This window comes from Erpetoichthys calabaricus, chromosome 13 (assembly GCF_900747795.2).
Source record: "Erpetoichthys calabaricus chromosome 13, fErpCal1.3, whole genome shotgun sequence".
NCBI classification, from domain to species: Eukaryota; Metazoa; Chordata; class Cladistia; order Polypteriformes; family Polypteridae; genus Erpetoichthys; species Erpetoichthys calabaricus.
The window spans coordinates 16,076,622-16,148,710 of NC_041406.2; positions in this window are offsets into that span (position 1 = coordinate 16,076,622).

Here is a 72,089-nt window from a genome sequence, read left to right on the forward strand (position 1 = left end):
CAAAATTCTGTACAGGCTTTTAAATGTTCGAATGCCGCATGAAATGCAGATAATGTGGCATCGCAGCAGCAGCAAAACAGAAGCTGATCGAGCAAAGAGGAGGTAAAAAAAAAAGTAAACTGTATTTGTTTTCCATTGTATCACCATTTAAGAGGGGATTTTGGAGGAGCGACCGCATCTCCTTGGGGTGCGTTCAGCCCCCCTCTTCACAACATGAGTGGCAGACTGGCAGCAACTGGGGGTTGGTCACCAAAGGTGCCAGGTGCCCCCCTAGAAATATATTTATATATATATATATATATAAATATATATATATACGCTTGTGTATATATATATATATATATATATATATATATATATATATATATATATATATATATATATACACACGAGGGTCGTTTAAAAAGTTTCTGCACTTTTGAATTTTCATTGGAAACAGTGAAGGCGTGAGAAGTAGTGATTGGTCATGCCTGAGAGTGTCATGTGACTAGTTCTGTCTGGCATGCCGGCTGCCCTTGCAGTTTAGGTATGAGTTGTCACCCTGTGGTGAAGATGGCTGCGAAAAAGGAACAGCGTTCTGTCATATGCTTTTTGTGGGCAGAAGGTGTACCAGGAGCACAAATTCATACTCCACATGTGTGCTCAGTATGGGGATAAAGTTCTCTCTCATAGAGTGGATTGAAATGTTTGAAAATGGCCGAACTAGTGTGATGGATGCAGAGCGCTCCGGACAGGAAGAAGATTTTCATGTGGTGATGATGTGAAAGCAGCAGTGCATCAGAGGTTATGCGCTGAACCAAACTCATTTTTTGCTGATGCATTAAAAAGTTGGTATGACACTGGAAGAATTGCATCACAAAGGAAGGTGACTATGTTAAAAAAAAATATATGTTAAAAAGAAATAAAAAATTAAAATTCAGCAATAAAAATAATGAAAAAATTGAACAAATATTTTATAAACGCACAATGTGGAAACACATTAAATAATGAAAACATTTAACAACCTACAGTAAATAAAATACAAAGGTGACAAGTAACTGATTCTCAAAGGTAACAAAGACCAACAAATACTTAGAATAACAAAACAAATCTGATGTGATGTGATGTGCTCAGCGGGCCTCACAACAGCCAGAATTTGTTAAGATAGAAACTCAACAAGTTTGGTGATTTACACTTTACTTATTAATTTGACCTCAAAGATGGTAGTTGGTTTTACATCTGGCAACTAGAAAGACAACTTCATGGGCAGGGCTTTGTTGTGTGAAAACCTGAAACTTGCTGGTTTAATATCTCATTACAAGTCATTGTGTAATGCTGAGCATATCACTATCTATCTATCTATCTATCTATCTATCTATCTATCTATCTATCTATCTATCTATCTATCTATCTATCTATCTATCTATCTATCTATCTATCTATCTATCTATCTATCTATCTATCTATCTATCTATCTATCTATCTATCTATCTATCTATCTATCTATTGTCACACACGTGCGCATGGGAGGCATCTAAAGGGCTCGAGGGAAGGCAGTTCTGAGGCATGCCGGGATGTGGCAGTGTGCACTGATTCTTTTTTTCCCTTGCCTGTAGACCATTCCCGGGAGATCTCACCTGGCTCTCATGACGTCACTTCCGGGACTGAGCCAATGGAAGAAGACCTTATCGGCTCCGGCCCCTGTGATATCACCTCCGGGCTTGAACCTATGGCAGATGATCCTGAGCCAGACCCATATGACCTCACTTCCTGTCTTCCCCTTTAAAAGTCTAACCGTTTCCTCTATGTGTCAGTCTTGTCGTGGACTCTGTTGTAAGCACATCAGTGCTCTATATTTTGCATATACGACTTTGCAGCCAGGATACCTCATTATACAGGTGGCTGCCCCAAACCTTTATCTGTGTGATGTCTCGTTATTGAGACACTATCTATCTATCTATCTATCTATCTATCTATCTATCTATCTATCTATCTATCTATCTATCTATCTATCTATCTATCTATCTATCTATCTATCTATCTATCTATCTATCTATCTATCTATCTATCTATCTATCTATCTATCTATCTATTATATATGCCTTTCACATCTATCTATCTATCTATCTATCTATCTATCTATCTATCTATCTATCTATCTATCTATCTATCTATCTATCTATCTATCTATCTATCTATCTATCTATCTATCTATCTATCTATCTATCTATCTATCTATCTGGCAAAGCATGAAATGTTTGTTTATAATATTGTTTATAATACCTAGTCATTATATAGAATGACAAAATACTATTTAGGCAATGTATGACAAAGTTGGTATGACACTGGAAGAATTGCATCACAAAGGAAGGTGACTATGTTAGAACATGAGAACATTAGAACACTCTAGACGAGAACAGGCCATTCAGCCCAACAAAGCTCACCAGTCCTATTCACTTATTTCTTCCAAAAAACATCAAATCGAGTTTTGAAAGTCCCTCAAGTCTTATTGTCTACCACACTACTTGGTCGCTTATTCCAAGTGTCTATCGTTCTTTGTGTAAAGAAAAACTTCCTAATGTTTGTGTGAAATTTCCCCTTCACAAGTTTCCAACTCTGTCCCCGTGTTCTTTATTAACTCATTTTAAAATAACAGTCTCGATCCACTGGACTAATAATTTTAAACACTTCAGTAATGTCACCTCTTAATCTTCTTTTGCTTAAACTGTAAAGGCTCAGCTCTTTTAATTTTTCCTCATAATTCATCCCCCTGCGGTGGGTTGGCACCCTGCCCCGGATTGTTTCCTGCCTTGTGCCCTGTGTTGGCTGGGATTGGCTCCAGCAGACCCCCGTGACCCTGTGTTCGGATTCAGCGGGTTGGAAAATGGATGGATGGATGGAATTCATCCCCTGGAATCAGCCTAGTTTTTCTTCTCTGGACTTTCTCTAGTGCTGTTATGTCCTTTTTGAAGCCTGGTGACCAAAACTGCACACAGGACTCCAGATGAGGCCTCACCAGTTTGTTATAAAAGTTGAGCAGAACCTCCTGTGACTTGTACTCCACACATCAGGGCGCTATATAATCTGACATTCTGTTAGCCTTCTTAAAGGCTTCTGAACACTGTCTGGAAGTCGACAGCTTAGAGTCCACTATGACTCCTAAATCCTTCTCATGAGGTGTACTCTCGATTTTCTGACCGCCCATCATGTATTCAGACCTAACATTTTTACTTCCTATGTGTAATTCTTTACATTTACTGACATTAAATTTCATCTGCCACAAATTTGCCCAAGCCTGTCTGCTATCCAAGTCCTTCTGTAATGATATAACGGATTCCAAATTATCTGCTAATCCACCTATTTTGGTATCATCTGCAAACTTAAAATGTTAAAAAGTGATATCATTTGTTTTTGAAATTCTCAATAAGTTGAGTTAAAAAAGTGCAAAAACTTTCTGAACGTCCCTCATATATACAACATATTCATTTTTGGCAGGAAGTAGAAAAAAAATGAATCAAATTAGACGGTGATAGCATTTTTAGCAATCCTTTTAACGGGATGGGTTCAAGTGCGCTGTAGTATTATTGGAAAAGAACGACACCACTCTTGAAAAGTGTGAGATTCAAGGATAAAGTGAGGCTCAATAATAGTATTATAAAGTCATTTTTTAAAACGTCTTCTATTATTTTAGATTTTGAACATATGTCTTGATGCTTGCTACTTAAGGTACGCAAAAAAAGAAGCAAACAACACACAAAAGATATTGGAGTGAAGCTCTCTTTCCATGACATCACCTTTGGTTTAACAGTGCTGAACATCTATTCTTCTTTAAGAGAGGAGTATAATTCAAACCCTGTTTTACATAACACAATTCCCTAATACATGATTTAAGGAGCTTTCACATACCACATGCATTAAGATAATGGAAATGAATAATAAAACATTCAGTAGCATTAACATTTGATGCATAATATAACAAAAGAAAAGGGTGAATAAAAAGTAAAATCTGGCTTTCTGGGTAAAACAATCTTCATTCTTTTCACGCTTCTCTAAAAAAAATGTACTTGTATAAATAAAATAGTTCCTGTTACCAGGGCCATCACTTTATTATTCATATGTTTATCAAAATGCGCTCGTCTGATTCTTTATGAAAGCTGGCCATCACATTATATGGACTTAGAATGTCAAGCCAGCCATGAAAAAGAATCAGAAATTAGTCAGGAGGTGCAATTTTGTGGCGACTACAGTATATGACTCCAGCAACTTTGGGCTTTCTGGTTTGAGTTAAAAAATAAAACTTAATCCAGTCACATTCCATATATTTAACATTTATTTATTGTAGTTCAAGTTTACAGAATCAGAGCGCTTTACCCATTTGCAAATAAAGTTATCACAAAGCAGAAATCAGTGCAAAATAAAAAAGAAATGGCACAATGCATTGTGGGCTTACGGTGGAGGTACTGCAGATGTGACACCTTCACCCATTTAAACTTCGTACCTCGAAGGGCACCTCGTTGGGTGCTCAGCCACTGCATTTAACAACTTCAGAAACTTGGTGACCTTATCAGATGGAGACATTCTGCTTAGTTTTCATTGAACAGGTGATATGCTCCAAAGTTAAGAATAACTTTGAGTGTGAGTGTGTTGAGCATCCATGTATGCATGTAAAGGTATCACCATACTATAACAATGTTAGAGGTGCAGTAATGGCCCTGTTACTGTAGATAGCAGGTGCCCAGGCCATAACTCAGCTAGCTGGGTGCCATATGTGTCTGGTCTGAGGGGTCAGGCTGGAGGTTGGAAACCCTGGGAATGATCTGAGGTGAGTGAAGAACCACAAAGTGAACTTGATCTTGATACAGAGAGTAATGTGAAAGAAGGCCCTTTATAATAGATAGATAGATAGATAGATAGATAGATAGATAGATAGATAGATAGATAGATAGATAGATAGATAGATAGATAGATAGATAGATAGATAGATAGATAGATAGATAGATAGATAGATAGATAGATATGTAAGGCACTATATGATAGATAGATAGATAGATAGATAGATAGATAGATAGATAGATAGATAGATAGATAGATAGATAGATAGATAGATAGATAGATAGATAGATAGATAGATAGATAGATAGATAGATAGATAGATAGATAGATAGATAGATAATTTTATGGAAGATATGGATTGGCTTGTATGATTGGTTCAAGGTGCCTGAAAAACAGAAATGGCTGAAAGAGGGCACCTCCCAGGCCATTTGTTCCCCACCAACCATAAGTAGCAGCATCCATCTTGTGGTTCTTAGGGCTGCATGGAAGTTGTACTCCAGATGGGCAGCCCTGCAGGGTTCTTTGGGTGACACCAGGATCAGATACTGGGAGAGGACTTTTGTGCTTTAGGGAGGTTCTGCCTGAGCCAATGCCATGACACCAGAAGTGCTCCTGGGTCCATTATAGAAGAAGCCATAATGTTACAGTAACGTTTTGGTGCAGCATTCATAAATAACGCTCTAAGAGCTCAGAGAAAGTTTTACATCTTAACTTTCCATTAACATTAAACAGTAACTTTACAATATCATTTTGATGCATCATTCATAAACAATATTCTAAGAACTCAGAGAAAACTCTGCACTGTAATGTTCTATTAGCATCTAACAGAACTGTTACAGTAACATTATGGTGTGATGTTCATAAATAATATTCTAAGAACCCAAAGAAAATGCTCCACCTTAACGTTTCATCAACATTAAACTGTTATTGCATTGTAATGTTCTGCTAACATTATTACAACAATCGTTTGTTAACTAGGATATCTACAATGTAATTCTAGATATTCCCACCATCTTAAATAGCTTCCTGGCCATTTTCAGGATATCTCAATGTATTTCAATTTATCATAAAATAGACAGGAAGTTTAATTGAAATTATAATAAGACATTGTACAGGAACTCATTTTCAGATATCTATATATCTATAGAGGCTTTAAAATGCATGCAATGTCAATCTGAGATTTCTGAAAATCTATCTGAGATATCCTGAAATGCACACACTGAAATTCTGAGATATCTGAAATGTGTTTGAGATATCTTGTAATGCATCTGAGGTATCTCAAACTGGATTGCAGATGTCTTAAAACATAAAGGAACATTTTAGATATCTGGGAAAGATTTTTAGATATCTTCAAGTGTAAACTACATTTTAAGATATCAAAAGTTTATTTTGAGATATTGTTGAAAATGTTGATTCAGCTTGGCATATAAATTTGACTAAGAAAGTAACAAAGATCAAGTTTGGAATTCTGATTATAGCATCTAAAATAGTAAATATGTCTGGGTTTAAAACATAGTTTGATAATCACAAATAGAACCTTTTAAAACTTTCATAAACTTTTGTGGATATTGTGGTGGGTGTATAAAAGCCCTTCTCACTCCAAGTGTGGTAAGTGTGAAATAACAGATTAGCTTTGTCACTCACACTTTTCACACCAAGTCTAATGGATTTTATTTTTAATTTGTGAAAATGTTTGAATCACACAAAACAGGCTCAATAAGTTACAGTTACAGTACTGCTAAATGTATGGTATTATCACCTTTAAAAAGAAGCTCAACTGAACATATTTGAGAATATCTTCCTAACATTCCAGTGCTCACTTGAAAGTGGTAGCATCCTATGCTGAAAGGTTATTTATAAAGAAGAATTACATACAGAAGTGTAACCCAAAGTACTTTACAAATGATAAGAGGAAAAACGTCTGATGTGATTATAGTGGCAGATCTGAAAAGACCCACAATGGGCAAAGGACCAGAGAAGAGAGGTGACAAAATAAGTTCATTTTTTTGGATACATTTCCATTTTAATAAATTACACATGTACAGTGAAGGGCATTAAATATGTTGAGCTGATGTTGCTAGTTTGTTTTTGAGGAATGCAATAATTTAGTGGACACTAGTGAATGAAATACAAACTTATTTAGAATTACTGTAAGCATAAGCAGGATTGATTCCTGTGTAAGTCTAAAAGTTCCTGAAAAATTATTTTCTGTTACATAAATAAATGGCTTTATAAAAACCCCATAAAGCTCCTGGAAAATGACTGATTTATGTTAACTAAATAAACTGTTGACTATGCACCCTATAAGATAAAAAAGCAATTCTGTAACTTGAAAAAAATATATGTTAAAAAGAAATAAAAAATTTAAATAAATGAGCAATAAAAATAATGAACAAATTGAACAAATATTTTATAAACGCACAATGTGGAAACACACTAAATAATGAAAACAATTAACATCCTACAGTAAATAAAATACAAAGGTGACAAGTAACATATTCTCAGAGGTAACAAAGACCAACAAATACTCAGAATAACAAAACAAATCTGACGTGATGTGATGTGATGTGATGTGCTCAGCTGGCCTCACAACAGCTGGAATTTGTTAAGATAGAAACTCAACAAGTTTGGTGATTTACACTTTACTTATTAATTTGACCTCAAAGATGCTACTTGGTTTTACATCTGGCAACTAGGAAGACAACTTCATGGGCAAGGCTTTGTTGTGTGAAAACCTGAAACTTGCCGGTTTAATATCTCATTACAAGTCATTATGTAATGCTGAGCATATCACGAAACATCTATCTATCTATCTATCTATCTATCTATCTATCTATCTATCTATCTATCTATCTATCTATCTATCTATCTATCTATCTATCTATCTATCTATCTATCTATCTATCTATCTATCTATCTATCTATCTATCTATCTATCTATCTGCCAAAGCATGAAATGTTTCTTTATAATATTGTTTATAATACCTAGTCATTATACAGAATGACAAATACTATTTAGGCAATGTATGAAAAATGACTCATGAAAAGGCCTTTATTGAAAAGATCTATCTGAAAATGAACAAAGAAATACAAAATAAAATACAGGACTTTCTTACTGAAAAAACTACTTGTTGCAACAAGGAAGGCTAGAATGACATTTTGAATTGCACTTAATTGTCTTAGATTAACTAGAACATAGATATTGCACATATTTAATTCACCTCGGAGTACTGCACCCTCCACCCATCCTTCTGCTGATACCAGCATAGGAGAGAGTTTCCCCCCACCCACAATTACAGCAGCCCAGGTAAGCAGAGAGCTGAGGAGACTTCGTGCCAGCAAAGCAGTGGGTCCAGATGGAGTATCGCCACGATTGCTGAAGGCCTGTGCGTTGGAGCTGGGGAGTCCTCTACAGCACATCTTCAACCTGAGCCTGGAACAGGGGAGAGTCCCGAGGCTTTGGAAAACATCTTGCATCACCCCAGTCCCAAAGGTATCACATCCTAGTGAGCTGAATGACTTCTGGCCTATTGCTCTGATGTTGCATGTGATGAAATCCATGGAGCAGCTGCTGCTTCACCACCTGAGGCCACAGGTCTTCCATGCCCTCGACCCTCTGCAGTTCACATACCAGGAGAAGGTGGGAGCGGACGATGCCATCATCTACATGCTACACCGATCCCTCTCCCACTTGGACAGAGGCAGTGGTGCAGTAAGAATTATGTTTCTGGACTTCTATAGCGCCTTCAACACCATCCAACCTCTGCTCCTTAGGGACAAGCTGACAGAGATGAGAGTAGATTCATACCTGGTGGCATGGATCGTGGACTATCTAAAAGACAGACCTCAGCATGTGCATCTCAGGAACTGCAGGTCTGACATTCTGGTCAGCAACACAGGAGCGCTGCAAGGGACTTTACTTTCTCTGGTCCTGTTCAGCCTACATATATCAGACTTCCAATACAACTTGGAGTCCTGCCACGTGCAAAAGTTTGCTGACGACACTGCTATCGTGGGCTGCATCAGGAGTGGGCAGGAGGAGGAGTATAGGAACCTAATCAAGGACTTTGTTAAATGGTGCGACTCAAACCACCTACAACTGAACACCAGCAAAACCAAGGAGCTGGTGGTGGATTTTAGGAGGACCAGACCCCTCATGGACCCCGTGATCATCAGAGGTGACTGTGTGCAGAGGGTGCAGACCTATAAATACCTGGGAGTGCAGCTGGACGATAAATTGGACTGGACTGCCAATACTGATGCTCTGTGTAAGAGAGGACAGAGCCGACTATACTTCCTTAGAAGGCTGGCGTCCTTCAACATCTGCAATAAGATGCTGCAGATGTTCTATCAGACAGTTGTGGCGAGTGCCCTCTTCTACACAGTGGTGTGCTGGGGAGGCAGCATTAAGGAGAGGGACGCCTCACACCTGGACAAACTGGTGAGGAAGGCAGGCTCTATTGTAGGCATGGAGCTGGACAGTTTGACATCTGTGGCAGAGCGACGGGCACTGAGCAGGCTCCTGTCAATCATGGAGAATCCACTGCATCCACTAAACAGGATCATCTCCAGACAAAGGAGCAGCTTCATCTATCTATCTATCTATCTATCTATCTATCTATCTATCTATCTATCTATCTATCTATCTATCTATCTATCTATCTATCTATCTATCTATCTATCTATCTATCTATCTAATTACAGTACAGTACATTGCTCCTACAAAAATAATTAAAGGAAACATTGGTCACAAGCAGAAGTATTTTATACTTTGCCAGTTTGCCTTTTGGCATTGCATAGAATGCCTAGGAAATGTTTGAAATTTGAATCATTTCATATTTCAAGGTCCCATTTTTGGCATTTTATGGATTTCCTAGGCATTCTACACAATGCTTAATTTCACACATTGATGGTAACATATTATAGAGTGCCTTTTCTATCTATCTATCTATCTATCTATCTATCTATCTATCTATCTATCTATCTATCTATCTATCTATCTATCTATCTATCTATCTATAATTTGTGTGTGGAAAAGAAGAAAAGTATTGTGAGAGCAGAGGTAGGTAAATTAAGTTATCAATTGTTTCTTAAATATACTGATGTGTTGGTATTTTATATTACTGAGCAAAATAGTTTATTTCAAAAATAAAAATCTATCTATCTTATATTATATTATATTATATTATATTATATTATATTATATTATATTATATTATATTATATTATATTATATTATATTACGTAGAAGCTGCCCAGTGAGGCCCAATTTATTTATTTTTTTGCTAATGTAGTGTCCATCGCTGGCCTGCCCAGCCTGAAACAAGACAGTCCCAGAGAATGGCGTCCGACTTTGGTCTCAGTCTGGAAAAGTCTCCAACAAGTTGTCTAGGTCTCCCTAGCCTGTGAACCCTTTTATTTATTGGGCTCTCTCAAGCCGTCTTCCCTTTTGTGCCATCCTGTGTTGTTTTTGTTTGTTTCACTTTTAAAGCTCTGATGCCTTCAACCAGACCACAGTTACAGTTAGCCTTTCTCCCTGATGAAATGCACACACAAAACCTGTTTGTACCTTCTCAACAATCTCTAGTAACGTTTCTTAGCATCTATATTATGTTCGCATCCCTGACTGAGCAGTTCATTATGCGAGAGACTGGCCAGCCACTAAATATCAATCAACCACCACAACCCCACGCCTCCCCCTCTTCAGTTTTGCCCATTGCCCGGAGTCAATTTCTTGAAACAACAAATGTAATAATTTCCCAAACTTTGTTAAGAGAGGGTCTCCTTTCTTTAGCATTTTTTACCTTTGATACTCTATTTGAAAAAGAGAACATTGGTCAGACAGATATTTTGTAATTATAGATATGCAAATATTAGAAAAGGTCTTCTGTGTGCACCAATGTTGAAGTAATATGTAGATTCATATATTTAGCAGATCCAGCATGACTTACAAGCCACAGATCAATGAAGCCAAATGCCAAATGGATGGAGGGCAACTAATGGTAACTAAGGTAGAGTATTTATGGTTATTTGTAAGTTAACTTGATAAATAATTTAAAAGAAGGCATGTGGTGTGGTGTAGTGATTAAGCCTTGGGCTTTTATCCCCTGAGGTTGTGGGTTCAGATCCTGCTACTGACACAGTGTGACCCTGAACAAGTCACTTCACCTGCCAGTGCTCCAACTGAACACACAAAAACAAATGTAATCGATTGTATCTGAAATGTTAGTAAGTTATCATGGATAAAGGTGTTAGCCAAATAAAGAGTATTAAATGTGCTTGTTATAATCTGTCTCATTCTAAATGTACAAACTGTGTATCTATTAGATGCTGTAATAAGAACAAAGTATGCAGAAACTGAATTGCCCCATGTAATAGTAGCAAAACTGCGTCAATATTGGGTGCAAAAAAACCAAAACAGTTGACAAAATATGGGAGCTGAACGATCGTTTTTATACAAAATGGCTGCAGTAAATGAGTTGGCAGGAAATGATGAAAAAAAAGGAAGTGGCATTAACGGAAGTTGGAAGTGACGTCATTATCATGAGCCGGAAGTGACATCATCATCATCGAGGGGCCAGAAGTGACATTATCACGATGAGTCGGAAAGTGACGTCATTACAATGGGCCGGGAGTGGCATCATCAAAGATGGACCGGATGTGGCGTCATCCTGTGGAGCCGGAAGTGATGTCATCAAAGATGGAGTGGTCTGTATGGAGCCATTTTCTGATATTGTCGGTGAGTGAGTGTTTTTATTGTTTATCTTCTTTTGTTCTGTAGAGACAGAGAGAGACATCAGTACCCCAAATCAACTCCTTATCTGGTATTATATCACTCACCTCAGGGCTGGTTGACTGCCTCCTAAGCGCATGTGTGTGACAATGCTTAAATATGACGATCCTTATTTGATAAAATATCAAATTAGCATGTTTGGTATTCTCCATCATACTAAATATACAGTACAAACTTTCAGATTTACAAGATATCTATTATGAGGAAAATTACTTGATAAAATGTGGTGTAGTAAGGGAGTGTCAGCCAAATAATAAGAAGTATCAAAAAACATGTTTAAGTAATTTGCCTCATAATAAATATTCAAACTGACGTGCAATGCATCTCTCATTGCTAATATACAAACTGCAGATTCACTAGATACTTATGATGATGAGCATTTTTTGACAACATATCAAATGAGCATGTTTCAATAATCTGTTTCATGATAAAATATACAAATCATAGATCTACTAGAGGTCTATTATGATGATAGTTATTTGGTGTAGTACTTAAGGCTCGGGACCTCAAACCCTGAGTTTGTGGGTTCAAATCCCACTTCTGACACTATGTGACCCTGAGCAAGTCACTTCACCTGCTTGTGACCTAACTGGAAACACAAAAGAAATGCAACCCATTGTATTTCAAATGTTGTAACTCGCCTTGGATAAAGGCATCTGCTGAAACAGAAGAAGTATCACGTGAGCTTGTTTAGATAATCTGTCTCATAATAAATATAAAAAATGATGAACAATGCATCTTTCATAGCAAATATACAAACTGTGGATCTACTAGATGCTTAGTTTGATGATTGATATTTGATAATGTGTGGTGTAGCGTTTAGGGTTAGGGTTTGGACCTCAAACCATAAGGTTGTGGGTTGAAATCCCACTTCTGACACCATATGACCCTGAGTAAGTCACTTTGCCTTTCTGTACTCCAATTGGAAAAATTAAAGAAATATAACCCATTGTATCTGAAATATTGGAAGTCGCATTGGATACAGGTGTCACCTGAATATTTAATAGCATCAGATGAGCTTGTTTAGATAATCCGTATTATAATAAATATTCAAACTGATGCACAATCTCTCCCAGCAAATATACAAACTGTGGATCTACCAGATGTTTATCAAGAGGATTGTTATTTGATAAATTATCAAATAGATAGATAGATAGATAGATAGATAGATAGATAGATAGATAGATAGATAGATAGATAGATAGATAGATAGATAGATAGATAGATAGATAGATAGATAGATAGATAGATAGATAGATAGATAGATACTTTATTAATCCCAAGGGGAAAATGACATAAATGAGCATGTTTTGGTAATCTGTCTCATAATAGATGTACAAACTGTGGATCTACTATTATGATGATTGCTATTTGATAAAGTGTGGTGTAGAGGTTAAGGCTTTGGACCTCAGACCATAAGGCTGCAGGTTGAAATCCCACTTCTGACACCATATGACCCTGAGCAAGTCACTTTGCCTGCCTGTGTTCCGACTGGAAAAACAAAAGAAATCTAACCCATTGTATCTAAAATATTGGAAGTCGCATTGGAGACAGGTGTCAACTGAATAATTAGTCAGCATCAGATGAGCTTGTTTTCGATAATCTGTCTTATAATAAATATACAGATTGACGTACACTCTCCCCCAGCAAATATACAAACTATGGATCTACCAGATATTTACCAAGGGGGTTGTTATGTGATAAAGTATCAACTTAGCTTGTTTTGGTAATCTGTCTCAATATAAATATAAAACAAGATGTACAATGAATCTTTCATAGTAAATATACAAACTGTGGATCTACTACATGCTTATTATGATGATCGATATTTAATATAGTGTGATGTTGGACCTCAAACCGTAAGGCTGTGGGTTGAAATCCCACTTCTGACACCATATGACCATGAGCAAGTCACTTTGCCTGCCTGTGCTCCAACTGGAAAAACAAAAGAAATGTAACCCATTGTATCTGAAATATTGTAAGTCGCATTGGATACAGTCGTCAACTGAATAATTAGCAGCATTGGATGAGCTTGTTTTGATTAACTCTCTAATAATAAATATTCAGATTGATGCACAATCTCCCTCAACAAATATACAAACCATGGATCTACTAGATGTTTATCAAGAGGATTGTTATTTTATAAAGTATCAAGTGAGCGTGTTTCGGTAATCTGTCTATTAATAGATATGCAAACTGCGGATTTACTAGATGCATATCATGATGAGCATTATGTGTCATCGTGGTTAAGGCTCTGGACCTCAAACTCTGAGCTTGTGGGTTCAAATCCCACTACTAACACCATGTGACCATGAGCAAGTCACTTCACCTGTGCTGCAATTGGAAAAACAAAAGAAATGTAACCCATTTTATCTGAATTATTGAAAGTCGCCATGGACAAAGGAGTCAGCTTAATAGGTAGAGTAGATGTAAATGAAGTACAATAACAACAGCATTTCGATTTGTAGAAATGTGTACGGCTGTATCTGGCTAAATGATTTCTGTTTAACTATGGAATACAAGAAAAGTCAGTCAGTTATTAAAATGTATCCTACTATTTAGTGTGTGTGTGTGTGTGACTCAGTGTAAGTGTATGGAGGTGTTTTTCAAGGCTGAATATTGATCCTTTGAAGCTTCATTAGCTGCATGCTGACATCATAGATTGATGTCTCTTTTAAACTGGGTCTCAGTCCAAACTGTCCTGGGAATCCAAACTATTGACTCGGAATGTTTGTGCTGCTTGGTCACTGGAGGATTTTTGCTGTTTTTAATGGGATCCATCAATTCAGCTTCCCTTTAATTATTATTGTTATACTGCTCACTAGAGAATGTAGGGTCGGATATTCTCTTCTTTTCACCATGCTGGCGAAAAATAATTTTCTTTCTACATTAAGACTTTCAGGTTACCATCCCACATTTTTCTTAATTCTGACACTGTTATTGAAGACCCGGACTCTGAAATGTAGAGCTCAGTTGCAGGATGCTATGGAGATGGTGCACGGAGAAATATTCTCAGGGAGGATAAATCAGATTACCTTCAATACATTAACACTATTTGAAAGAATGGCATTCATAATACACTTTTTAAAAGAGAAGGGATGCGTTTTTTTCAGGCATTTCACCCATTAATGTTTTGTTTTTAGATTAATACACGACTCATAGAAAATGAAGATATATGGAAATAAGCAGACCTCCAGTTCACCTTGCAGAAGGTTGAAAGGGCTGACAGTCCTGAAAGTTTCCAGCGTCTTTCGGCAAACAACAAAAGACAAGAACACTAAGTGATCTTAGTAGATGATGAAAAGGGATGCATATGTTAAGCACATTGATCAGCCCTCATCTACACTCCAGATCCCACTCTCTGTGATATCAATACATCGAAAACATAATTTGTATCAGCAGTTGTTTCTTTAATTAAGATCTCTCCCAAATCTTTTTCATTGATTTATGCCATTTACACATCGATCAGTTCTGTTGTGCTGAGCTGTTCCTTTTCATTCTGATGAAATGACTTATTGTGGGATACCTGCGCTTATACTCTAGAAGTACATGCTAATATGCACTGAAACATTCTAGTGTGTGTAACAATTACTGGACCGGACATGCGTGTGACACGTTGTGTCACTAAGTAGGGATTTTAACGGTTTTAAAGTATTTTAGCGCCTACTTTGTAAGTTAACTGGGGCAAAGATGACGGGAAAATTGCACATTCAATCTCACTGAATGAGCAATTGCCTGGTTAAGACATTAACTCTTTCAGGGCTGATGTCGACTTTCGTCAAAAAGAGGAGGTGATGATGGTAATCGACTGTAAACTGTGACAAAACCAATCGTTGTGCTTTAGTTGGAGTCTCGTTGCTAGAAGGAAAGTTAGATTCATTGGTCTGACCGAGATTCCCTGCACTCACGTGAGTAGCCAGGCGCACACAATGGCAATAATGGCACTGACGTCTGGCGAGAGATCAAAGCGAATGCGTAAAGCAAAATACTCCGTGGATGACGTTTTGTCTATTATCTCTAAACTGGACTATGACTTGTCAGACTCAGATTTTGATACAAGTGATCGAAAACGATAATGAGATTCCAGCTTCAGCTGATTGGTCCCCAGTTAATCGTTGTACTGACAATGTTCGCCAGGGAGGACTGCCACTTAACAATAATAAGAGGTGGAAACCAGATTACAATGCACTGCGACCGTGTCCCAGCCATGCAAAGACAGCCTGGCCGCAAGCATGCCGCACATTCTTGGTAAACTGGCAGCCACAGCATGCAGCAACAGACGTTTTATGTTGATTTCTGTGTGAAACCATTGTTTGTTTTTTTTGGAAAAAATATTCAGCCCGGGCGGCACGGTGGCACAGTGGGTAGAGCTGCTGCCTCGCAGTTAAGAGACCCGGGTTTGCTTCCTAGGTCCTCCCTGCATGGAGTTTGCATGTTCTCCCCGTGTCTGCATGGGTTTCCTCCCACAGTCCAAAGACATGCAGGTTAGGTGCATTGGCGAGCCTAAATTGTCCCTAGTGTGTGCTTGGTGTGTGTGTGTGTGTGTGTGTGTGCGTGCCCTGCGGTGGCAGAGCCAGCCTTAGGGCGAAGCGAACGAAGCGCCCGCTTCGGGCCCACAGCTGGAGGGGGCCCACTGCGCCCCAAGGTTTTTTTTTTCCTGTGATGCGACAGTGCTGCGGAGGGCCCAATGGAGCAACAGACTCCTTCACTCCAACCTCTGTTACTAATTTTTTTATATATATAATTCACGGGCAACATATTTCATCACCTAATTACTCCACGTGGACATCTCCACTCGGCACTCCAATCTTCATTACGCTTCACGCAGGCCCGCGCGCCTGTTGCCACCTCCACGGCTCATCTGTGCCTCTGTCCTCAGTAGGCGGCCACTTACGCTTCAGTCAGGGCCGCTCCGCCGCACTGCATTCTCGACAGAGCATAAAAGGGGCCCTTCTCTTCGTAAAGCCATCACTTTCCTTCATATCAATATATTTCCACTAGCCATGTGCGCCCAACTACATTGTTCGTGTTAAAGTTGTCTGTGAAGGGCTCCCTGTTTAAACGCGGCTGCCAGTTGTGAACTGGGCCCTTCGTCACACAGCATTATGATTTTTTATAAAGGAAACAAAATTACAAAACAAAACCCTTGGACATTGATTCGATAGGAACGGCCTACTCGGAATCACTGTCCGAATAGTAATTATGTGGCGGTGTAGGAGCATTTCTGCTTCTCTCCGTTCACTGTTCGTCTCGTTTTCAAGACGCTGTCGTTTCCTCTCACGATCTCTTCTCAACCTTTCTCCAATCTCGCAAGTTGCTTTGTGGCAATCCAAAGAGTAAGGCAATATACACGGAGCAATGGTTATAAAAGGGGGACACATAGGTATCCAGGCTCTTTAAAGCATAAATAGGGATCACTTCACTGACATGTGAGCAAGCCAGGGTACAACTGTGAGATGCGCAGCACTCGCCGGCTACAACGTAACAATAATAATTTCCGGAACCTGCTGTTACGTTGTCATTCATTTTACCCACTGTCTTTCTTTCATTCATATGTTACGTAGGCACGTACCTTTTATCTTCAGCGATCTCATTCTCTAACCAGGCCTCAGGTGCTAACCAGCGTAACACTGTCCACCACCCCTTTCGTTATTCCGGCACATCGTTGACATCCGTGAGTAACAACAACGTACTAAACTGGAAGGTGGTCTACGCATGCATGGAATTCACGAACAAACAAAGATCAAGATACAAATGAAGATTATATATAAAGATTTTGTAACGATATCTTTGGCGGAGAGGAATTTTTCAAAACTCAAGCTTATCAAAAATTACTTGCGAAGCTCCATGAGCTATGAACGTCTGAATAGTCTGGCATTGATTTCAATTGAACAAGAGATAGTCGAATCTTTTGATTATTCTGAACTTATTCATGAGTTTGCCAGTGCCAAGGTTCAAAAAGTGTCTTTTGTGTGAAATAGATTTCAGTATCTGCTGGTAAGCTATTTTATACGGAAATCTGAATATCTCGAAAGTATGAAAACAAGCTTTAAAACCGAATAAAAATGTAAAAACAAAATAATGTGGATCTCATCTTCATAAAATAAAAAAATATATAAAAAATATAAAAAGCAAAAAAAAAAAGTGCTTGGCCTAGCTATTTACCTCCACGTACTGCCTGGTGGAAACAGCAAAAGCTGGCTAAAATGTAGCTTTATCTGTTAATGTATCGTCACTAAAGACATTTATGCGGGCCCACTCCGACCTCCATCACTCATACCCTTCACTCAGGGCCTTGTACGACAGTCTGCGCTGACAGCCTGCGAATTTGGCTCCTGTCAGTGTGTTACGGTTACGGTTGTCAGTGTCAAACGTAAATCGTCAAAAAGTGATGGTTGTAGATGCCGGGAAAATGCATTTCTGCAGCTCAGAATGCAGGAAATCACTTGGCGGCCAGGGCCCTTGGTATCAGTTTGCTTCGGGCCCGAAATGGTCTAGGGCCGGCTCTGGCGGTGGGTTGGCACCCTGCCCGGGGTTTGTTTCCTGCCTTGCGCCCTGTGTTGGCTGGGTTTGACTCCAGCAGACCCCCGTGACCCTGTAGTTAAGATATAGCGGGTTGGATAATGGATGGATGGATATTCAGCCCTCAAAGAGTTAATTGACAAGCTTCAGGCTCTGGCAGTGGTCAGCGGTTATGATGCATGAGTTGCGACCAGAAGGGGGCATAGAAGAACCCCAAATCCCCTGGCACATCTCCACAACACAGTCCCGGGTTCAAGCACAAGATCTTCTTTTTTGACAATAAGAACATAAGAATATAAGAAATTTGATAAATGAGAGGAGACCATTCAGTCCATCAAGCCCATTTGTTTACCTCATAGCTAAGGTGTCCTAATATCTCATCCAGATTTTTCTTAAAGGTTCTCAAGGTTTCTGCTTCAACTCGATGTCTTAGTAGTTTCCTCCACAACTCTTTGCTTAAAGAAGTGCTCCATGACTTCAGTTTTAAATGCAATATGACCACCATTCTAGAAATACCCTTCGGCAGTAATATAACACAACAATAAAACTTTTACTTCCTTCCGCACCTCCCTTGTAGCCGTGTCTATACTCCTTTCGATTCTGATAGTCCTTGCGGCCTTTTTTTATGTCAGACCCAGAAGTACTTCCGGTGCCAAAGCATTTCACTTCTGGATGAGGAGGAAGTCTTTTAAAAAGAAGTTGTAACATTCCCCTGCAGCTCCTCCTGCTGGCACCCAAGAACCCCAATGGGGCTGTCCCAAGGGACTACAATTACCAGCCTGCCCTGTGGATATCTCTATGAGTGTCCCACCATGCGTATGTGGGAAGAATATGACTTTGGGTGGCAGACACCCCCTGTTCTTCCATTGTGGCCTCCCTTTATTGCCAGAAACCAGTTGGGACACCCAACCATCCAACATGATATCCATCCATCCATCCATCCATTTTCCAACCCGCTGAATCCGAACACAGGGTCACGGGGGTCTGCTGGAGCCAATCCCAGCCAACACAGGGCACAAGGCAGGAAACAATCCTGGGCAGGGTGCCAACCCACCGCAGGACACACACAAACACACCCACACACCAAGCACACACTAGGGCCAATTTAGAATCACCAACCCACCTAACCTGCATGTCTTTGGACTGTGGGAGGAAACCGGAGCGCCCGGAGGAAACCCACGCAGACACGGGGAGAACATGCAAACTCCACGCAGGGAGGACCCGGGAATCGAACCCAGGTCCCCAGGTCTCCCAACTGCGAGGCAGCAGCGCTACCCACTGTGCCACCGTGCTGCCCCCAACATGATATTTACAGAGTATATAAAGAGTAAAGACAATGAAAGAACTGGCAAGACTAAAACCAGAAGAAAAGGAAAGATTGTGAATTGGAACAGAGATTGAGAGTAGATGGAGAACCAGGGTAAGAAGGAGAGAGAAGTACAAAACGGACCAAGAAGGTCATGCCTTCTTTAAAGTGGGTTATCTTCCATGAGAGCTCAGGGTCAAACCTGCTCACTGGCCACAAGGTTAGCTGGAGGGAGGTGTCTGTGGGTACCGACTGGAGGTGGCAGAGAAAGTGGCAGTCAAGGAGTTTGAGTTTGGAGGCATAGGCGGATCCTGGTAATGGGGAGCAGAGGAGAAGTGATGGCGACAAGGGAGACTACGGGCTAGAGTGATGACGGAGGCAATGGAGAGATCAAGGAGTTGATGAGGGACATTGTCAGTCGTACAGTGACGGAGTCAATGGGGCTCCATCCACAAACTGAGTGCCAAGGTGTGTTGTGGGAGACATTGCTGCTCTGGGGGTCAGGACTGTGATCTTCTGTTTTTTCCAACTGATTTTAACGTATTTATGGAACTTATTTCTTGCACATATTTATTGTATTCCTGAGGACTCTGATTTACCAGAGACTAATTTTTGCCTTGCAGTTGTTAAACCCCTGTTTAAAAAATAATCTAGACTCTTGTGTCTTTGACAACTTTAGACCAATTTCTAACCTGCCTTTCCTACGAGGTCTGACACAAATAAATGAGACTAACCCTATAGCTCGGGAACCAAGAGTGATAGTGGAGAAACAAAGAGATGCTTATAGAAGACGTTCTAACTTTTTACAGTGAGAAAAATGTCAACACGATCGCTTTACTCAGTACGAGTGGACACGTGTTCAAATATAGACGTTTACTTACATCCGTTCGGCAAGTGCAAAGGTGAAGAGTGGTGGCTCTGAGGCTAGGGATCTGCACTGGCAATCGGAAGGTTGCAGGTTCGAATCCCATAAATGCCAAAAGGGACTCTGCTCTGTTGGGCCATTGAGCAAGGCCCTTAACCTGCAATTGCTGAACGCTTTGAGAAGTGAGAAAAGCGCTATATTAATGCAAAAAATTATTATTAACAGCGAGTTAACATCAGATTTTTGTAAAACTGAAGTAATCTACAATGTAAATCTTTTCAAATATTGATTGAGGTTTACCATGATGTGTTTTTGAATGGCACAAGCCAGTGCTTAAAGAAACTCATTTTTTGTTAGTAGAAGAGCAAAAACGACGGAGATCCTCAACAGACTTTCAGAAAATGACAAGCAGAATTGCTTTGAACATTGGCAGCAACGTATGCAGCTGTGTGTCAACTCAGAAGGGAACTATTTTATAAAGTTAATTTTCATAACATCCTTAGCGTTAGACCCGCGCATTACTTGGGTTGTAAAAACAGAGCTAAAGGTGTAGGCCCAAGTGTCAATCGGACAACGGTATAGACGTGTCTCACGTAAGACCTGAGGTTTACTGTAAAAATACCAGCAGTGTCAATGCTGAGCGTTTCTTGGGCAACGGTGTAGGCATGTCTCGCATAAGCGTCAGGCCCGAGCGTTACCCAGGCAACGGTGTAGACGTGTCTTCTTCTTGCCTCCTGATGGCGTCTCGCAAGAAATGCCTCTCATTAGCAGGGATGACAAAGTGAATCTGTCTTCAGGCAGTGAAATTGAAATGGTCAGTGAAACCGAAAGGGATTCTGGGAATCCGAACGTGATGCTCGTGTCACTCCCACATGTGCAATATGCTGTTCATATTTTATTATTATTCATTGTTATTATTATCATTTGTATCAATATTATACATTCTACACTTTTGTCTGTGTACTTTAGTGTTTTGCATGTTTTACAGTAGAAAGATGAGATTTAATAAAAACGTCATTTTTCAAGCCAAAAAATGCAACACTTTTTACAGTTTTTGAGAAAACAGTTACAGCCACAGTCTCGTTTTTTTATTTTTTTGTGTTGGACCCACGTATGTACAATTCGGTAACACTTTACATTAAGTGTCCATAATTACATTGTAACTACTATGTAATTACCTGTATAAGTACAGTGTAACTATGAGTGATTACTCCCTACTTACTGTATAATACAAAGTAACGCTATAGTTAATTACTCAGTTGTCATTGTTATTCCACAGTTAATATAATTACAATGTAACAATTTATCACTGATCCAAAAACAAGTGTACTTACATAGTTACATTGTATCTGTACTTTCAAAATGTAATAAAAACATTAGGGTATGTAATTACAACTATGCAGCAGATGTTCCATGGTCTGGGCAATTTTAATGGAGAATTGGAGTGATAACTGCAATAGGTTTTTGATGATATTTCAAGATCTGTTTTAAATGGTGAAAACATCTTTGCAAAATGATTGCCCTGACCATGGAACATCTGTTGCATAGTTGTAATTACATACCCTTATGTTTTTATTATTATTATCTGTTACATAGATTTAACTTTTAAAAATGTCTGAAATAGATACTAATGCATCTTAGCTTAAGTAAATTAAATAAGGCTGATGGACTAAATGGTATCCTCTTGTCTGTTAATTTCTCGTGTTCTACCTCTACTGAGCACATACTGTATTGTTATAGCTAGGATTTAGTCATTTCTTTTATATATAAGCTTCCCAGGATCATACAGATCCAGAACTCATCCCAGGAGTATCCGACTCAAACCAACTACCATCTGAGGATGACATACAAGTGTTGTCATCGAGTGGAGGAATGACACAGCCTAGAGATGTGAAAACTTGGGATGTCAGCCAGGTCATCCCATTTCATTCTAAGCAAAATATTGGTATGATCAAAACTGTTTCAGCCAGCATTTCTCTTATTGGCAGGGGTTCAAAGTTGTGTCTCTTGTCTGATTTCTAGAATTTTGTATTATTTATTTGTGTTAACGAGGGGGCTCCGCCCTCTGCTCTCTTCCCATCTCAAGGGGTGGAGTCAGTTACCCTAACAGTTTCTCTGCAGTGTGGAGGTAGAAGAAGAAGACAAGACAGCGGCAGCACCTCCTCTCATCTCGGAGTGGTAGCACTTGGGAAGAACCCGGACAATGACCCTCTGGCCAAGGGGTTAGGTCAGTGCACACTCCTCACTTATGTGCCAGCCTCGGGGCGTAACTTACATACACTTAGCTAGTAAACAAGATAACTACTATAGATAGATAGATAGATAGATAGATAGATAGATAGATAGATAGATAGATAGATAGATAGATAGATAGATAGATAGATAGATAGATAGATAGATATATAGATAGATAGATAGATAGATAGATAGATAGATAGATAGATAGATAGATAGATAGATAGATAGATAATTCGTCACCAGAGGAAAATTTGGTATGCCAATCAAAAATAAGAGAAAATTGTTAATGCAATAACAACAATAAATAATCAACAAGTCCAAAAGAGAAAACCATTATGTTCTAAAACTAATTACTAAATAAACCCAGCAATACCTACAATAGTAATATAGGAAAAAATCAAACAACACAATCCAGGATTGTGAGATCCTTAGGAATTTTCTTAAGAAATGCAGCATATTAAAAACAATTAGAGGGAAATAAAACATACAGAAATAGCAAATACCTTCTGTTTAAATATCTCAGAATCCTTAACCTTCAAAGTATATAGAAACATCTCAGCAGTTTCAGAGAATATAAATGAAACACTAAATAATTCATATTACAAAGTGACTAGGATTAAAAAGGGTAAAATCAAATAAAGCGTCAGGACGAGTTAACTGTTAACTCTTAGCACTGATATTGTTGATGTGTGGCTTCAGAGTTCAAATTAGTGTCGAGGATTAAATCCTTTATTAAATGTTGTGGTTTTTAAACTTCAGTGGGAATTATCTGCATATGGTAATGTTTTTTTAAATCCTCACTGTTACGATTTTATGCCACAATTAAAACTTAATTTTTTTCCAGTATTAAGAACAAGATAATTAAGTGACATATTAACATTTAATCTCTTCATCACACAATGATAGCTTGTTCACAGATGACATATCAAGAGGATTTATGAGAAGACATAATTACGTATCATCTGTCACAAAATGAACGTCAATTCTAGACCTCCATCTAATATTGGCTAATGGGAGTAAATGCAAGAGAAAAGAAAACCAGAACTCAAAGGTGAGACTTTAACTCTAATGAATAAAACGTCTGAGTTTTATTTATATTCTTGAAGTTTTGGCTTGATGAATAAAATGCACACTGAAACACAGCGTAGAATGTTGTCAGAAAGGCAACGTTATTTTCATATTATTCACCAAAATAAAAGGATAAGTGTCTGTGTATCTGTCCAATTGTTTCTGTCATTCCAACAGATGGCATATCGCGAACATTTGTAGTAATAAAATGCATTGTATTTGTCATTCCATTAGATGGTTCATCTATCTATCTATCTATCTATCTATCTATCTATCTATCTATCTATCTATCTATCTATCTATCTATCTATCTATCTATCTATCTATCTATCTATCTATCTATCTATCTATCTATCTATCTATTATATACTGCCTTTCACATCTATCTATTATATAGTGCCTTTCACATCTATCTATCTATCTATCTATCTATCTATCTATCTATCTATCTATCTATCTATCTATCTATCTATCTATCTATCTATCTATCTATCTATCTATCTATCTATCTATTATATACTGCCTTTCACATCTATCTATTATATAGTGCCTTTCACATCTATCTATCTATCTATCTATCTATCTATCTATCTATCTATCTATCTATCTATCTATCTATCTATCTATCTATCTATCTATCTATCTATCTATCTATCATATAGTGCCTTTCATATCTATCTATCTATCTATCTATCTATCTATCTATCTATCTATCTATCTATCTATCTATCTATCTATCTATCTATCTATCTATCTATCTATCTATCTATCTATCATATAGTGCCTTTCATATCTATCTATCTATCTATCTATCTATCTATCTATCTATCTATCTATCTATCTATCTATCTATCTATCTATCTATCTATCTATCTATCGTTAAGGGCCTTTCACATCTCTGTATCTATATACTGCTTACACACTTGCATATATATAAAATGAAGATCAAGTTCACCTTGTGGTTCATCACCCACCTGGGATCAATCCTTGGTTTTCAGGCCTACAGCCTCGCCCCTCAGAGCAGACACACAAAGCCCCCAGCTAACTGAGTTTCAGATTATCACCAGTAGCCTGGGCACGTGTTATCTGCAGTGGCAGGGCCATCATTGCACTTCTAACATTGTTATAAAATGGCTATACTTGTACATGAATACATGCATACTCAGCAAATACAATCAAAGTTATTCTTAATTTCAAAACAGACCCATAAATACTAAACAGAATGTACCCATCCCATTGCTAAATACAGTAGCTGAGCATCAAGCTGCCACCCTTCGAAGTACGATGTCTAAATGGGTGAAAGGATCGGTGAAGGCGTTACATCTACATGGGCTTTTTGCACAATGCCTGCTCCACTACGATTGCAACCACTGTGAACAAATCCAATAGCTGTTAATCTGATCATCACATCCCCACTTTTCATGCTGTGTTTCCTTCAGAACCCCTTGTACTAGTTCCAGTCTGTGAGTGTGTGATAAGACAGTGGAAATTTAGTCATCATCTTCAGTGCAAAGGAGCTCAGAGAAGGGATTATGATATTCCTATAACCTTCCATTAGATACGGACAGGGGCAGCTCCTCGGGTGATTACAATCCTGTACACAGCTGTCCATGCCATCCTCCCTTCTACGTTTTTAAGGTTTGTGTTACAAGATTAGCTCAGGAAAGCCATCATCATGACAGAGAGTTCAGCATCTTTTTCATGTACCAAAAAATAAGCAAGAAATAAATGACGCTTAACTTGCTTTTTTAGGGTAATAGTTACATAGGAGGTTCTTTTGTATTGTATGCTTGTTTATTGTTTATATCCTGTCATTTTGCCTTTATTTAATAAAAAGTGGCTGACAAAAAGAAAATATGAATAACTGACATATTCCCACGTCTTGAATTTTTTTTTAATTCACATTAAATTCTTTAATTTCAATTTCAATTCAAAATCTAGTTACAAAGATATACAGTTAGTATATAGTTAATATTCAATGATCAAATAATTGAATAGTTCATTTTACACAGCTCGACCTCCAGATTGTTTTCTCTTCATACGGCTGGTAGACTTGATTAGGGCCACACCATCAAATGAATGACAGCGATTGAACCCGTGATTGTCTACATCAGCTATGCCACTCTGCCCGCGGTGCTGCAATCCCTCTTGTAATTTTACAGACTCCGAGATTTTTCAGGTATACTAAGCTGACAACCTTTCAGGTGCTTGTCACAGTAGAAATTGCAATGATTTGCAAGCTGAAGGACCGGACGTCCAACTGTATTTATTTCTTAACGGCAGGCGTCAGTTGATTTATATTTCAGTTTAAAATTTAAAGTGTGAGTTGTCAAAGTTACACACGTGTGAGAACAATGTTGTTTATTTTTTGCTTTCTGTTTCATATTTTTGTCATTTCCGATGTATGTACAGACCCCTGTTGGGAATACGTGTAATTCTCTACACTACCTCACCAAATTAGCTTTTGCTCCCTTGTTAGTGGACGATACCCATTGGACATCTGCTTTGTTATTATTATTGTCGTTTATTTGCCCACCTTACAAGGTCAGAGGATTTTATGTTTGTTTACAAGTATTGCATTCTCAAGCCCACTTAATCAAATTCAGAATATGAGGGAGCTGGGGGGGGGGGGGACAGAGTATATATCTTGGCATTACCACGCAAGGCAAAGCAAATGGAGGGCCAGTCCGTCTTTATACAGTGGATTCATTAAGTATTCAGTGCCCTTCACTTTATGCACATTTTATTGCGTTGTAGATTTAATTTTAACTGGATGAATTTGCCATTTTTGCTCATCAATCTACACTAGCTCATAATGACAAAGTGAAAACGTGTTTTCAGAAAGGCTTGCATATTTATTAACTCTTTCAGGGCTGATGTTGACTTTTGTCAAAATTCAGGAGCAGAGGACGATAATCGGCTGTAAACTGCAACAAAACTCGCCCTTACGTTTTAGTTCGACTCTCTTTGCTTGAAGTAAAGTTATGTAGCTTTGTTGATTTGACCTCGATTCCCTGCAAATGAATGAGTAGTAAAGAGTAAACAGCCTCTAAAATGGCATCGATATCTGGCGTGACTAAAGCAAATTTGCAAAGCAAAAAACTCCATGGATGTGTTACGTATTATCGCTGAATCAGGCTCAGAGTTTGATGCAAGTGATCTGGAGATGGATATCGAAAATGAAAGTGAGGTACCAGCATCAGCCTATCGGGCCCCAGCTGATCATCATGCTGAACACGTTTGTGTAGCTGATGCGCCTACAGCAGCGTTCGCCTAGGAGGACCACCACTTATGATGACAAGAGGTACAAACCATGTTGCATCTCACTGTACCTTCCACCGTTGCCCACCTGCTGTGCGAAGACAGAGAGGTAGCCAGCCCGCCATGCATTCCTGCTGACCATCGAGCCGCCCCTGTGTAGCCACTGCTGCCAGAGATGGCTAACAGGCACCAACAGCAGCCACAGCATGTAGCAACAGACGTTTCATGTTGATTTTATGTGTGAAACCAGTGCATTGTGTGCTTTTCAGAAAAGTTAGTTTTTTGGAAAAAATATTCAGCCATCCACGAGTTAAAGATCAAAAAAGTGAAATCTCTCATTCATACGGATACCCAGAATCTTAATTCAGTGCTTTGTCAAAGCCCCTTCGGCAGCGATTCCAGTTTCAAGTAAGTCTCTACAAGCTTTACATATCTGGATTTGGCCAGGTAATCCCATTCTTCCTGACTGATCATCTCAAACTCCCTTAGATGGGATGGGAAGAACTACCATCTTCAGGTCTCTTCACAGTTGTTCTACTTGTATGTGGTTTAAGTATGAGCTTTGGTAGATGTTCAACATGAAGCCAACAGCTGTGCCAATGAAAGTCAAAGAAGCTGTTATGAGGCTGAACAACAACAATAAAACCACTGGAGACATCAGAAAAACCCTTGGGATTACCTAAATGAACTGTTTGGAATAGCAGTAAGAAGAAAGAACACACTGGTGAGCTCAATAATCGCAAAGTGACTGGTAGGCCAAGGACGACCTCCACTGCTGATGACAGAAGAATCCTCACTATGGTCAAGAAAAAGCCCCAAACGCCTATCCGGCAACAGTCTTCAAGGGGCCAATGTGGACATGTCAGAGAGGACTATCAGCAGAAGGCTTCATGAACAGAAACACAGAGCCCACACTGCAAAATGCAAACCACTAGTTAGACACAGAAACAGGGTGGCCAGATTACAGTTTGAGAAAAGGAACTTCAAAGAGCCTGCAGAATTCTGGGAAAAGGTCTCGTGGACAGGCGAGATAAAGATGAATCTACATCAGAGTGACGGCAAGAGCAAAAAGTGGAGACGAGAAGGAACTGCCCAAAGCTGTTAAATATGGTGGGGGTGTTATGGCTTGGACATGTATGGCTGCCACACTGACTGGCACAGTTCTCTTCATGGATGATGGAAATGCTGATGGCACAATGAATTCTGAGGTGTGTAGAAACATCTGATCTGCTCAAGTAAACATCTCCAAATTCACTTGATGGCACTTCATCCTACAACAAGATTATGATCCAAACATACTGCTAAAGCAACTCAGGAGTTTGTTAAAGATAAGACATGAGCTTATAAGGCTTGGCAGATCATCACCAGAGAAGATCCTCAGCACCAGGCGATGTCTATGAATGGCAGACTTCAGGCAGTCATTGGATGCAGCAAAGACCTAAATAGTATGGCTTTAATAGACCTGCCATTGCTATTATCCATCAATCCATTATCCAACCCGCTATATCCTAACTACAGGGTCACATGGTGCCCTGAAAAGGAGCGACCCTGTATAAAAAGAATTGTAATTTCTACATGGCTTCTTTGAGGCTGAGGTGTCTTGTGAAGCAATGAAACTCACCTGAGGAATAACAAACACCTGTGACGTCAAATGTCCAAATATTATGGTGCCCTGAAATGGTGTGGGAGGTCATGTAGAAAAATTGCGTGACCAAAATGTATGCAAATCCTCTTAAATCAGTGGTCTCCAACTCTGGTCCTGGAGGGCCACAGTGGCTGCAGGTATTCATTCTAACCCTTTTCTTAATTGGTGACCAGTTTTTGCTGCTAATTAATTCCTTTTCCTTTCTTGTTTTTTAAGATTTGTTCCCTTGAATTTCTTCCTCGTTCCTCTGAATTGTTTCATTTCTTTCCTTAAATGACACCCAAAGAAAATTGAAATGTGAAGCGGGTGAGCCAACAGAAGACCAGCTAAGTCAGGGTCTCAAACTCCAGCCAGTTTCACTCCAACCAGTTGCTTAATTAGTCTTGTTCTTTAATTCCATGGCTTGTTACTGTTCTCATTGTACAATAGCAGACATTTCCAAATGAATTGATTTTCTCTTTTCTAAGAGCTCTGTTCAAATGTTTTGTGGACCTGAGCAGATCAACATTCCTGAGACTTTCATCTTTCTTTATTTTCAGATATTGTATGATCCACACAGTTTGCTGGCCATGTTTTGGCTCATTTTGTATTTCATTATTGTTGGGCTGCTAATTAAGGAAAAAGAAACAATTAACAGTTAATTGTTAACAGTTAACAGTTGTTAACAGTTAATTATTGATAATTAACAATTAATTAATTAACAGGGGTCCTCAATCATGGTCCTGGAGGGCCGCAGTGGCTGCAGGTTTTTACTCCAATCCAATTGCTTAATACGAAGCACTTATTGTTCAAGTAACACTTCTGCTTCACTTTAGTTGTCTCGCTTGTTAAGATATTGAACCCTTATTGCTTATTTTAGTCTTATACAGCTGTGTTCTTGGTTTTTAATTGCTCCTAATTAGCAATAACATGCAAATGACAAAAGAGACCAGCATTTCTCCATTTAGCTTGTTTCCATTTACACCTGTGTGGATTTATCATGCCCTGATTGATTTAATGAAATACTTGGAATGAAAGTGAAGAGAAAAAAGTGAAGGACTGAGAATTACTCCTCCATTTTAGACTTCAAATCATTTGGATGATATCCTCAGAAAGGGGAAGAAAATCCAGGATATGAGAATGATCAGACATGGCAGAGTTAAAGCACTAATAAGCCTTGAAATTAAATTATTGACAAGAATTGCTTTCTAATTAAGCAACCGGATTAAAACAAAAACCTGCAGCCACTGCGGCCCTCCAGGACTGTGATTGAGGACCCCTGAATTAAGGGGTCTGAACCTTCAAGAGCTAGTCAATTAAAACAAATTCAAATGAAGTTAATTAGTAGCAAAAAGAGGTTACTAATTAAGAAAAGGGTTAGAATGAAAACCTGCAGCCACTGCGGCCCTCCAGGACTGTGATCGAGGACCCCTGAATTAAGGGGTCTGAGCCTTCAAGAGCAAGTCAATTAAAACAAATTCAAATGAAGTTAATTAGTAGCAAAAAGAGGTTACTAATTAAGAAAAGGGTTAGAATAAAAACCTGCAGCCATTGCGGCCCTCCAGGACTGTGATTGAGGACCCCTGAATTAAGGGGTCTGAACCTTCAAGAGCAAGTCAATTAAAACAAATTCAAAAGAAGTTAATTAGCGGCAAGAACAGGTCACTAATTAAGAAAAAGGTTAGAAAGAAAACCTGCAGCCACTGCGGCCCTCCAGGACCAGAGTTTGAGACCACTGTCTTAAATGAAAGCCTGCAATGTGCACTTTAGTCACAATGTCTCAATTTGATTTGCAATTTTAAACTGTGGAAGAGAGGAGTGTAAATCAAGGAAAAATGAGTCATTGTTCCAAACATTATGGAGGACACTGTGTCTGCATATTACTGGTTTCGTGTTTTTTAACTCCCTTTCAGGTACTTTTTAAGTGTAAATGTAACTATTTCTTTATCAGTATATATAACTGTGTACTTGTATATTTTGCAAGTGTAGATTTAAACATTTGTCTATCATATTTTCCATGTTTTATGTTTTAAGTGTATTGTGCAATTAGCACATAATTCAGCTTTTAAGTCTGGCTAAGCAATTGCTAAGCCTAGCTGGTTATTAAATTCTGTAATGAAGGTTTTTAGTGGTTAGAGACCCCTCCTGTTGTATTTGATATGTGTAATAAAAATCATAGACCCCAGAAACATACATACAGACCTGCTCTGCAAAACCAAATTTAGGTCTGCCGTTCTTGAAATTATAACTTTATCTAAACCACAGGGAGGGCGGACTGTGCATCACTAAAACGACGTTTATGCTTTAGTTCACTTGATAGACATTATCATGTTAACGACTTCTTTCCTTAATAATCAACTGGGAACCCCACCTAACAATAAAGACCACCGAAAGCCGGAGTTCAGAGTCTGAAAGGGTGCTTAAGCATGATAAACCAGCTCCAGACTTGAAAAGAAGGGTGGACTGAATATCAGAATGACAAGGACTGACAAAAAAATCAGAAGGCAGATTAAACAGAAACCTTGGAAAGCTACCTTCTGAGGCTGCGGAAGGCCTTCCTAGCGAGAGAATCGCAATAAGTCAGTAGACAGTAGGAAGAGCTGAACAAAGCAGCATGTAAGGGGACAGCTGCCAGCAAGAAGATCCTCTAGAGTGAAAAGGAGGAAAATTGTCAAAGCAGGGTAAAGAGGTTCTTTTGAAGCCAGAAGTTATTCTAGAGACATGCTGGGGAGAGATATCAAACAAATTTACTTCCCCCTGTCATATGGGAAGGCATGTAGACTGCAGGAAATAAACAGTGGTTCCGAGACGCCTCATTTGCACAGCGAAGCAAAAGCTGTGAATTCTTGTGGCTGACCAGTCACAGATTATTTTCGCAATATTTAATTGGAAAAAAGTAATAAAACCCTACCAATTATATATTAAATCATGGCAGGCTGTCAAATTTGAACATAAATTCTGCAACTCAAAAAATTGTTTGACAACTTCTTGGTAGTCCATGTAAATAAATGAATGCCTTATACAGTAGCACAGGTATTGGCGTTAGCTTAAAATGGAATATTCCATGCAGGACTTCCGTGTAAATTACACTTTAGTGACACTGTAGGAAATCATTCAGTGGAAGATTTTACAATGCAATAGAATCGATTGTAATATGCATTAAAATAGAATCAATTACATTTACTTATATTATAACTAGCTATGTAAGCCTATGCCGTAAAAAGCCCGGGGTCCTAGAAACTATTGAAATTGTCAAAAAAAAAATTGAAATGAAGAAATGTTGGGTAAGAAAGTACTCTGGGCATCTCTCTCCTAGGAGGATTCATTTTGCCAATGTGCTCGCCTCGCTTCTGTATTAGCAGCTAAGCGAGTGACTCTTTCTTCGGAGGATTTGTTTTGCCGACGTGCTCGCCTCGCTTGTGCATTAGAAGCGGGAGGAAAAGTAAAAGGGATACCGTTTTACCAATGTTAACGGCTAAGGGACTTTGTCTTTCTTCTGAGGTTTCGTTTTGCTGACGTGCTCACCTCGCTTGTGTTATTAGTGGCTAAGCGAGTTTTCTGTTTCCTCGGAGGTGGAGCCCTTACCTCGACTCCACCTCTCACTTCCAGGCCGGATATTCAGACACACTTCCTCGTGTAGACGTTAATATATCGGATTCATATTCAAATATGGGCCCTGCCTTGGGCCCAGTGTTAGCTGGGATTGGCTCCAGCAGACCCCCATGACCCTGTACTTAGGATATAGCAGGTTGGATAATGGCTGGATGGATGGATATATAAAATGAACCAGAAATTAAATCAAGTGATGACTTAAATAATATTTTATTTGAAAGTAAACACATTGGGTCAAAGATGTGTTGGTGAGGCCAGCAGGGTGCACTTGCCCTGAGGTCTGAATGTGGATGCCAATGCTCCAGTGCAGTGATGGGGACACTGTGCTGTAAAAATGGTGCCATCCTTCAGATGAGATGTAAAACTGAGGTGTGGACCCTCTGCGGTAATAAAAGATCCCTGGGAATCCCTCATGAAGAGTAGGTTGTGTCCCGATGTCACAGCTAAATTGGCCACTATGGCCCAGTCTTTCTGGTCCCTTAATCATCTCCTGTCTCTGATTGGTTCCATACTGTATAGTGAGGAGCATATTGCATGTTGATTTATTCAGATTGCTTTGTCCTAGCAAGAGTTCATACAGAATAGAATATTCAGGGCCTCTTTTGAGTGAATCTCCCTGTATGATATATATGTTGTTTTGGTTCAGCTTCAGGATCACCTAAAAAATTCAATCTGGTTTCTGAACTTCTTACAGTACAGAGACAGCCCTGTTCAGAGTCACCAATGATCTCCTGATGGCTGCTGATCAGGGCTCTCCATAACTCCTTATCCTCCTGGACCTCACAGCTGCATTTGATACGGTAGATCATAATATTCTCCTTCATCATCTTCACTATACAATTGGACTTTCTGGCATTGCTTTGGAGTGGTTCGAGTCCTATCTTACAGATAGGGCTGAGTATGTGGCCCTAGGGGATGCTAAATCTCATACCCATACTGTCATCTGTGGGGTCCCACAAGAATCAGTCCTTGGGCCGACCCTCTTTAATATCTATATGCTATCCCTGGGTTACATCATCCGCAAGCATGGAGTTTCATTCCATTGCTATGCCGATGATACGCAGCTCTATGTGAGACTGGATTCGACTTCTCTTACACGTCCATCAACTCTTTCCTCCTGCTGAGATTGAGGCCTGGATGTCCAAGAACTTCCTCAAGCTGAACAGCACTAAAACTGAAGCTTTTTTAATTGGTACACCCCATCAACTTCGTTCCTCTGTAAATTGTATTTCCTTTTCTGACCGCACCATTACCCTCTCACCTTCTGTTACAAATCTGGATGTCAAGTTAGACTCCCATCTGTCATTTGATACACATGTCCATCACCTTTTTTAAAATTGTATTCCTTCATCTCCAAAACATAGCCAAACTCCGTCCCTACCTCTCCCTCTGTGATGCTGAAAAGCTGGTTCATGCCTTTGTCTCCTCCAGGCTGGACTATTGTAATGTACTAGTCCAAACAAGAATACCCAACAAGAGCCTTCAAAAGTTCCATCAAATTCAAAATAGTTCTGCAAGAATCCTGATGAGGGTGCAGAAATATGAACACATTTCACCAATCCTGCGGTTACTTCATTGGCTCCCTATCCACTTCCATATCGAAAACAAACTCTGTTTGTTTGTCACCAGTGTATCCATGTAAATGCACCACAATATCTTAAGGAACTCCTTATACTACAATCCACTGCAAGAAACCTCCATTTTGTAAATACCTACCACCTTCGCCCCCCTGTGACCAAACTTCATACAATGGAAGAATGAGCCTTTGCAGCTGCTGCTCCACAGCTCTGGAATGCCCTACCAGAAAGCCTGAGAACACAGCAGATTGTGGGCTGTTTGAAAAAACAGGTAAAGACTTTTCTATTTAGGAAAGCTTATTAACAAGAATGCTATAATTATTGTTGTTTTATTTCTGTTTTCATCTTGCTTTGCCTTTGTTTAAACTTTTTATGTAGCACTTTGAGATTTACTGCTAATGTAAAGTGCCCTATAAATAAAATGCATTATTATTATTATATATATATATATATATATATATATTTATATTGTCACACACGCGCGATTAGGGGACAACTAAAGTGCTTGAATAAACGGAATTCCACGCCTAACCAGGGAGTGGCGAAGTGCACTGATTCTCTCTCTCTCAATTCCTTGCAGACCTTTCTCAGGAAGTCCCGCCCGGTCCTGGGGCAGCCAATGACATCACTTCCGGTTCCAGTCCTGATGACATCACTTCCCTTGCTTCCATTTAAAAAGCCGCCATCTTAAGACAGCAGTTAGTTCTGTTTTGGACTCAGTTGTGTGAACATGTCTGTTTTATTTAATCAATTTACATAAAATACAGCCAGGAAATATTATATGGGTGGCTGCCCCAAACCTTCCCAATGTCTCTTTTTCATTTTTGTGACAATATATATATATATATATATATATATATATATATATATATATATATATATATATATATATATATATATATATATATATATTATGGCGGACGGAAAGAACCTTTATTTATTTACATCTGTAACAGGGTCCACACAGTAAATGACCATGAATAGATTTGTGAAATATCAGTGGCTCATGATTTTACATACAATAGCACAGGCTGAGTCCAGGTTTCCTTAATCTATTAGTGCCCTGCTTGGTAGCTCATACGTGAAAGATTTCAGTTTTTTTGCACAGATTAGAAAGTTTTTCAAAGCACAAAGAACCAACATATGCAAAGGAGTTATCATACAACCATAAAGTGCCACTAAGGAACCTTTATTTTTAAGAGTGTACTGTGAGGCCCAGAAAGTGAATAAATTATGCACAAAAAGAAAACCATAAACCAATGATAGTATAATACAAAAAAGAAAAAGTAGGAGATAGTAAATGGTTGGGGACCACTCAGTACCCCATTTAATGTGCGGATACTGTACAAAAACAAAGAGTTCAAATAACAGAAAATAATCGGGGACACCTCGCCTGATGGTGCTACACTTCATAGTCTTTTTAATTGGAATTTCTTGGAGCTTTGTGTTCTCTGGAATCTGGTTTTTGAATGAATGGTGACCTTCGAGAAATCTGTTCGAGGCAGAAGAGGTGGGACCACCAAGGCCAAACCAAAACTTGCATAAGTGAACTTTGTCATCCACGCTGTGAGGGGAACAGAAGAAGCTGTTAATGCCCACGCTTTTCCAAATGCCAGTTTCTGAGCCCTTACTTTAAAATTGTTTCCTGAATACACCCAGTTAGCACACTCAGATAGATAGATAGATTTTAGTATAGTAGGTAGGAAGATAGATAGATAGATAGATAGATAGATAGATAGATAGATAGATAGATAGATAGATAGATAGATAGATAGATAGATAGATAGATAGATAGATAGATAGATAGATAGATAGATAGATAGATAGATAGATAGATAGATAGATAGATAGATAGATATTTATTTGACCCAGTTTGGAAAATATCCCAGCCCAAAGTCTTACATTAGTTTGCCCTGCAGATGTACAATGAATTCCTGTTTCTTGATGCTGTTCACTTTTACTTAATAATAAATGAAATAATACTACATTGGAATAAAGTGTTCATTTGAACACATAATACTGCACAAAAACATATTGTCTATATAGTTATGTACAATGATTAAAAAATATTTTAGATCAAATCAAATATACCCAAAAACGTTTTTTGTAATAAACTTTTAGGAAAAGTAATAACAAATTCCAACACATTGATTTTGACTATAAAATACACAGAGTCAGAAGAAGTATAACGTTTAGATTGAGGAAAGTGCCAAGACTCTTCTGGAAGTGTGCACTCAGATGTTTGATTTGTGACAGAAAATCAAATTTGCAGAAAAGAGCTCTTTATTGTCACGTATAGCACCAGAATATTGTGTAATTATTAATTATAAGCGACTTATTGAAAGAGAAATGCATGTTTTATAGCTAATTGCAATTTATTATGTACTTATTATACAATATGGTCAAAATATTTCATAATACCTGCTTGTTTTAATCCCATCTTTTGACACTTTTACAGAGAATAAGAATGTCTCATCTGAGCATTGTTAAATATTGATAAGTTTGTGATTTTCAATGATTTTCTGTCTTTGTCTATTTTTCTCAGTGTGTAGTCAGTTCACATTTTTCTGTGATTTGCACACATTTAAAGTCAGATGGAATTAGGCCAGAGCTGTCTTGCTGAAGCCCAGAGTGACAGAGACATCCCCAGCTACAGGAGTCTGCAGTTACAACTTCAACCCTCCCTCCTTCTGTCATCAATATTTCATTAAGAAACCCAAGAAGCAAACTCTTCTGTTTCTCAGTTGGTACCCTACAGGTTTGCTGAGTTTCCCTTTCAAAATGCACATGGATTGGCAAATTCCCCCTTTGAAGATGTGGTATCCATTTATTCTACATCATTCTGAATGAAGAAAATCAATTATTCCGTTCCCTTTGGATGATCACCCATTAACAAAAGAGCATCGCAGGCAACTAAATAAACATCTCCTTTCTCGCTATTCCACAAGTTTGATGAACATATAACAAACTGAATTAAATAGTTATTTCTATTCAGGCTTTAGAAGTGTGAATTTGTCATTTGTTATTGATCACATTCAGACTTTCAATCCTCTTTTTCATCTAAAGATACTTAACTTTTCTATTACTGCATGAAGAGGCTTATGGTTTTAATGTTGTTTCAGTATAAGACGCAGGCCAATAAATGGGACAAAATTAGAAAAAAAAAAAAAAATATATATATATCCATCCATCCATTTTCCAACCCGCTGAATCCGAACACAGGGTCACGGGGGTCTGCTGGAGCCAATCCCAGCCAACACAGGGCACAAGGCAGGGAACCAATCCCGGGCAGGGTGCCAACCCACCGCAGATATATATATATATATAGTTTAAATGTTTCTTTTTCTTTGTTGGTATGGCATTACTGTTTAATTTCTGTATAATATGTGCTTAACTTGAATTTACTCTTCCCTGCTTATGTCACAGTAACTGGCATCTCATGCTGGGTAGGTGTTTTATTGTTGGAAGGTTTTTGGGGTGACCCTATCCTAACTTTATTACTCAGACCCACAGATATGTCCTCCACCCCAATTCTTGTTCTCTTATCCTTGCACTCACCTGATGTCGAAACCCTCAGACGCAACACACTGGGACTATAGACTTCAAGGACGATGTTGCAATGGTCTTTCAGTTTGTCTCGTAGATGCACTCTGTACAATATCCACAAGATCAGGCCATATCTGACAACTCCTGGTCAAGGCTTTGGTCTTGTCACGTCTGGACTACTGCAACTCCCTGGTGGCAGGAGCACCAACAAGTGTCACCACGCTTCGGCAGATGATTCAAAATGCCATGTCACATCTGGTGCTCAACCAACCGAGGTGAGCACCTGTCACTCGTCCCTACACTGGAACCCTACATTGTTGGAACTGGGATGAGAAGTTAAAAGGCAAATTTCTTGGGTAATCCCGTTACTGATTATTTTGATGTCTGTCTAGAGCATATACAGTAGGTATCTGCTGTCTTGCAAAAGAATTAACTGCTTAAATATATAGTACTAGGGTGTTGTACCGTGTTAGCCATTATGAATGTAGAGAAAAGCCAAGCAAAATGACACCTTGTATTGGCTAACTAAAAAGATTACAATATGCAAGCTTTTGAGGCAACTCAGGCCCCTTCTTCAGGCAAAATCTTGCCTGAATCTTGCCTGACATCTTGCCTGAAGAAGGGGCCTGAGTTGCCTCAAAAGCTTGCATATTGTAATCTTTTTAGTTAGCCAATACAAGGTGTCATTTTGCTTGGCTTTTCTCTGCTTAAATATGCAAACACATCTACTTGGAATAAGCGACCAAGTAGTGTGGTAGACAGTAAGACATGAGGGACATTCAAAACTCGACTTGATGTTTTTTTTGGAGAAATAAGTGGATAGGACAGGCAAGCTTTGTTGAGCTGAATGGCCTGTTCTCGTCTAGAGTGTTCTAATGTTCTGATATAGTCACCTTCCTTTGTGATGCAATTCTTCCAGCGTCATACCAACTTTTTAATGCATCAGCAAAAAATGAGGTTAGTTCAGCGCATAGCCACTGATGCACTGCTGCTTTCATCACCACATGAAAAACTTCTTCCCGTCCTGAGCGCTCTGCATCTATCACACTAGTACGGCCATTTTCAAATATTTCAATCCACTCTATGAGAAAGAACTTTATCCCCATACTGAGCACACATGTGGAGTATGAATTTGTGCTCCCGGTACACCTTCTGCCCACAAAAAGCGTATGACAGAACGCCGTTCCTCTTTGTTGCAATTTATAAGTTTCGCAGCCATCTTCACCACAGGGTGACAACTCATAACTAAACTGCAAGGGCAGCCAGCATGCCAGACAGAACTAGTCACATGACACTCTCAGACACGACCAATCAGTACTTCTCACGCCTTCACTGTTTCCAATGAAAATTCAAAAGTGTGGAAACTTTTTGAACGACCCGTGGCTTGCGCCACCACCATCTACTCAAAGCACCATGATGTTCCAATAATGATGGAGGGATTAAAAGCCAGAAGTCTGTATGACCATCAGCATCAAGTGACTCCGTGAGAACCCTAACTACAAAGAAGACTATTTCATCTATGTTCAGTAGAATGCCCATAGGGGACTGGGTGGTCTCGTGGCCTGGAACCCCTACAGATTTTATTTTTTTCTCTGAACAACTTTTTGTATGAAAATGTGCTATTTAAATAAATGTTGTTGTTGTTGTTGTTGTGTGTATATATATATATATATATATATATATATATATATATATATATATATATATATATATATATATATATATATATATATATATTGTAGCAGTAGAAGCGTGGAGCCACCCTCAGGTACCACTCGAGACACGAGGTAAAAGCACAAGACTTCTTTATTTGTCTTCTGTACAGTGCACAGAGCACACCACACACCTCACACCACACACCACACTACTCCTATAAATCACAATAAACCAATCCTCCTCGCCCAGACACTTCGCCCTCCTACCTCCCAGCTCAGCTCAGTGTACTGGGCTTCCCATAGTCCTTTTATAGCCCCTGACCACCGGAAGTGGTTCCAGGCACAACCCACAAGTCCGTTTCCTTCCGGGTCAGGGCAAACAGTCCTCTTCTTCATCCCGGGAGTACGTCGTTTCTTCCGGTCACGTGACTGTGACAGCACTCCCGGGTTATAGGGCACGCAAGGGCCCACTAGCCCCCCTACAGCGACTCCTGGCGGCCCCCAAGGTATCCAGCAAGGCTGTGTAACGACACTACAAAGTCCATGAGGCCCTGCTGGAACTCAGGGCACGAATATGCTGTCCGGAGGGCTCCTCCTAGCGGCCTGGGGGTGGGGGCCGGACTGGGAAGCCGGCAATCCTCCACAATATATATATATATATATATATATATATATATATATATGTATATATATATATATATATTACTTGGGGGGGCACCTGGCACAACCCCCCAGTTGCTGCCAGTCTGCCACTCATGTAGACCTGGGTAATCCCGTTACTGATTATTTTGATGTCTGTCTACAGGATATACAGTAGGTATCTGCTGTCTTGCAAAAGAATTACCTGCTTAAATATACAAATTCAATCCAAAAAGAACTGCTCCTTCCTTGGAAAATGTTTGTATTTACCTGACTTAGAAATGAACATGTCTGAAAATACTGGTTTCTAATCCGCATACAGTATGTGTACTTATTGATAGTTGGTAACAATACTTTTTGTTAACCTGTGTTTATATTATTTCTTAAACCCAGGAAATTAGGATGTGCCGTCGTCCTGTAGATCTAGGCAGGGACTGAAGGAGATTTAAACTTCTGGACAGGAGAAGGCAAGGGAGAGGGATGGTCCACTAAGAACGCTGCCAAGACACTCACACAGAGCACAGGGGCTCGCAGGCAGACTTGGGTACGTGGCTGGCAAGACGTGAGGCACAAGGACGGCAACACTTACCCCGAGGGAGGAAGAGACAGCTCCACAAGAAGACGGTTGTGGGTCCAGCGAGAGGGGGAAGCCGCATGAAAGGACTAAGCAAAGCTGGCGGACGAGAAGTAAGGCATGACTAGGTCACAGCAACCCAAGGAGCCCAGAGTGAAAAAAAAAAGAATGACGAAGAACGACGCTGCCGGGGATTCCACGATTTGACAAAACTGGGAAACGAGAATCTGGTGAACAGAGTGCATCCATGGACAGTTGGACGATTAATTGTTGGGGTAACACAGTGCGCAAACTGGACTCTGCATCACTAAAGGTTGTGTCCTCCATTTCATGTTTTTAATGGACTTTTAGAGTGTGGACTGTGTGCTTTCCTTATAAAAAGGGAATTTTGTTCCTGATATTGTTAGATTTTTTTTTAGGTTCGTTTATCTTTTTAATGTACTTTATATTACATCCTTATTATTATTAAGGATAAGATTGAGCAACACCTGGCAAGGACAGGAGTTATTCTGAACAGTCAGCATGGGTTCAAAAGAGGGAGGTCGTGTTTTACTAACATGCTGGAATTCTATGAGGAGGCAACAAAAGGATACGACCAAAGTTGAGCAGATGATATTATTTATCTTGACATTCAGAAAGCATTTGATAAGGTGCCATATGAGAGGTCTGGCATCAAATGAAAAGAAGTGGGAGATCAGGGTTTGGTATGTCGATGAGTGCAGAATTGTCTCAGACACAGGAAGCAGAGGGTGATAGTGCGAGGAACCTCATCAGAACTGGCCGATGTTAAGAGTGATGACCAGCAGGGGTCAGTGCTAGGGTCTCTGATATTTTTAATATATATAAATGATTTAGATAGGAATATAAGTAACAAGCTGGTTAAGTTTGCAGATGATACCAAGATAAGTGGATTAGCAGATAATTTGGAATCCGTTATATCATTACAGAAGGACTTGGATAGCAGACAGGCTTGGGCAGACTTGTGGCAGATGAAATTTAATGTCAGCAAATGTAAAGAATTACATATAGGAAGTAAAAATGTGAGGTTTGAATACACAATGGGTGGCCAGAAAATCGAGAGTACACCTTATGAGAAGGATTTAGGAGTCATAGTGGACTCTAAGCTATCGACTTTCAGACAGTGTTCAGAAGCCATTAAGAAGGCTAACAGAATGTCATGTTATATAGCACCTTGATGTGTGGAGTACAAGTCACAGGAGGTTCTGTTCAACCTTTATAACACACTGGTGAGGCCTCATCTTGAGTCCTGTGTGCAGTTTTGGTCTCCAGGCTACAAAAAGGACATAACAGCACTAGAGAAGGTCCAGAGGAGAGCGAATAGGCCGAGTCCAGGGCTACAGGGGATGAGTTATGAGCAGTGCCGGATTAACCAATAGGCACATGTAGCATATGCTACGGGCCCCGCAATTTCGGGGGGCCCCAAATGGTAGACCCAATATTTAATGAAAAAGTGTAGCATTGAAAAACTGGTCTTTAAAAATATTATCTTTACGTTTTTAAACTGTAAATTTCTTACACAACAAAACTTTAGGGGCCCAACACATAAAATTCACATAAATATTATAAGATTCTTATTATAATCGAGAGTAAAATAATTATTTAGTCCGGTTTGAACTGTTCAGAATCTAAACTTCAGATGATACAGACCAAAAGGGCCCCCAAATTTGAAATGTGCTACGGGCCCCCAAAGCTCTTAATCCGGCCCTGGTTATGAGGAAATATTAAAAGAGCTGAGCCTTTACAGTTTAAGCAAAAGAAGATTAAGAGGTGACATGATTGAATTGTTTAAAATTATGAACGGAATTAGTCCAGTGGATTGAGACGGTGACTTTAAAATGAGTTCATCAAGAACACGGGGACACCGTTGAAAACTTTTTAAGGGTAAATTTTGCACAAACATTAGGAAGTTTTTCTTTACACAAAGAACGATACACACTTGGAATAAGCGACCAAGTAGTGTAGTAGACAGTAAGACTTGAGGGACTTTCAAAACTCGACTTGATGCTTCTTTGGAAGAAATAAGTGGATAGGACTGGCGAGCTTTGTTGGGCTGAATGGTCTGTTCTCGTCTAGAGTGTTCTAAAGTTCTAATATTGTCAGGTGTAATAGAAGTTAGTGTTGTTTTCAGGAAATTACTGTTGTGTCTTTCATTGTGTATTACCCACCGCCCAATGTAAAGAAACCTGTGCACTATTATCGTTAAATTTCAAGAGTTCCCAGTCTCTTAATGAAACTGAGTGGTGTAGTCAGATATTTTAACGGTGTCTAGGTTAGATTAGTTGTAAGTGTGACCAGACACCTGTCATATACTCCCTTAACTCTTTGAGGGCTGAATATTTTTTGCAGGCAACTCAATTTTCTGAAAAGCACACAAAGCATAAGTTTCACATGAAAATCAACGTAAAACATCTGTAGCTGTGGTTGTTGTTCATGCCTGTTCAGCATCTCTGGTGGCTGTGTAGGAGCAGCTCGATGGCCGGTAGGAATGTGTGGCAGACCGGCTGCCTGGCCTGTCTTCGCGTGGCAGTGTGACCCAATCTGGTTTGTAATCTTGTCATCGTAAGTGGCGGTCTTCCCAGGTGAACTTTGCCGCAGGCGCATCAGCAACACAAGCGTATTCAGCACCATGATCAACTGGGAACCGATCATCTGAAGCCGGTACCTCACTTGCGTTATTGAGCTCCATCTCCAGATCACTTGCATCAAAATCGGACCCGACAAGTCAGCATCCGATTCGGCGATAATACACAAAATGTCGACCATGGAGTATTTTGCTTTGTGCAGTCACTTTGGTCTCTCACCAGATGTCGATGCCATTTTAGAGGTCATTTGCTCTTTGCTACTCACACATGCGAAGGTAATTGAGGTCAAATCAATGAAGCTAACCATTCTTCTAGCAAAGAGAGTCGAGCTAAAACATAACGACGAGTTTTGTCGCCATTTATGGCTGATTACCGTCCTCTACCCCTGAATTTCGACAAAAGCAGACATCTGCCCTGAAAGAGTTAAAAAGCATTTGAAGACTTTCTTTTTTGGTGGATTTCTGTCCAAGTGATTCGGTTTTGTAATCTAGAAACTGTGACAAGCTAGAATTGTGTTCTGAGCTGCTCACTTGGTAGCAGACTAAAAAACCCAGCTAAGATTCTCATCACCTTTGACGGTAATTTATTTATTTTTTCAGTGGGGATCCCAGGAATACACCCAGCCTTGGCCCGACTCACACACACTCCCTCACAGAGACAAGAAACAAATGGAATTAAAACAGAAATCGACGAATGTATTAAACGATAAATAAATTAAATCTAATTACACAAACTAAAACAATCCCACACCAGTTCCCTTTACGGCGATATACAATAAACATGAATTTGACAACAACAAACAACTAACAAAAACCACACACGATGAAGTCCAAGTAAAACAGCAACTGATGTAATGAAATGATGGCAGTAGATAAAAAAGAGATCAGCTCGCTGTATGTGAATGTAAAGATCAGTCCTACTGGTACTTCCTGATGAGATGATGACGTGTGATGGGTTCAGGTGTGCTCCTTTCTTCGCAGGTCGACAACAAATCCTAAGACAGTCCTCATGCAGCAGGAAGACACCAGACAGTCCATACACTGAAACAGGAGATGATCCCGGACAAAACAAGAATCCACAGGTAGTAAACGGGAAGGCAAACAGACAGGCAACTCCAGACATGAAACAAGAAAAGACCTCTCTTTGAATCTCAGGCTTGTTCCCAGCAGCCCCTGCACCCTCAGCAGACGACCAATTGGAGCCATTGTGGGGACTGCTGGGAGTTGTAGTTTTCACTCCCCAGTAGCACCACGACAACTTATGATCAACTTTGCTCCCTTGTCCTGTAACACTTGTTTCTCACACAGCCCCCCCCGACTGATGTTTACTCTGTTATGTTGACTTCCTTTGTATGTTGTGTCACAAGCGGCTGGGGGACAGACCCAGCCACGACGCCTGGAAGGACCAGGAGGTAGCGTATTCATCCTCCGGGCCACGAGGGGGCAACCGCCCTGGATCTGGAGAGGACCACGGGAGAGGAGCCAGGAGGCTCAAGCCCATTGGGGCCCGTGGCCACCACCAGGGGGCGCCCCGAGTCTCAGAGAGCCCAGGAAACATTTACTTCCACCACACCTGGAAGTGTCGTCAGATGGAGCACCTGGAGCCCATCTGGGTCATTATAAAAGGGGCCGCCTCCCTACAATCAGGGAGTTAGAATCGGGAGTGGGAGCAGGACGAGGCTCCCGTGGAGAGAGGAAAGGCGGCCCACAGACAGTGCAAGAGAAGCCCGCAGTACGGGTGATTGGTGCTGGGAGCACAGTGTGCTGTGCGGGATTGTGTTTGAACATTAATAAACGTGTGCTTTTTAGAAAGACTTGGTCTCTGGCTGGTGGTGTCCAGGCGTAGCTCACAGTTGCTTGGAATAAAAGTGTCTGCTAAGCAAATAAATATCAACGTAAACATAAAACGACATCCAGCCCGGGCTGCTGCACTTGTGGTGAAAGACCTGCAATAAAGGGCTCAGCAGTACTCCATACGCCCCTGGCGGTGATGACAGACCCCAAAAGGGCTGAGATTCCAAGCTCTAAGTCTGTGGCTCTGTAGCAGGCCAGGTCGACTGCCCTTATGTCATTCCAGGAGAGATAGCACCCTGTGCAAGTTCTCTCCCCTGGTCATTCCATCACGGCAGCCTCCCATTTCATAATGGTATACAGTGATAAGGGGAACCTCTGTGTGTACATTCAAAACACATGGCATTAAAAATATTTATTTTAATTTATTTTCCATATAAAATTATCCATCCATCCATCCATCCATCCATCCATCCATCCATCCATTATCCAACCCACTATATCCTAACTACAGGGTCACGAGGGTCTGCTGGAGCCAATCCCAGCCAACACAGGGCGCAAGGCAGGAAACAAACCCCAGGCAGGGCACCAGCCCACCGCAGTATAAAATTATCCTACAAAATTAAAATCTTTTCAAATAATCACACAAAATGCATACAATAATGGTATGCTATGTATTATCATACGTGCCATTAAATTATCGTACATGTACGATAATTGGCATACGTCTGGCAATGCTGCGCTGCACTCGCTCTCAGTACATGACTGAACAGGACAACCAACATGACCAAGGCAAAAACAATCAGGTGAGCCTTGGTGGATCAAGTGGAAATTACCAGATAATAATTTTGCTGTATTTCCAAGATTTATATATATATATATATATATATATATATATATATATATATATATATATATACAGTGCACCTGGAAAGTATTCACAGCGCATCACTTTTTCCACATTTTCCACAGCCTTTGCTCAATACTTTGTCGATGCACCTTTGGCAGCAATTACAGCCTCAAGTCTTGTTGAATATGATGCCACAAGCTTGGCACACCTATCCTTGGCCAGTTTCTCCCATTCCTCTTTGCAGCACATCTCAAGCTCCATCAGGTTGGATGGGAAGCGTCGGTGCACAGCCATTTTAAGATCTCTCCAGAGATGTTCAGTCAGATTCAAGTCTGGGCTCTGGCTGGGCCACTCAAGGACATTCACAGAGTTGTCCTGAAGCCACTCCTTTGATATCTTGGCTGTGTGCTTAGGGTCATTATCCTGCTGAAAGATGAACCATCGCCCCAATCTGAGGTTAAGAGCGCTCTGGAGCAGGTTTTCATCCAGGATGTCTCTGTATATTGCTGCAGTCATCTTTCCCTTTATCCTGACTAGTCTCCCAGTCCCTGCCACTAAAAAACATCCCCACAGCATGATGCTGCCACCACCATGCTTCACTGTAGGGATGGTGCCAGGTTTCCTCCAAACGTGACGCCTGGCATTCACACCAAAGAGTTCAATCTTTGTCTCATCAGACCAGAGAATTTTCTTTCTCATGGTCTAAGGGTCCTTCAGGTGCCTTTTGCAAACTCCAGGCGGGCTGCCATGTGCCTTTTACTAAGGAGTGGCTTCCATCTGGCCACTCTACCATACAGGCCTGATTGGTGGATTGCTGCAGAGATGGTTGTCCTTCTGGAAGGCTCTCCTCTCTCCACAGAGGACCTCTGGAGCTCTGACAGAGTGACCATCGGGTTCTTGGTCACCTCCCTGCCTAAGGCCCTTCTCCCCCGATCGCTCAGTTTAGATGGCCGGCCAGCTCTAGGAAGAGTCCTGGTGGTTTCGAACTTCTTCCACTTACAGATGATGGAGGCCACTGTGCTCATTGGGACCTTCAAAGCAGCAGAAATTTTTCTGTAACCTTCCCCAGATTTGTGACTCGAGACAATCCTGTCTCGGAGGTCTGCAGACAATTCCTTTGACTTCATGCTTGGTTTGTGCTCTGACATGAACTGTCAACTGTGGGACCTTATATAGACAGGTGTGTGCCTTTCCAAATCATGTCCAGTCAACTGAATTTACCACAGGTGGACTCCAATGAAGCTGCAGAAACATCTCAAGGATGATCAGGGGAAACAGGATGAACCTGAGCTCAATTTAGACCTTCACGACAAAGGCTGTGAATACTTATGTACATGTGCTTTCTCGGTTTTTATATTTTTAATAAATTTGCAAAAACCTCAAGTAAACTTTCTTCACGTTGTCATTATGGGGTGTTGTGTGTAGAATTCGGAGGAAAAAAACGAATTTAATCCATTTTGGAATAAGGCTGTAACATAACAAAATGTGGAAAAAGTGATGCGCTGTGAATACTTTCCAGATGCACTGTATATACTGTATATATATATATATATATATATATATATATATATATATATATATACACATATATATATTATCCTCTATTTTTACTATTGTGTTATTTTTATTATTGTATATTTATAAATGTAATTTTTTTATCAATTAATATGGGTTTCCTTTTTTGTAGAACCTGGTTCAGCTGCACCATTTGAACTTTTGTACCATATGGTCCACGAAAAATTTCTGTGGTGTCCCCCCCCTTCTTCCCTTCATGCTTATTTTTCTTAATGATTAATCCAGCCCTGACTGGATTATATTTGAGGCATTTGCACTGGTTTTGAGGGCTGCACGGAGAAAATGACACCAGCCGTGGACACATCCACTTCGCTTGGTTTTCGCCACACACTGTGCACAGAGCTTTTCCTTACTTTGCAATGCTGTGGACGTGGTGCTGTTTATCCAATAATAGTGTATTTTGAGGATTGGCAGATGTGCTTCTGCCAGGCTTAGGTGAGTGCCAGAATGATAAAACAAAGGACTGAATTTAACGCAACAGGTTGTGAATGCACAAGAAGTACATGCATTTCTTCTTCAGGTATGCCACCCATTCACAAAAATAAACTTGCAAAGCCACACTGGAATTTTATTAAACTGAATATTGACACGCCACAATGCCTTTGGGAGAATATGCTTTGGACGGATGAGACAAAACTGACAAGTCACATCAGCTCTGAGTCCACAGAAGAAATAAATGAAGCTTTGAAAGTAAAGAACATCATACCAACTGGGAAACCTGGAGGAAGCTCGGTTATATTTTTGGGGCTGCTTTGTTGCGTCTGGCATGGGGTGCCTGGAGACTGTGCAGGGAACAATGAAGTCTTAAGACTATAGAGACATTCTGGAGTGCAATGTACTGCCCAGTGTCAGAAAACACTGACTGAGTCACAGGTCATGGTTCTTCTAATAGGATGACGAGCCAAAACACACAGCTAAGAGCACCCAAGAAGGGCTAAGAACAAAACATTGGACTGTTCTGGAGTGGCCTTCTTTGAGCCCTGGTTTGAATACAATAGAACATCTATGGAAAGAACTGGAACATCTGGAGGAGGCCGCCTTCAAACCTGACCCAGCTGGTGCAGGTTGCTCAGGACGAATGGGCCAAACGACCTGTGCACAGGTGCAGACGTCTCATGGAGGGCTCCAGGAATCGCTTGTTTTCAACAATATGCCATTTTCGTGTTATTATTTGAAATATTTTATTGAATTAAAACTCTACAACAACAACATTTATTTATGCAGCACATTTTCATACAAACAATGTAGCTCAAAGTGCTTTACAAGATGAAATAAAAAGGAAGTTAATATATAAAACATAAAGAAGATTAGGCAATAATATTATACAGTATGTAATAAAGAAAAAAAGTACGGTTGGATGGCCAGGAGGACATAAAATAACAAACAAAAAAAAACTCCAGTTAGGTTGGAGTAAAAAAAAAACAAAATCTGAAGGGGTTCAGAAGCCAAAAGACCACCCAGCCCCTACTGGGCATTCTACCTAACACAGACGTTCTAAATCAGACCTCATAGTTTACAGGCTTTACATGGAAGAATTTGATGATGATGATCAGGTGAATGGGTGGCACGGTGGCGCAGTGGGTAGCACCGCTGCCTCGTAGTAAGGAGACCTGCGTTCACTTCCCGGGTCCTATCTGCGTGGAGTTTGCATGTTTTCCCCGTGTCTGCATTGGTTTCCTCTCACAGTCCAAAGACATGCAGGTTGGGTGTTTGGTGTGTGTGTGTGTGTATGTGTGTGCTCTGCGGTGGGCTGGCGCCCTACCCGGAGTTTGTTTCCTGCCTTGCACCCTATGTTTGCTGGGATTGGCTCCAGCAGACCCCTGTGACCCTGTATTTAGGATATAGTGGGTTAGATAATGGATGGATGGATGGTTATTTTGAACATCTGGGACAACCGCCATTCAGTCCATAAATGCAGGGGGCAGCATAGTGCCCTGATCAGGTGGTGGTGGTGGCGCAGATCGCCACCACAGAATAACCGGAAAACCATAATTCAGTGCCCATATAGACTAAAAGGGATACAACTACAATGTAGCTACGATAAAGCCATTTTAAATTGTCCTACAGTATTAGACTGGAGCATTTCTATTTTTTGTGTATAACAGCAAAAGGCCGCCTCACCACTTCTTTTCAGGGTTGGCTCTTGGAATTAGAAGCAGACCTTCATTTGATGATCTGAGGATACGACTTGGAGTTAGGGAATCCATTCCCGGGCTCCCGGATTCCCGGACATTTTTCATTCCCACATTCCCAGGAATGAAACTGCTGTAATTCCCGGGAAAATGGGAACAGCCAAGCTCGCATATATAGCGTGTAAAAGTGTAAAAATCGATCAAGAAATAACAGAGTTATAGTTGAAAATAATTAAGGTGGCGCCATTGCTGCAGCTTGCACTTCATCAGACAACAGCTTTGAACAGCAACTTGAAATTGCAATGCGTCAGTCTATTGCATCCGCATTATTTGTGCCAAGAAACTTGCCATCACAGAATGATGACAAGAAACTGGATACATTAGTAAAAGCTGAAATGGCGGTGTTTCAGAGCAACGGCAAGTGCGGGTGTTGTTTAGAACAAGTGTATCGGTATCTGATGATTGTGCCGCCTACTTCAGTTGAGGCAGAGCGTGCTTTCTCAGCGGCTGGTGTACTTCTTCACGAAGGTGCGTTCTTGCCTGGACGACCGCACGCTGAACACGTTAATAATAATAATTCATTACATTTATATAGCGTTTTTCTCAGTACTCAAAGCACTGGGAGGAACCGGGAAGCAAACCCACAATCTTCCACAGTCTCCTTACTGCAAAGCAGCGGCACTACCACTGCGCCACCTGTGAGGACATTGTGCTTTCTACACTCTTATTACCACAACTAAAGATACATGTACTGTGGAGGACGGCCAGGGTCCATGCCCGGCCAGGACGTCCCTTCTACTTGTATTCCGGGGGAGCAGCCATGGACTCCTCAATACCTCCCCCGGGATGCTTGGTGGTAGCCTCCCTGGTTAATGATGATACCTCAGTTTCCCACAGGGTTTCATGGGAGATGGAGTTCTTCCCAACCCTGTGGGGACCTGGGATGGCCGCTGTGGATGAAGACTTAGACAAGACAGCAGGTGTGGTTATATAGCAGCTTTATTTTTCATTGTCACAGTGAGCAGAGTTTTAGAAAAACAGGCAATCAATATTACATGACAGCGTCAGGGCTCTTCTGAACCCCGTCTGTCGGGTGGGGCAAAGTTTTATACCCCTAGAACGCGTGATTTAATATCATTATGGAATGCAACAGTCATCTCTCAAGGTTGAAGTTTCAAGCAGCTTCATTTCTAAAACAATGATCTGCTTAGCCCTCTCAAAGTACACCGTGTCCTTGACTGAAGTTTCTAAGCTTTGCAGAAAGATATTGGTGGCTTGCAGCTGCAAAGATAGAAAAATAATAAAATAGGCAGGCGCAGGCTTTTCATGATAAGAGGAAACGGGATAAGGCAGACTCATGTTTTGGAATGCTTAGACCTTGAGTCCCTTGGACAAATATTTTTCTGTTTGCTCATCAAAGCATGCTTTTACATAATGTATGGTTTTGTAAAGTTTACTTCTGCTTAACTTCTCAGACATGGATTAGTACAAGGGAACAAAGAGAACATTCATCTTCCACACCGCCAGGGGGCGAGGCGGAGATAGTTAAGCCCAGCTGGCCTAATCATTGGGCCCACATGGGAGTGCAATTGGGAACAGGTCAGCAAGCTACAGGAACACTCCCGGGAGGGCCATAAAAGAAGCCAGCAACCACCACTCAGGGCCAGAATCGGGAGGAAGAGGACAAGGTGCCTGAGAGAAGTGGTGGTGCTAACGGAAGGATTGCTGTCTTGAGAAAGAGGTATTTTGGGACTGTGTTATACCTGTGGGGTTCACGGGGAAGACGTGCCCCACAGGTGAAGAAAAAGATTTATTTGTGTTTATTGCATTAAGTGCTTGTGGGACTGTGTTGGGCCTGTGGGACACGGGGAAGACGTGCCCCACGGCTGAAGAGAAAATAAAAAGATTTGTGTTCAATTTATACGTGCCTCAGTGTGAATCTGTGCCGGGTCGGACGCTTATATAGCTCCTTATTCACAGTACTTATATGACAGCATGAACTGCTTGTAGATAAGGTTTGTCTTTTATTTGTGTCAACATATTGCAGTAGTTTTATTAAAAATAAGTGTTGGGCATTCTAAAACCGTTCACATGTGAGATGCCTGTTTACTGTGTCATCCCCTGAGCCCGGGATTCCCGGGAATGAGATGCGGGATTCCAGAATTTCTGGGAATGGATTCCCTACTTGGAGTGTTAGGTGACAAACATTCCAAAATATAGAATGAGGTGAGATTATTTAAGTCTTTGTAAACAATTAGTGATATTTTATAGTCAATTCTAAATGACACGGGTAGCCAGTGTAATGGTGCTAAAACTGGTGTGATGTAATCAGATTTTCTTTTTCTAGTTAAGATTCTGGCAGCTTCATTCTGCACTACCTGTAACTGATTGATGTCTTTTTTAGATAGTCCTGTAAGGAGTGCGTTACAGTGATCTAGTCCACTGAAGACAAAAGCAAAGTCTGATTTTTGGTAAATAAACAAGGACGGTTGCCAATTACCTTTACCAGTCACAAGTTACTTCAGAGGCAATTGTAGGTTCTTCTTCATTCATGAAGGGGGTATCAACAAATTTGTCCATGTCTGTAACTAACATTAATAGTTAAATCCATCCATCCATCCATTTTCCAACCCGCTGAATCCAAACACAGGGTCCGGGGGGTCTGCTGGAGCCAAACCCAGCCAACACAGGGCACAAGGCAGGAACCAATCCTGGGCAGGGTGCCAACCCACCGCAGATTAATAGTTAAATGGGAAACTTATTTTTTCTTTTCCAAATTGTTAGATACTTCTTTAAGGGGTATACTTTCAAAAATGTTATGCTTAAGAAAATTTAACAACAGTTAGTCACAGAGCCTGTACCACTAACACACGTCAATCTGTGCCATTTTCACATCATTTGGATGGGAATCTGCTGTGAATGGAAGTTACTGAGCCACCACAAGCCTCATTGTGCTCCATTTTTAACATGACATTATAAACTATTGTTAAAAAGCATGTTTAATGCAGTCTGCTAACATATGTACAGTAATTGCATTCTATTATTGCTTTTATTTTTGAATATGGCTCATTGTTACATATATGACTAAACAGGTAGTCCCCCAGGTTACGGACACCCGACCTATGGCTTACAAACCAGGACGCAGCTGCGACGCATGCGCCTCAGTAACTGCTGCTCCGTCATCTTCGGCCTGGGGATGCTGCAAGCGGTGGCTGGAGGGGGGCGATTTTGCTGCTCGCGCAGTGTACTGTCCCACTGGCGGCTATCGCTCGTGTGCAGGACGATGGTTCGCTGCCCGCCCACTACGCCGCCACAGCTACTGCTCCTGACTGGACGCAGGATGGATGGAGGGGAGGGGGGCGTTTCACTGCCCGCCCAGCTGGTAATATTGCAAGCGGTGACCCGGTTGTGACTGAACGGGGCGGCGGGGGTAGCATTGTAGTGTGCCTCGGATGGCTGCCTGTTGAATTGGGGTTGGGCGATTCACTACTCGCCGCACCATGTTCGTTCTACAGCATACTGTAGTGGAGGTGACTGTGAGGTGGGCTGGTGCTGAACTGCCCCTCGCCGCCCCCATTCATTCTCAATAGCATGCCTGCCTGTACTGTTACGCACATAGCAGGAAGTTGTCTCTTGTCAGTACATCAGACGTGTTGACGACTGGTGCCTACCTGCTGTGATAGCGTGTACAGTGCTGTGCAGAAGAGCTCATCTTAACCTTTTGTCTTCACCCTTCAACAATGTCTCTGAAACACAAATCTGATGCAAGTGCTGGTGATACAGTAAAGAAGAGAAAAACCATCACCATTGAAAATAAAGTAGAAATAATGAAAAGGTCAGAGAGAGCTGAAACTCCATCATTCATTGTCAGAGCACTTGGTTATAGTCGGTCAAAAATAGCATTTATTAAAATAATGTACCTGTTCCGACTTACTGTACATACAAATTCAACTTAAGCACAAACCTACAGTCCCTATCTCGTACGTAACCCGGGGACTGCCTGTATATATAAAATTCAACGTCTGTATGTCTGTCCACTTTTCATGAGAAAACTACTTAACAGATTTAGATTGTGTTTTTTTCTATAATTCACTTGAACATTCCAGTTGATTTTCCGACTTCTCTCATTGGGCTATGTATCATAGTTCGCTTGCAGTACTGATTTATTTGCGCGAATCCAAGAGACATGCAGCAGGCCTGTGGCAGAGGGGCCGGGCCCTCCTCACTCACACTCCAGCCTGGACGTATCTTACATCCGCTTAGCTAGGGAACTACTTAAGGATTTAAACTGGTGTCAGAAGAATGAGTCGGAGACATCAGAAAGGGTTTGGGGCAGCCACCCGTATAATATGCTCGGCTGCAAAATTGCTTGTTTTTATACAAGATGTGTATGGTTCAGAGTCCAGAACAGAACTGCCTGTACTGAGGCAAGATGGCAGTTTTAAAGGCCTGGAAAGGAAATGACGTCATCGTAGCAGGAACTGGGAGTGGCATCCTTGTGGTCGGAAGTGACGTCATCCTTGGGGCCGACAAGAGGCGGGATTTCCTGGGAAAGGTCTGCAAGAGACTGAGAGAGATAGTCAGTACACTCCGCCGCCCCCTGGCCTGGCATAGAACTACAAGTGACTAGGCCCTTCAGCTGTTCCCCATGCATACGTGTGTGACACTGGGTTTTCTTCAATAATTTGATTGAACATTCTGGTTGATTTTCCGACTTCTCTCATTGCGCTACGTATCATAGTTTGCTTGCGGTACGGATTTATTTGCGCAAATCCAAGAGACACGCAGCAGGCCGAGGGGAAGGGGGGTAGGGCCTTCCTCACTCATACGCCAGCCTATATCCGCTTAGCTAGCGACCGAGAGAACTACTTAATGGATTTAACCCCTTAACCGCCCTCTGCCGGATATATCCGGCACCGTTGTTTTATTGCTAACGCCATACTGCCGGAATTATCCGGCACATTTGCCTGTGGTTATATGAATGCCTGGCAAGTAGTATAACTGACGGTTTGGCGTGGGTATTATTACTACGTTGTATTTCGACAAGTCTGTGGTTGTTTTGGCCGGTCATGTGACGTGATTCACATGTAACAGCTGTGAATATGGCGAAACGTACACTGACTTCAAGTGAGGCTTTGCAGGAGATTTTGGACAGTTCTGATCATGATTGTAGCAGTTCTGAAGAAGATTTTAGCGACAGTGATGAGCAGCAATGTGCGCTGCATGATACTGTGAATGAAGACGCATCGGATGACGGCGCTGAGTGGGTGTATCCCCAGCATCTCAGCTGGGCTGCTGCCCGTGGTGAACTACCTTTTCTGCATTCGTTTGAGGCAACGTGTGGCTTTATTGTTGATGTAAACAATTACACTGCTGAGCAGTTTTATGAGCTGTTTGTGTCACCTGATTTGATCAGACATTTTGTTCATCAGACAAATCTGTATGCAGCACAGTTTATTGAGAAAAATCCCAATTTACCTCCACATTCCCGTGTTCGTGCTTGGTTTGACACTGATGAAAACGAAATGAAAAAATTCATTGGGATTTTGATGTTGATGGGAATAATCAGAAAACCAGATATTGAGATGTACTGGTCTACAGATCCTATGTATGCAACACCTATTTTTGCAGCTATCATGACACGTAACCGATTCTCTTTGCTGCTGAAATTCTTTCATTTGAATGACAACAGAAACGAGCCAGATAAGAAAGATCCAAACCGCGACCACTTGGTTCAAGCTACGTCCTTTGATTGATCATTTATTTGAAGCATTTCAGTTGCCCTACATGCCAGGACCGTCAGTTGCAGTTGATGAAAGTTTATTGTCGTGGAAGGGCCGCTTACAGTTTCGACAGTATCTACCATTGAAAAGGGCACGGTTTGGTATCAAGATGTTTTGCTTAGCTGAGAATTCAGGTTACATTTATAGATTTCGTGTATACACTGGCAACTTGCACAACATTTAGTGGTCAATACTGCTTGAATAAATGTAAAAAATGTAAAAAAAATGTAAAAAAGTAAAAAAAACGAAAATTGTTCAGATTTCGCCTGGCTTGGGGAATATTTAGGGAGTTGGCGGTTAAAGGGTTAAATCTGTTTTTTTTTTCTAGAATTTGCTTGAACATTCCAGTTGATTTCGCGACTTCTCTCATCGCGCTGAGAATCATAGTTTGCTTGCAGGAGCGATATAGTCACGCTAATCTGAGACAGAGGCTGTGGGCCGAAGGGTGGGGGAAGCGTGACATCAGGAGCAGGGAGCCGGGTGGGGCCCTCCTCACTATCCTGGTGGAGCCGTGGGGTCATGGCTAGTATTTAATAAACAGAAATGTGATAACTGATTCTTGGATGATGTAGATAAAAAATGTGAAATGCTCCGACTTTTGTATCAGTTAACTTTGCACTTGAATGTTTTGCCATACAGTACGTACATTTTCTAACTTCTTAGTACAAGGGGGAGTCAAGCTAAAGTTAGAAAGGTGGATTTATCAGAAAATGGAACGACCCTTAACAAAACTGATAATGTCATTTTTCAATGTCTTCTCCATCATTCTTAATTCATTTGTGCCACCTGCCTGGCAGTGCCCTAATTCCAGCAGAATAAAAGGTTTTGTGTTGTCCTCGCCACCACTCCTGCACCCGAGTTATTGTCGAACACTACATGGGGGGGGTACTACAGTCACCAGTGCAAGTTACTGTGACTTGCTGGAGACCAATGTGAAGCCTGCTATTCGATCCCAGCGGCGGGGACTGCTGTCTCAAGGAGTCCTTTTGCTACAAGACAATGACACACACACTGCTAGGAACACCAAGGCTTGTCTGGAGATACTGAAGTGGAAGGTGTTGCCACATCCTCCATATTCACCAGATTTGCACCGTGTGATTTCCACCTTTTTGGACTGCTAAAAAAACATCTGGGTGGTCGTCGATTCGAGACAGATGACGACGTGAAGAAAGTGGTGCAACGTGTGCTACCAACTCAAAGGCAGAGCTCAAATGGTCTGTTCATTGAATACAGTCAAAATATGGAAATGAAGAGCAGAAAATAAAGAACAAAACAAGTAAACTTTATTATGCTGCTGATGCATAACATGACCCACTAACTAAAAATACCTTTTATAATATTCTAAGTGTGTGATCAAGGTATTCTTAATTATTTAAACAAAAAAGTATGAATCTTCACCCACTTATTGCATGAGAGACTAAACTTAACAGAAAGGAGTTTTAATTCAAGTTATCTAATTACTCTAGCCTATTATGCATATTAATACTTTCAATGAGATAATAAGCCTATTAAAATTGTAAGGTTCACTGATTTAAATAATGAAACGCTCTCCATTTTTATTTGGTGTGAATGTTGAATTCATAATAAATAAAGCATCCACACAGAGAAGCAGCTTTATAACAAAATAGTTAAAATAAGAAAACAAAATGATGCGGTGTTGAGAATTCTGGCAGATTGTTAGCACAGGGATATGCAAGGAACTTTACTTGCTGACAGGCATTTCTGCGTGGATCTCATTTAATCAAATTCAAAGTTCTAATGAAAGAAATCTGCTTATTAAAAAAGAAAAAAAAACAGTGTGGGGTGGCACGGTGGTGCAGTGGTAGCGCTGCTGCCTCCCAGTTAGAAGACCTGGGTTTGCTTCCGGGGCCTCCCAGCGTGGAGTTTGCATGTTCTCCCCGTGTCTGCGTGGGTTTCCTCCCACAGTCCAAAGACATGAAGGTTAGGTGTACTGGCGATTCTAAATTGTCCCTAATGTGTGCTTGGTATGTGTGTGGGTGTGTGTGCCCTGCGGTGGGCTGGCACCCTGCCCGGAGTTTGTTCCTGCCTTGTGCCCTGGGATTGGCTCCAGCAGACCCCCATAACCCTGTGTTAGGATATAGCGGGTTGGATAATGGATGGATGTGTGGATGAAAAAACAGTGTAAAACAGGGATCTCAAACTTCAGTCCTGGATGGCCATAGTGGCTGCAGGTTTTCATTCTAGCGTTTTTCTTAATTGGTGACCAGTTTTTGTGGCTAATTAACTCGTTTTCCTTTTTTTTCAAGATTTGTTCCTCTAAATTGCTTCATTCCTTTAATTAAATGGCACCCAAACAGAAATAAAATGTGAAGTGAGGGAGCCAACAGAAGATCAACTAAGTCTGTGGTCAGAGTGGTGGCTCTGAGGCTAGGGATCTGCACTGGCAATCGGAAGGTTGCCAGTTCGAATGCCAATAGGGACTCTACTCTGTTGGGCCCTTGAGCAAGGCCCTTAACCTGCAATTGCTGAAGGCTTTGAGTAGTGAGAAAAGCGCTATATAAATACAAAGAATTATTATTAAGTCAGGGCCTGAAACTCCAACCAATTTCACTCCAACCAGTTGCTTAATTAGCCGCCGATTGGTTTATATTCTTTTTTTATCTTTTATTGAATTTATTAAAAGCATATAACATTCCATACAATCAAGTCAAACTTAACAAAACTAAATTCAAATCAGCCCCCACCCATAGGAAAGAGAGGAAGACCAACAGCCAGAGTAAAACTATTGAGAGTAGTAAAGAGAGAAAGGAGTGTTTTCCACCCAATATAAATGCTTATTCTAAAATATTATTAGTCCTGCCAGGTTTTAAAATTTTTTTTAAAGTGAGAATTTGCTTTTTTCCAGTTTCAAACAGCATATAATACCAGTTACCCATTGACTTAAAAGAGGTGAGTTAGGATTCTTCCAGTTGAGCAAGACAAGTCTACGTGCTAATAGTGAAGTAAAGGCCATTCCAGTTTGTTTGTCCTTCTCCACCTTAAGCCCATCTGGGAGTCCACCAAACACAACTGTTCATGGATTAGGAGGAATTGTGACACCAAGGCTGTGTGATAAGCATTTAAAAATTTTTGTCTTCTATTCTATTTTTGTTTTTTTGTCTTCTATTGACAGTTTAAGAGATCTGACATTGCTGCCCCCACAATGCTTCACTGCAGGGATGAGCAGTACCTTGTCTTCACCAGACATAGTGCTTACAGTTTTGCACAAGAAGAGTTCAGTTTTTGTCTCATCAGGCCAGAGAACCTTTTTCCTCATACTCTCAGAGTCCTTTACATGCCATTTGGCAAACCACAAGTGGACGCTCATGTGCCTTTAACTCAAGAGTGGCTTCTGTCAGATTGATGGGGTGCTGCTGAGATGGTCATCCTTTCCGACCAGTTCTTCCAAACTCAGCAGAGGACTTCCGCAGCTCTTTTAGACTAACCAATGGGCTGTTGGTCACCTCCCTGACAAAGATCCTTCTTGTGTGGTTATCTCTTTGGCTAGATGGCCAACTCTAGAAAGAGTTCTGGTGGTTTCAAACTTCACAATATCACACATGTGCAAGTAGGAGTCAACTAAAGGGCTTGAATAATGGCAATTCCACATCCAATCCCTTGCAGATTATTCTCGATGACATCACTTTCCGGTTTCTCTGGTGGCCCTGATGACGTCACTTCCGGTTCTGGCGCCTCTGATGATGTCACTTCCAGTCCCACCTCTGACGATGTCACTTCCTACACTGGCCTTTAAAGCTGCCATTTTGTCTTTCTTCAACAGTTCTGTTCTGGACTCAGTCGAGTGAACAACTCTTTAACCTTTAAAATACCTTTTTGCAGCCAAAGGGCATTATATGGGTGGCTGCCCCAAACCTTTATTTTGTCTGTTGTTCTTGTCACAACAATTATTGAGACCACTGCTATCCTGGGACTCAAAGCTTTTGAAATGCTTTCGCTCCCTTTTCCTGATCCTTGCCTCTACACAGAGTTCCATGGACTTTATAGCTGGTTTTCATCGATGTTCAGTGTGAATTTTGAACCTTCAAAACACAGGTAAACGTGTGCCTTCCTAAATGATGTTCGATCAACTCAATATGCCACAGGAGGACTCCAATCCAAATGGAAAAGTAAAAGAATACTGTGAAAGTAGGAGATCCTGGCTTCATTAGTACCAGCACACTTTGCATTAGCAAATGAGATCATATATATATATATATATATATATATATATATATATATATATATATATATATATATATATATATATATATATATATATATATATATATATATTATATATATATATATATATATATTCACGGCATTCGAAGTCTGTGTCACAATCTGATTGTATGGGTGGTTACCTACCAGGTAACGCTTGTGGTTGGTCAGCAATCTGCTAACATCCGCCACGGTGCCCTCAGTTTGTGAGGAGCAGATCATAGAATGGTTGAAATAGTTTACTGTCAAATAAATGCAAAGAGTACGCGACACGTGTTTCGCCCTCATTCTGGGCTCATCAGGCATACACACTCCACTGCACTCCCTCTCGGGAATCGAACCTCGGACGTCAGCGGCGATGCCCCTAACGTTGCGCCACGGCGTGTGGTTCGTTTATTTGACAGCATGTAGATCGGGGTAATTACATTCACGGCATTCGAAGTCTGTGTCACAATCTGATTGTATGGGTGGTTACCTACCAGGTAACGCTTGTGGTGAGCCCAGAATGAGGGCGAAACACGTGTCGCGTACTCTTTGCATTTATTTGACAGTAAACTATTTCAACCATTCTATGATCTGCTCCTCACAAACTGAGGGCACCGTGGCAGATGTTAGCAGATTGATGGCCAACCACAAGCGTTACCTGGTAGGTAACCACCCATACAATCAGATTGTGACACAGACTTCGAATGCCGTGAATGTAATTACCCCGATCTACATGCTGTCAAATAAACGAACCACACGCTGTGGCGCAACGTTAGGGGCATCGCCTCTGCCGCTGACGTCCGAGGTTCGATTCCCGAGAGGGAGTGCAGTGGAGTATGTACACCTGATGAGCCCAGAATGAGGGCGAAACACGTGTCGTGTACTCTTTGCATTTATTTGACAGTAAACTATTTCAACCATATATATATATATATATATATGTATATATGTATATATATATATATATATATATATGGAAGAGAAGGTCTGTGATACGGTTTTCCATATTTGCAGCTGGAGATCCACAAAGGGAGAAAAATTAATCACGTATCATAAAGTAGTTTTTATTCCTGAGCTTTCAACCCCTACCAGGCAATCAAAGGCAATATACAGTGCATCCGGAAAGTATTCACAGCGCATCACTTTTTCCACATTTTGTTATGTTACAGCCTTATTCCAAAATGGATTAAATTCATTTTTTCCTCAGAATTCTGCACACAACACCCCATAATGACAACATGAAAAAAGTTTTCTTGAGGTTTTTGCAAATTTATTAAAAATAAAAAAACAGAGAAATCCCGTGTACATAAGTATTCACAGCCTTTGCTCAATACTTTGTCGATGCACCTTTGGCAGCAATTACAGCCTCAAGTCTTTTTGAATATGATGCCACAAGCTTGGCACACCTATCCTTGGCCAGTTTTGCCCATTCCTCTTTGCAGCACCTCTCAAGCTCCATCAGGTTGGATGGGAAGCATCGGTGCACAGCCATTTTAAGATCTCTCCAGAGATGTTCAATCGGATTCAAGTCTGGGCTCTGGTTGGGCCACTGAAGGACATTCACAGAGTTGTCCTGAAGCCACTCATTTGATATCTTGGCTGTGTGCTTAGGGTTGTTGTCCTACTGAAAGATGAACCGTCACCCCAGTCTGAGGTCAAGAGCGCTCTGGAGCAGGTTTTCATCCAGGATGTGTCTGTACATTGCTGCAGTCATCTTTCCCTTTATCCTGACTAGTCTCCCAGTCCCTGCCGCTGAAAAACATCCCCACAGCATGATGCTGCCACCACCATGCTTCACTGTAGGGATGGTGCCAGGTTTCCTCCAAACGTGACGCCTGGCATTCACACCAAAGAGTTCAATCTTTGTCTCATCAGACCAGAGAATTTTCTTTCTCATGGTCTGAGAGTCCTTCAGGTGCCTTTTGGCAAACTCCAGGCGGGCTGCCATGTGCCTTTTACTAAGGAGTGGCTTCCGTCTGGCCACTCTACCATACAGGCCTGATTGGTGCAGAGATGGTTGTCCTTCTGCAAGGTTCTCCTCTCTCCACAGAGGACCTCTGGAGCTCTGACAGAGTGACCATTGGGTTCTTGGTCACCTCCCTGACTAAGGCCCTTCTCCCCCGATCGCTCAGTTTAGATGGCCAGCCAGCTCTAGGAAGAGTCCTGGTGGTTTCAAACTTCTTCCACTTACAGAAGATGGAGGCCACTGTGCTCATTGGGATCTTCAAAGCAGCAGAAAGTTTTCTGTAACCTTCCCCAGATTTGTGGCTCGAGACAATCCTGTCTCGGACGTCTACAGACAATTCCTTTGACTTCATGCTTGGTTTGTGCTCTGACATGAACTGTCAACTGTGGGACCTTATATAGACAGGTGTGTGCCTTTCCAAATCATGTCCAGTCAACTGAATTGACCACAGGTGGACTCCAATTAAGCTGCAGAAACATCTCAAGGATGATCAGGGGAAACAGGATGCACCTGAGCTCAATTTCGAGCTTCATGGCAAAGGCTGTGAATACTTATGTACATGTGCTTCTCAGTTTTTTTATTTTTAATAAATTTGCAAAAACCTCAAGTAAACTTTTTTCACGTTGTCATTATGGGGTGTTGTGTGTAGAATTGTGAGAAAAAAAAATGAATTTAATCCATTTTGGAATAAGGCTGTAACATAACAAAATGTGGAAAAAGTGATGCGCTGTGAATACTTTCCAGATGCACTGTATATGTGAATTTCCCATTGGGATTAATAAAGTATCTATCTATCTATCTATCTATAGCAAACAAGACGAACATATTCATAATAAACAAGACTTTATACCCAATACCCCCCTCTTCCCGATCACACTGACTTAGCCAACTCCCCCACCCCCCTCCACGTAATTTTTTGCTATATATTGCCTTTGATTCTTGTAAGTCTAAGCATTATCCTCTGATGAAGGTCCCTGGTAGAGGCTGAAAGCTCTGGAATAAAAACTACTTTAGATAGATAGATAGATAGATAGATAGATAGATAGATAGATAGATAGATAGATAGATAGATAGATAGATAGATAGATAGATAGATAGATAGATAGATAGATAGATAGATAGATAGATAGATAGATAGATAGATAGATAGATAGATAGATAGATAGATAGATAGATAGATACTTTATGATACGTGATTCATTTTTCTCCCTTTGTGGATCTCCAGCTGCATATATATATAGCATATAACTTTGTACTTTGTTCTGTAACAAGTGTTTACATATAATAAGTCTTATTCTGAAAACCTGGAGGGACACAGTGGTTGCAAGTTTTTGTTCCAACCCAGTTTGTTAATGAGAAACGAATTATTGCTAATTTATTGCTCAAGAGACATTTTCATTGCTTATTGCTCAAGTAACGTTTTTCTGCACCATTTTTGTGGTCTCACTTGTTAAGGTTCCCCACCTTTAATTGCTTATTTCAGTCTTAAACATTAGCATTCAGTGTTCTTTAATGGCTCCTTATTACCAATAAGTCACAAATGAGAAAGGAGCCAGCTGTTCTCCATCTAACTTGTTTCCATTTACACCTCTGTGTGTTCATCATGCACTATTTGGTTTAATAAAACACTTCACAGAAAAATGTGACACACTGAAAATGATTTGCTTTAAGCTTTTGGACGATTTCCATAGAAAGGGAAAACAAAAGTACAATAGAACATTAAATTGCAGACTAACATGCCATAAAATTAAAGAAGGTCTGAGAATGGCCATGATTGGTTTCTAATTAAGTAATTTGGTGGGCCACTGTGGCCCTCCAGGACAGAGTTTGCCTACCCCCTGCTGTAAACCAAATGTTTAGACAAGACGTTTAATGATTAACTATTTTAGCAGCTTTGGATGTTATTTAATGGCAAAGGGGTATTGCTAGAATGTATCTTAATAATTCTTTACATTTATATAGCACTTTTCTCACTACTCAAAGTGCTCTCCACACAGGGAGGACCTGGGAAGCAAACCCACAATCTCCTTACTGCAAAGCAGCAGCACTACCGCTGCGCCACCTGTGAGGATAATCTTTTATCTGAGTGCTCATTGGTGGGTTTGAAATGTTTACTACCCACTGTAGCACTAGGGTGTTGTACTGTGTTAGCCATTATGGATGTACTGTAGTGAGAAGTCAAGCAACATGAGACCTTTTATTGGCAAACTAAAATGATTGTAATGTGCAAGCTTTCGAGGCAACTCAGGCCCCTTCTTCAGGCAAGATGTAATGACTAAAAGAGTTAAAGGTCTCACATACCATCTTCTGTGCCCTTTTTTTTTTTGTGTGTTTTTTTGGCACCTTCACAACAGCATCAGAATGTATGGTGGCTTATTTGAGTTACGGGAAAAAAAAAGATAGGGACACAGTGAAAAGGTGTATTTTCTGATTAAAGTGGAAATTTCAGCTTAAATCTCGAAATGTCCACTTTAAACTTGTAGTTTACTTTATCATTAAAGTAGACCGTCATATAAATCCTCTTAAAACTGACCCAGTTGTTAATCGCTATGAGCTTCTGGGGCTTCTTTGTGAACTGACAGCAGCGGCAAGCAGCAATCACCACACAGAACACATTAAATTTATGATATTCCAGCTCTCTGCACATTTAGAATCATTAGATTTATACTTGATATCACTTTCATGATGAAATGCATTAAACTATGTATATTACATTTTACTGATAAATCGTTAACTTCATTTAAATAATGAATACTGTTAATAATTACACAGTGGGGACGGCAAAGTGGCAGAGCGGTAGCACTGCTGTCTTATAGGGAGTCACATCCTATTGTAGGCATGGAGCTGGACAGTTTGACATCCGTGGCAGAGCGACGGGCACTGAGCAGACGCCTGTCAATCGTGGAGAATCCACTGCATCCACTGAACAGGATCATCTCCAGACAGAGGAGCAGCTTCAGCGACAGACTGCTGTCACCGTCCTGCTCTACTGACAGACTGAGGAGATTGTTCCTCCCCCAAACTATGTGACTGTTCAATTCCACCTGGGGGGTTAAACATTAACATTATACAAAGTTATTGTCTGCCTGTATACCTGCACCTCTTTAATTTAACATTGTTCTTTATCAGTATGCTGCTGCTGGAGTATGCGAATTTCCCCTTGGGATTAATAAAGTATCTATCTATCTATCTATCTATCTATCTATCTATCTATCTATCTATCTATCTATCTATCTATCTATCTATCTATCTATCTATCTATCTATCTATCTATCTATCTATCTATCTATCTATCTATCTATCTATCTATCTATCTATCTATCTATCTATCTATCTATCTATCTATCTATCTATCTACATCCCTGGTGTTCCCTGCCTGGAGTTTGCATGTTTTCCTGGTGGGTTTCCACAGTGTGCTCTGGTTTCCTTCCAGAGATATACAGGTTTTGGGATGCTAAAATGACGCAAGTGTGTGTGAGTGCTTATATTCACCTTGTAATGAGCTGATGCCCCATCCAAGAATTGTTTCTGTCTCGCGCCCAATGCTTGCTGGAATGGGTGTATCCCTGGATTGATGGATTTGATCATTAAACATCCATCCTTTTCAGAGATATTGTGGCAAGATGTCCTTGGAATTTAATGGGTGTTTCCAGGTAATTCACAACACAGAGAAGCCAAACCTGTTCTCACCGTGATGATATCTCACACTGCCACCAGCTGGAATCTTCCAGATTTACATAAAGTACGTGTATAGTACAAATATAAACAGTACACTGATTGTGTAGCAGTAGTGTCCGCTGGAGCACGTGTCATGTCATGTGAAGTATAAACCCGGCCTAAGCAGAAGAAGAACGATCGTTCCTCCCCCAAACTATGCGACTTTTCAATTCCACCCGGGGGTAAACGTTAACATTATATAAAGTTATTGTCTGTTTTTACCTGCATTATTATCAATCTTTAATTTAATATTGTTTTTTTTGTATCAGTAAGGTGCTGCTGGAGTATGTGAATTTCCCCTTGGGATTAATAAAGTATCTATCTATCTATCTATCTATCTATCTATCTATCTATCTATCTATCTATCTATCTATCTATCTATCTATCTATCTATCTATCTATCTATCTATCTATCTATCTATCTATCTATCTATCTATCTATCTATCTATCTATCTATCTATCTATCTATCTATCTATCTATCTATCTATCTATCTGTCATATAGTGCCTTTCACATCTATCTATCTATCTATCTATCTATCTATCTATCTATCTATCTATCTATCTATCTATCTATCTATCTATCTATCTATCTATCTATCTATCTATCTATCTATCTATCTATCTATCTATCTATCTATCTATCTATCTATCTATCTATCTATCTATCTAAGCACACATGCCAAGGAGAGACTTGCTGCTCACATGGTGAGCCTCTTTGGTTGGTGTAAATAGAGGACATCCTTGGACTTCATTTATAGCAATAACTCGAGACTTTTTTTGAATTTATTAATTATTTTCCTCAACACTTATATACACAGGGGACTGCCTTTCTAAATGATGCCCAACCAACTGATGTTATTTTGCAGGACTTTAGTGGCAAGGACTGCTGAGCTTTGATGGTCTGAATGGCCTGCTCTCATCTGGATTGTTCTAATGTTCCATTCTGTTTATCCAATCACAATCACACACCTCAAGCCAACAGGCCGCATCTGAGCCCAATCTGAAGTGCCACAGTATCCAAATACTTCTAGGGATGAGAGATTTCTATTTTTGATTTTTAATCAATTTGCAAACCTTAACATGCGTTCACTTTGTCATTAGATGTTATTGAGTGTAGATGATGGGCAAAAATAATCAACGTATCCATTTCTACAACTCAATAAAGTGTGCAGAAAGTGAAGGCGTCTGAATGCTGTTTGACTCCACCGTATATTGGGCTTAATTTAGATTCACCAACCAGTAACTTGCTTGCTTTTAGGATACGTGAGGTAAAAGCACCATGAAATTGAAAATTGTAAAGAGATTTATGTTAATTTTCATGTTTTCTGTATATGAAAAAAAAATACTATATTATTTTTACGTAACCTCATTTTAATAATTAGATTTTGCGCATGAGAGTAATAACTGAAGACGTCCTCATAATTTTGAAATGCATTATACTCGGACAGCTTTCAATATTCCTGTACAATATACTGTACAATATAAGGTGTCACCCTTTTGTAAAAAAAAAAATATATAAAGAAAAGAAATATATAAAAATAAGCTGAAAGCCTGAGAAAGTTTTGCCATGTCTAGTTATTTTCGTTTGATCCTAATTTCTGTCAGGCTCGCCTTGCATTTTTATATGTCTTAGGCTGTCTTTATGCTGTTTGCTTTCAATAGCTCTTTTATGAGCTGTGGAGTCCCTCACTTATTGCTTTTTCATTGCTGTTATCTTTGCTATTTCTACAATGCATCAATATTCAGGTTAGTACTATAAAATGAAAATATAAATTTCAATTTGGAGAAAATAGGGCCTTATTCTCGCTCATAAGTTTTAAATAATACATTACCAACGGCTACATTAGGTTTGCATTTCTAATATTATTTTATGCATTTGACAATAGATATTCCATTGTACTTGGCAGCTAAGAGTAAATGCATGTGAAATGTATGGCTGGATGAAATGTATGAATTTATTAGGAATGTCAGTCAGAGCTGACATGAAAGTTAAATTAATTCTGAAGTTTCTTGACTTTTAAGCATTTTCCAGTGTCTCTTTTCCTCTTACTTTTAGTTTTCGCCTGTTGAGCTCACGCATTTAAATAAAGAAAAAAATATATGTAAAGAATTATATTCATTTTGTTTTTACCTCATTTGTCTGAACTGATCTTCTAAATATTGTAGAATTCCAATAGAAAGGAGAAGACGGCGCAATACTAGCATTAGTGCTATGAGCTATTTCTATATACATTAGGCATACTATTTTACAGGGTGGTATGGTGGCACAGTGAGTAGTCCTGATGCCTCACATCTCCAGAGCCTCAGGTTTGAATCTCAGCCTGACCAGCGTGACTAAAGTGGTGTTTGCACTGTGACGCGTGAGTCGCTGTCTTGCACACCAAAACACAAGGCTGAGTCTGAGTCCTTTAGCAAAACCAGCTTTATTCTACTTGAAACAGGAACAGCACGGTTATTTATTGTAGCGGGATCTACCACTACCAATTCCAGGTTTGTATCTTCTTTGGTAAGTCTCTGCAAGCTTTGTTCAACTGGATTTCACCAGTTTATCCCATTATTCCTAGTAGATCCTCTCAAGCTCCATCAAATTGGTCTTGGACTTCTCGGCTCTTTTTCTGTCTTTTGCAAACCTCAAGTCCGCAATCTTGGTGTTATCTTTGACAGTAACCTCTCTTTTGAGAAACAGATTAATTCTGTAGTCAAGAGTTGCTTTTTCCAGCTTCGTCTATTAGGTAAGATCAAGCCTTTTTTTATCTTCTAGGTATCTTGAGAAAGCTACTCATGCTTTTATTTTTTCTTGCCTTGATTACTGCAACTCGCTGTATTCTGGGATTAGCAAATCCTTGATACGCAGGTTACAGTTGGTCCAAAATGCTGCCGCTCGCGTTCTGGTTGGGGCAAGAAAGTCTGATTCTGTTTCTCCTATTTTAGCTTCTTTGCACTGGCTGCCTGTCAGTTTTCGAATTGATTCCAAAATCTTGTTGCTAGTTTTTTAAATCTTTACATGGGCTTGCTCCTGGCTATTTATCTGAATTGTGTGATTTACACCAGCCATCTAGAGTGCTTAGATCTTCTGGTCAGTTGTCTCTTGTTGTCCCTCGTACCAAGTGTGAAACTAAGGGGGACAGACAGGGCTTGTGCAGCTGCTGCTCCTCGCCTGTGGAACTCTTTACTTCATCATATAAAGGAGTCGTCTACAATTGAACTGTTCAAAACAAGAGTAAAGACTCATTTCTATTCACTTGCATTCCGTGACCTTCAGTAATATTGATGGTTTCCTCATTTTGATTATATAATATCACTTTTATTTATTTATTTTATTTCTATTTATGTTCATATATTTTTATTTCTATTTATGTTATTTATGTTATTTTGTTTGTTTGTTTTTTTTCTTTTATTCTATTATTGTAAAGCACTTTGGCCACAGTATTCCTGTGTTGTTTTAAATGTACTATATAAATAAATTGACATTAAATTGGATGGGAAACATCTGCTGTATATAACTGCGATCTTCAGGTCTCTCCACTGATATTCTTTTGGCTTTGGCTGGGCCACTGAAGGACACTCAGACAGATGTCCCAAAGTCACTCCAGCAATGTCTAAGCTATGCGCTTTGGGTCATTGTCGCGCTGAAAGATGGATTGTTGCCCCAGCCTGTGGTCACATGCACTCTGGATCAGGTTTTCTTCACGGACCTCTCTGTATTTGGTTTCATTCATCCTTCCCTCAGTTCTGACTGGTCTCCCTGCTGCTGAAAAGAATCCCATAGCATGATGATTGCCAACACCATGCTTTACCACAGGATGGCATTAGACAGGTGATGAGCAGTGCCTGGACTCTGTCAGACGCAGTGCTTGGAGTTTCAAGAGTTCAATTTTTGTCTGATCAAACCACAGATTCTTTCTCCTCATGCTCTCTGAGGTCAGAACTGTCAAATGCCCTTTTTTCAAGAATGGCTTCCATCTAGCCACTGTGCTATAAACGTCTGAATAATGGAGTACCATTGAGATGGCCATCTTACCAACAGGTTCTCCCATCTCAGAAGATGTCTTATGAAGCTCTGTTTAAGTAACCATTGGGTTCTTAGTCACCACCTTGACCAAAGCCCTTCTTGCCTGGATGCTTGGTATGGCTGGATGGCCAACTCTAGAAAGAGTCCTGGTGGTTCCAGACTTCTTCCTTTTCACAATTATTAGGGCCATTGGTTTTATCCCCTTGCCCTGATCCTTGCCTCACTTTTGATCATGGAGGTCTACGGAGAGTTCATTGGACTTCATGGCTTGTTTTTTTGTCCTGACATACAGTGTGAATTGTGCCTTTCTAAATGATCTCCAGTCAATTCAGGTTTCCAGCGATGGACTTCAATCAAGTTGTAGACATGTCTCTCAAGGAGAATTAAAGCAAACAGGATGGACGTGACCACAAGGTGGAGTGCTACAGCAAATACTGATATAAAGGAGAGAATTCAGTTTTTGATTTTTAATAAACTTCCAATCCTTTTTGAATGCATGCTTTCACTTCATCATTATTATGGGTTAATGAGTGGTTTGTGGTGGCTTCCGCAAGATTGATGGAGCGCTGTTGGAAATGTCAGCCTTTCTGACACCTTCTCCCATCTCAGCACAGGACTTCCGAAGTTTGGTCAGGTGGTCCACTCTAGGAAGAGTCCTGGTGGTTCCAAAAGTTTGCCATTTCACAATTATTAGGGCCACTGTGCTCCTGGGAACACTCAAAGTTTTATAAACGGTTGTATCCCCTTGCCCTGATCCTTGCCTCAATGCACTTTGATCATAGAAGTCTACACAGAGTTCATTGGACTTCATGGCTTGTTTTTTTGTCCTGACATACAGTGTGAATTGTGCCTTTCTAAATGATGTCCAGTCAATTCAGTTTGCCACCGATGGACTTCAATCAAGTTGTAGACACATCCCAAGGAGAATTAAAGCAAACAGGATGGACCTGATGGACCTGGGAACACTCAAAGTTTTATAAACGGTTGTATCCCCTTGCCCTGATCCTTGCCTCAATGCACTTTGATCATAGAGGTCTACAGAGAGTTCCTTGGACTTCATGGCTTGTTTTTTGTCCTGACATACAGCATGAATTGTGCCTTTCTAAATAATGTCCAGTCAATTCAGTTTGCTAACGATGGACTTCAAACAAGTTGTAGACACATCTCAAATACAATTAAAGCAAACAGGATGGACCTGACCACAAGGTGGAGTGCCAGAGCAAATACTGACATAGAGGAGAGAATTCAGTTTTTGATTTTTTAATAAACTTCCAATCCTTTCTGAACGCATGCTTTCACTTCATCATTATTATGGGTTAATGAGTGGTTTGTGGTGGCTTGATGAAGACTGATGAAGCACTGCTGAGAATGTCATCCTTTCCGATAGCTTCTCCCATCACAGCAGAGGACTTCCAAAGTTCTATTAGAGTGACCACTGGGTTGTTGGTAACCTCTCTGACCAAGGCCCTTCTGTTTATTTAGCTTGACTGGGCGTCCCATTCTAAGAAGAATCTGGGTGGTTCCAAAAGTTTGCCATTTCACAATTATTAGGGCCACTGTGCTCCTGGGAACACTCAAAGTTTTATAAACGGTTGCATCCCCTTGCCCTGATCCTTGCCTCAATGCACTTTGATCATAGAGGTCTACAGGGAGTTCCTTGGACTTCATGGCTTGGTATTCGTCCTAATGTGGAGTGTGAATTGTGAGCATTCTATACATGTATACAGGTACACATGTGCTTTTCTAAATGATGTCCAATCAATTCATTTTGCCACAGGTAGACTCTAATCAAGTTGTAGAAACATCTCAAGGAGAATTAAAGCAACCAGGAGGCACCCGCGCACAATTTGTAGTGCCACAGCAAATTAGACATATAGAAACGAAAGACCAGTATGTGTATGGAGCTGTCCGCTCTGCTCACACTCAACCACAGCCACTAGATGGTGCATGCATGCACTTTTACATTTTTTCGGCTCTTGCATGCGCCTCACTTCTCATTACGAAAGACCTGTGTGTGTGCAGCAAGTGTCGCAGTGCAACAACAACTTCATGCTAATGACACAGATGAAGAGACACCATATAGAAACGAAGCAAACGCTGCAACTCAACAACGTGTGAGTGAAACATCTCAGTAATGGAGGACAAGTCTTGAAGTTTTCACTAAAAACATTGTCAATCTGGAGGTATTTTCTCGAGACAAATATTAATAGGAGTCATATGCCAGCGATATGGCAAAGATATGGCATCACCAGCGTTATCTTATGAAAGCCAGTGGGGCAGCAAGCAAAGGTGTGTCCACGTCATTTGTACTGTGTCATTCTTAAGAGTCAGCTGACGCCTCTCCATGTTCACAAATTCAGTAAAGGATTGCTAAAATATAAAGTGCAATATAAATAAAATTTATTATTATTATTATTATTATTAAAACTGCTAGGGAGTCTTCAGGTTGTTAAAAACCACACGCAGCTAGCATTTCTATAAAGGAAAGATTTCTGTTTCAGATTTTTAATAAAGTTTCAAGCCTTTTTGAAAACGTGTGTTTCTACTTCATCCTTATGGGTTACTGAGTGGTTTGTGGTTTTATTTATTCCTCTCAACATGCAGGGCCATTTCAGCTTAAGAGTTACAGGGACTTCATTGTGGAGTGCAAGGCAGAGACCAACTATGGATGGGTTACCAATAAATTATACTGTGAACTTATTTATACAAAGGGAATTTAAATTAACCGATTAAACTTACATACAATTTGGGCAATGTAGAATGAAACAGGAAAATCATGGCGGTCACTGGAGCTCTGAGGCAGCATGATCAAACACTCCTCCACCTTTATGAAGACACTACGTATAACAGTATGATGATTGTTAAGTTTATATATTCAAACTGCTACCTACCCATAAAGCAAATGTTTGTTCGGAATTAATTGATGTTTCTTTTTTTTTTTTTTTAATTTTCACGAGAATCCACTGAGCGTGTTTGGTATACACGTGACAGCTGATAGATTAAGGATGGCCAAATTTCACCACATTTTAAACAAACCATTTCTTATCTCCTGTGAAAGCTGCTAACAATGCAAATGGGAAGACAAGTTATTAGAAGCTCGTCAGTTGTCAAAGGAAATCTCTTGTCTGGACATAATTATGGTTCAAATGTATACTTATCTTCTGCTTGCTGAGAAGGTTAAAGAGTTCATATAATTTCTTCAGGGGGAAACGGTGTGTCATCTAAAAGGGATCTACTGTGTGACACACTTTTTCAGTATCTCCATAGATGATCAACATCAACCTTGGTCAAGTTAGCATTTTAGGCTGATTAGCATTTCAGAACTGGCCCAGTGCGGGTGTGGGAAGAACTGAACCCTGC